Here is a 72,089-nt window from a genome sequence, read left to right on the forward strand (position 1 = left end):
TTACTGCCAGGCTTGCAGGTGTGGGTCCTCTGGACCACTGCAGATGATGACGTAAGCCACTACCTGGGACCGGAGTCTAAGTGGTACCCGGTTTTCACCAGAGCCTGCCGCAAGGCGGGTTAGACAAGCTGCGGCGTGGTACCACCAGGTCGTTCCTCAGGCGTGACTTGTCTGCAGTGGCGGCCAAGGTAGAAGTACAGAGACAGAAGTCCAGGCGGCAGCGGTGCAACGTCAGAGTCAGGTCCATAGTCAGCAGCAGGAGGTCCAAGCAGGAGGGTACGGAAACACAACACACAGGACAGCAGCACGGAGGAACACTGGTACACGGGAACACGGAGGAGCTCAGGTAACACAGGAACATGGAGGAGGTCAGGTAACACTGGAACACGGAGGAGGTCAGGTACACAGGAGACACAGGACCGCAGAAGACACAGGAACACAGGAATCGCAGGCAGATCGCAGAATAGCTTTCTCTCAGGCTGTGAGGCACAAAGATCCGGCAAGAGCTTGCAGGAAGAGGCAGGCTTATATAGAATTAGCTAAATGGCCAGCGGCAATTAATGGCGCACTTGCCCTTTAAATCTTAGCGAGCCGGCGCGCGCACGTCCTAGGAGATGGGGACGGGCGCGCCGAGCCGCGGGAGCAGCAGAGGACGCCGCGGGAGGTAGGGAAGGTAAGAGATGCCGGCCCCCGGACCCTGGGGAGAAACGGATCGCGGGAGCACCCATGACAATCCCCAATGCTTTTTAATCACAGTTTTTAATGAAGTATTTATTTTGGGTGGGTTCATTTATATGGCAGGTTCCCTTTAAAAATACAGTTGTTCAGCATAATAAACGAGACAATTCCAAACAAAATGGCAGTCACCATGAAAATAATAAACTAGATGTATTTAATCAAGAATGGTAACTACTGAACTAAAGATCCGCTGGCCAAAACCTCATATCATTCACATCTGACTAGTGCCTAAAATACTTTACAAAGAAACACTCCCCAGCTCATTGTACTCACACTGACTGGTGTACTGAGGCATATGCACAGCTATTCAATAATTTGTAATTGTTTGGATGGAATAAAGGGAAAAAAGAAACTACATAGGAAATCAGATAAAAGGATCACTGGACGTTCTAATCGTATAACACAAAAAAAGCAATGCAACGAATAATAAAAATGGATCACTTCCTATACCATTACTTTTCTTATCAGATAATTGTAGTATTATATATCTCAGTCCAGCGGTGAAACCATTGACCATAGCATTACACAAGAGCAAGCACTCACATGAAGCGTATTTCTCTTTATGCTGGATATTTTCTTACTAATACATATTGTATAAATAAAAGTAAGAGAAAATCTGTTATTATGTTCAAAAAAGGATGTGTATAAGACGTATCTGTTGAAGCTTGTTACCGCAGGCTACCAAAATAGTGTCAAGGAGCTTGCCAATATATTTCATGAAATGTTCCACACAGTGTTGTGTTGTCAGCAAACCTAAACACACCTCTCTTTTTCCATGATGAAGAGCCAACACTACAACAAGGAATGGTCAGTGTCACACACACAAAAGCTCTACCTAATAATTCACTCTTCATATCAACATGTTTTTTCAGTTTCAGTTAGTTATTTTACACCAGCCCTAGAAGAGACTGAAGACCGTCTGCAAGCTGAGCAGTGACTGAGGTGCTGGACATGTATTACTAGAAGAGAACTCTTATTCGGCTACTTTTTAGTCTCTGTATTACAGTGGTAGTGTACATGTCTTCTATAAATATACTGAACAAGACTAGAATGACAAAAAGGTAGTGATTTAAAGTGGAACTAAACTTTTAACTAAATTGCACAAATCAAGTGTGCTGTTAATGACAGTAGCCTTTGTAATATACAGTATTCAGACCCTTTTAAAGTTTTCACTGTTTAATTGTAGCCACTTGGTAAAATTAAAAAGGTAATTTGTTTGCTCATTTTTTTTTTTATATTTTTATTGGAAAAGATATTTACAAAAAAGGAACAATAGGGACAATAAAGATCTCTTTCATACTGTTAAACAACCTGAAATTATCAGTAGTTAATAAAACATTCCGGTATGAGTTTAACCATCGGCTTCTAAAACATCAACTCATTGTGTTTTCTTTACCGTAGATGTCTAACATCTTCTTTAGCAAAACAAGCGATTATCCATAGTAACACTTTTATACACAAAAACATACGGACACCTCTTTCCAAATATAATCCCGCGTGGAAATTTCTACGATTGGTACTGAAAAGACTTTCCGGTATGAGTTCAGCAGCTGGTGTTCCAGTGCAGTAACTAATTATGTTCTCTTTACCGTACTTGTCTAACATCTTTCTTAACAGTACATGTGATTGACCATGGTAGCCCTATTAAACCCAAGATCCAAGCTTTTAGTCTGGTATCCCCCACCATCCCGACCCCCTGCAGTTAATGGACTTTCCGGTAAGGATTTAAAAACCGGTCTCCAAAAAATGAAAACTCTGTATATTCACTTTACCGTACGTATCTAGTGTCTTCCGTAACAATGCATGCGGTTGTTCAGGAGATCCTCTTATACAAAAATACCCTATGGACGACCTCTTACAATGTAGTTCTACTTAAAAACAGTTAGTACACAGACCCGGAAGAAAAAAAGGAAAAAAAAAAAAAGGGTCTCTCTCTCCCCTTATTCCTAAGCCTTACATCAGCCATCTCGTGCACCTAATATCCTATCTTCCTCTCTGCAAAACTTGTTGTTTATCCATGGTCGCCAGTCAACTCGTATTTTTTCTACACCAAAGTCCCCTCTCAGAACTTTTGCAAAGCCATCCACTAAGATGGTATTGTTAACAACTCTCTGCCACATTCCAATTGTCGGAGTGTCTTTAGCCATCCATTTTTGGACAAGACAAAATCTTGCTGCAAATAGTAATTTTTTCGCCACATATGGTTTAATTGTCTTGCAATAGCCTTCATCTAGAATACCCAAGACACAAGCCTGTATTGTGTCGTGGATAGTGATAATAAAGATCTCTTTTATCTCCGCCAATACCCCCCGCCAAAAAGCCCTGATCTTAGGACAGAACCACAACAAATGGATGTCATCTGCCTTTTCCATACCGCACCTAATGCAGCTAAAAGTCTTGGCCCCAAATCTTGATAGTGTTTTTGGTGTATAGTAAATTCGGTTTAAAATAAACAGCTGGGTCTGGCGATGGGCGGGAATAGTAAAAACCCTCCTCACATCTAGGAACACCTTTTCCCAAACCTTGCCCTCTAAGATCCCCACCTCACTGACCCACTTATTTATTATTCTCTTTGAATTATTACCTTTCTCATTCGCGGGCCAACATCTTAGCATCTTGTGGCTTTTAAATTTGGTGCCTAACAGGCCACTAAGACATTCCATGAGTGGGTGTAGTTCCTCCGGGGCACTCACTGACTTATCCAATGTTTTCCACCAATGTTTAATTTGTAAATATGTGTAGTACCCCGAGGAACCAATCCCGTACTCCTGCTGTAGTTGCTGGAAGGATTTAAATGCCCCATTATCAAGGAATTGTTTAATATATTTTACATTATGTTTAAGCCATGGTTTCGCATTTGTATCTGGCACCTTCCACCTCCTGTTACCCCACATAGGGGATATTGATGGAAGACCTATATTATTAGAATGGAGCTTAAGCTCTTTCCATATTTCCAACATCAGCTGACGCTATGGATTGGTTAAATAGCCATGTGAAATGAGGCTTAATCCTTAGGTTTCCACTCGGGCTCCGTGGGGAGTGGTCTTGGGGGGGTGGGGGATGCTTAGAAAAGAGGCTGGAACTGAGACAGAAGGGGTTTTTGGCCCTTGAGCCAAGGAACCAGCCATATGGTGTGTGGGGGGAGGGGGGTGATGGGGCCTTCCCTTTTTTTTTTTTTCCTTTTTTTCCCCCTTTTCTTTTTTCTTCATTTCTACGGTTACTCTCTCTCTCTCTCTTACCCCTATACTGATGCAGCTGCCGGGACGTGTATGTAAATATAATAAAAGGCTAAGGGAAGGAGTTACATGAAAGTATTTTCTTGGAATGTAAGAGGTCTGGGATCTCCGTCTAAGAGAGTGGCTGTATTTGATCTTATACATAAACATCGGCCTGACTTAATTGCCCTTCAGGAAACCCATTTAGTTTGGGAGAAGAGCGATGTGGTGAAAAAACCCTGGATAGGCAAGCTATTCCATTCATACGGATCCTCATTTTCTAGGGGGGTTTCAATATTAATACATCGTAATTGCGGCTTTATTGAGGATAGGGCCCAAATAGATTCTGAGGGTAGATTCATATTCCTTGCAGGGATGCTCGAAGGGAAGAGGTGGGCGATAGCAAATATTTATCTACCGCCACCCTATTCTCCGGAGGTAATTATTAAGTTCTATACCTTTTGTGCCACTATTGAGAACCCATTTATACTCCTGGTAGGAGATTTTAACACGGTTATGGATCACCACATTGACACGCAACAAATAAAGATGGGGAGGGTGTCCACACATAAAAATTCGTCACTTCTTCAATCGATTAGCAGGTTTAATTGGTTTGACACTTGGCGTATCATAAACCCAGGAAAAAGGGAATATTCATGCTATTCAGCATCACATCAGGTCTTTTCTCGGTTAGACATGGCACTAACTAATAGTAAGGCCTTAAATTTAATTGAAAATTTGGACTTAGAGGGGTCTCGGACCATGCACCACTGATAGTCTTTATTAAACTGGGGGCACACAAAAATTCCTACGAGATAAGGATTTCTCCCACGTGGTTAGGGGTATTGGGTCGTCAGGACCGATTTATTAATAACTTGAAATTTTTTTTCTCACGTAATGCGGATTCCGCAGGGAAAGACATAGTTTGGGACACGGCAAAAGCCTTCATTAGGGGGGAATATAAAGCACAATTATGTTATTATAAATCACAATTAAATAAGGAGTTACAGGAATTGGAAATTAAGGTTAAGGAATTAGAAGAGGCTTTCCTTAGACAGCCGTTAGAAGTTAACAGACAGGCGTGGGAGGAATCCTTGCAGTGTTATACCGAGGTGCTAAAAAATCAGGCAGATAGGAAAATCTCAGCTCAGGCTAGAAAAAGTGGCCTGCAGGCAAATGTCTCTGGGAAAATGTTGGCCAATTTAATTAGGGATAATAGGGAGAAAGCACATATTCTATGTATTGAAACACACGGTGGTGGTTACACGACTAAACCGGAGGAGATTATGGAAGTGGTCACTAGATATTACGAGGAACTATACACCTCTCGCAACTCTCCCCCTCTGGAGGAAATAACGGAATTTCTGGAGGCAGGATCTATTCCTCAAATAACTGAGATAAGTAAGAACATGTTAGATAAAGATATAGGGGTTGAAGAGATCCGACAGGCGCTTTCACGGGGGGCGGGGGGTAGCACCCCAGGACTGGATGGCATCCCTTTTGAATTCTATAGGATGTATGGGGAAGAGCTATTGGGGCACCTAGTGGAAACATGGAATTTTTCACTTAATAAAGGCATATTAACACCCTCTATGAGGGAAGCATTAATCATTTTAATACCCAAACCAGATAAGGATACCCGAAAGGTAGATGCTTATCGTCCCATCTCTTTGATTAATGTTGACAACAAACTCCTTGCCAAGGTATTGGCGGAGAGATTGAAGAAGGTGATTAGAGAGGTAGTTCACCCAGATCAAAATGGCTTTATGCCAGGTGGATCAACTCTTGATAATCTCCGTAGACTCTTCCTCAACATGCAGCTCATGCCATCCAGTCCTGGCCAGCGCTCTCTGCTTCTCCTGGACGCCTCTAGGGCCTTTGACACCTTGGAGTGGAGGTTTCTATGGCACACGATGACCCAGATGGGGTTTGGGAAGAGATTCATCTCCTGGGTGAGACTCCTATATGCCGACCCGTCGGCCAGAGTAATGGTTAATGGCGTTGTATCTAGATCCTTTAAATTGAATAGGGGTACTCGCCAGGGGTGTCCACTATCACCACTCTTGTTCGCTATTGCAATGGAACTCCTGGCTTGTAGGATTAGACGGGATCGGGATATAGTGGGTTTCAGACAGGGGGAAGCCCATGAGAAGATCTCACTGTATGCCGATGATGTTTTGTTATTCCTTGGTCAATACGGGTCTATGTCTAGAGTGTTTCAGATTTTTGAGGAGTATGAGAAGCTCTCCGGCCTGTGTATAAATTGGCATAAGTCTGCATGGTTGCCCCTCCATGAATCTGACGATCCTGCGGCCCACAGGAACTTATTACCATTCCTAAGGGAGGAGCAGTAAAATACCTTGGTATTAACATCTCAGCCAATATCTTAGACTTTGTGGAGAATAATATTCTACCAAAGGTGGCGGAAATAAGGAAGAAGGTAAAAACATGGAAAAGTCTGCCACTTAATATGATGGGTAGGGTTGCAGTTACCAAGATGTTAATTCATCCCAAGCTGCTATATGCACTTGCGGCTTCCCCAATAATGATCCCCCAGAGGGCATTTAAAATTATTGAAAGCCTTCTTGCAGAATTGGTTTGGCGGGGAAAACAACCCAGACTTAAGAAGGAGATCCTGCAACAGCCGTATGAGAAGGGGGGATTTGGATTACCAGATCTGAGAAAGTATTTCCTTGTCTCTCAGACAAAGTATATCTCGGTCTGGGACAAAACCCCCTTCTCATTTGTATGCAGCCCCCAATTAAAGATCTATGGATATAATGTTTTGGAAACTCTGGAGACAGAAATCTGGAGAGTACCCAAAAAATTTGTTTGCTCATTAATGTACATTGTACACGCAATTTTGATAGAAAAAAAAATGTAGATATTTTTGCTAATTTATTAAACAAGAAAAACTGAAATACCACATGGTCATAAGTATCCAGACTGGAGATGAGCGAACATACTCGACGTGGTACCCTTACACGTCGATAGCAGTGGTTGGCTGGCCAGATCAGGTGACCCTGGAATAGACTAGCCCCTGCCCGCGCTGCTCGGATCATCCTGTGTCTGGATGCCGCTAGGGAGAGAGCTGCTGCTGGTCAGGGAAAGCGTTAGGCTGTTCTATTAGAATAGTGTTAGGCAGGAGTGATTCTACAAGAACCCAACAGCCCTTCTTAGGGCTACAATAACGTTATACATTTTTTTTTTTTATTTGCTTGTGGCTGGGCTTGCTGGCACTAGTAGTGCAGCTAGTACCATATTGTGAGGAATTTACTGGGAGACCTGCTACCGTTGTGTTTAGCTCTTAGTGACACACATATCCACCTCAAACACCGAAGTGGGACAATTTATTAGGGGTTTGATTAGAATTAGGCAGAGTCTGCTGATTTTTTTTTTTTTTTTACCTTTATTTCATTTTACAGCTCAAACTCATCTTGCAAAGCAGTGTGCTTTCAGTGTAGGCTACAAAATAGCCATAGGAGAACCCCAACGGCTTACATAGGCCTACAATAGCGTTATATTTTCCTTTTTTTTGTTTGCTTGTGGCTGGGCTTGCTGGCATTAGTAGTGCAGCTAGTACCATATTGTGAGGAATTTGCTGGGAGACCTGCGACCGTTGTGTTTAGCTCTTAGTGACACGCATATCCACCTCAAACACCGAAGTGGGACAATTTATTAGGGGTTTGATTAGAATTAGGCAGAGTCTGCTGATTTTTTATTTTTTTACCTTTATTTCATTTTATAGCTCAAACTCATCTTGCAAAGCAGTGTGCTTTCAGTGTCGGCTACAAAATAGCCATAGGAGAACCCCAACGGCTTACTTAGGCCTACAATAGCGTTATTTTTCCTTTTTTTTGTTTGCTTGTGGCTGGGCTTGCTGGCATTAGTAGTGCAGCTAGTACCATATTGTGAGGAATTTGCTGGGAGACCTGCGACCGTTGTGTTTAGCTCTTAGTGACACGCATATCCACCTCAAACACCGAAGTGGGACAATTTATTAGGGGTTTGATTAGAATTAGGCAGAGTCTGCTGATTTATTTATTTTTTTTACCTTTATTTCATTTTATAGCTCAAACTCATCTTGCAAAGCAGTGTGCTTTCAGTGTCGGCTACAAAATAGCCATAGGAGAACCCCAACGGCTTACTTAGGCCTACAATAGCGTTATATTTTCCTTTTTTTTTGTTTGCTTGTGGCTGGGCTTGCTGGCATTAGTAGTGCAGCTAGTACCATATTGTGAGGAATTTGCTGGGAGACCTGCGACCGTTGTGATTAGCTCTTAGTGACACGCATATCCACCTCAAACACCGTAGTGGGACAATTTATTAGGGGTTTGATTAGAATTAGGCAGAGTCTGCTGATTTTTTTTTTTTTTTTACCTTTATTTCATTTTATAGCTCAAACTCATCTTGCAAAGCAGTGTGCTTTCAGTGTCGGCTACAAAATAGCCATAGGAGAACCCCAACGGCTTACTTAGGCCTACAATAGCGTTATATTTTCCTTTTATTTTGTTTGCTTGTGGCTGGGCTTGCTGGCATTAGTAGTGCAGCTAGTACCATATTGTGAGGAATTTGCTGGGAGACCTGCGACCGTTGTGTTTAGCTCTTAGTGACACGCATATCCACCTCAAACACCGAAGTGGGACAATTTATTAGGGGTTTGATTAGAATTAGGCAGAGTCTGCTGATTTATTTATTTTTTTTACCTTTATTTCATTTTATAGCTCAAACTCATCAGGCACAGCACAAAATCCAGTTGTGTGCTGTCAGTGTAGGTTAGAAACTAGCCATAGCAATAGGAACGCATCGTTTTGTTTAAAAAAAAAAAATAATAATTAAAAGTTTACACTTTAATTTGGAAAATGTTTAACCCGAGGGCTAGGGGTAGAGGACGAGGGCGTGGACGTGGGCGTCCAACTACTGCAGGGGTCAGAGGCCGTGGTCCTGGGCGGGGTGAGACACCACCTGCTGATGAGGGAGCAGGGGGACGCCGCAGAGCTACACTCCCTAGGTTCATCATGTCTCAAGTTACTGGGACTCGTGGTAGAGCACTGTTGAGGCCAGAACAGTGCGAAGAGGTGATGTCGTGGATTGCGGACAATGCTTCTAGCCATTTGTCCACCAGTCAGTCTTCCACGCAGTCCACCCATGTCACCGAAATCAGAACTCCTCCGGCTCCTCCACCTCAGCCTCCTTCCCCCCAGTCTGCCCCCTCCCAGCAAAATTTGGCATTTGAAGCGGCATACTCTGAGGAACTGTTTTCTGGACCCTTCCCACAGTCACAAACCACTTGTCCGGTTGCTGCTGAGCAATTTTCCGATGCCCAGGATTTCCACCAGTCGCAGTCTGTGGGTAATGATGACATTATTGACGTAGTGGAAGAAGTGTGTAAAGAGGTGTCGGACGATGAGGAGACACGGTTGTCAGACAGTGGTGAAGTTGTTGTCAGGGCAGGAAGTCCGAGGGGGGAGCAGACTGAGGGATCGGAGGATGATGAGGTGACAGACCCAAGCTGGGTTGATAGGCCGAGTGAACACAGTGCTTCTGAGACGGAGGCGAGTCCTATAGCAGAACAGGTTGGAAGAGGCAGTGGTGAGGCCAGACGGAGAGGCAGGGCCAGAGCTGGTGCATCAGCGCCAAATGTTGCCCATAGTCAAGCTCCCGTGGCGAGGGCTAGATTTTCAGAAGTCTGGAGGTTCTTTAAAGAAACACCGGATGACCGACGGACTGTGGTGTGCAACCTTTGCCAAACCAGGATCAGCAGGGGTTCCACCACTACTTGCTTAACTACCACCAGTATGCGCAGGCTTATGAATGCTAAACACCCCACTCAATGGCACCAAGCCCGTTCACCTCCGGCCGGGCACACCACTGCTCCTTCCCCTGTGTCATCTGCTAGTCAGCCCCCTGCCCAGGACCACGGCCCAAACACCTCCCGTGCGAAAACCCCATCTTCGCCTCCACGATCCTCCACAGCATCCACCAGCGTTCAGCTATCCATACCCCAGACGCTGGAGCGCTAAAGGAAGTATAGCGCAACCCACCCACACGCCCAAGCCCTCAACGTCCACATCTCCAAGTTGCTTAGCCTGGAGATGCTGCCCTATAGGCTGGTAGAGACCGAGGCCTTTCGAAACCTCATGGCGGCGGCCGCCCCTCGGTATTCGGTCCCCAGCCGCCACTACTTTTCCCGATGTGCCGTCCCAGCCCTGCACAAGCACGTGTCAGAGAACATCATCCGTGCCCTGACCAACGCCGTTTCTGGAGAGATCCACCTGACCACGGACACGTGGACGAGTGCTGCCGGGCAGGGCCACTATATATCGCTGACGGCACATTGGGTTAACTTGGTGGAGGCTGGGACCGAGTCTGACCCTGGGGCTGCTCATATACTGCCGACGCCGAGGATTGCGGGGCCTACCTCGGTCCAGGTCTCAAAGGCCTACTATGCCTCCTCCTCCTCCCACCCCTCCTCCACCTCCTCCTCCTCCGAATTACCATCCGTGGGCATGGCGCCATCAGTCGGTAGCTCTAGGCACAGCAGCAGTGCCATTGCTAAGCGACAGCAGGCGGTGCTCAAACTGCTGAGCCTAGGCGATAAAAGGCACACCGCCCAAGAGCTATTACAGGGCATCACGGCGCAGACTGATCTGTGGCTGGCACCGCTGAACCTGAAGCCAGGCATGGTTGTGTGTGACAACGGCCGTAACCTGGTGGCGGCTCTGCAACTCGGCAGACTGACACATGTGCCATGCCTGGCCCATGTGTTAAATCTCATAGTTCAGCGTTTCCTCAAGACATACCCCAATCTGTCTGATTTGCTCACAAAGGTGCGCCGCATCTGTGCGCATTTCAGGAAGTCCAGCACAGATGCTGCCACTCTCAGGGCAGCGCAGCGCCGCCTCCAACTGCCCGCTCACCGACTGTTGTGCGACGTGCCCACGAGGTGGAATTCAACATTAACCATGTTATCCAGAGTTTACCAGCAGCGCAGAGCGATTGTAGACTGCCAGATGTCAACTTCCACCAGAACTGGTAGTCAGGTCAGTCAGCTTCCTCAAGTCTACAATGAGGAGTGGACGTGGATGTCTGATATCTGTCAGGTGCTGAGTAACTTTGAGGAGTCAACACAGATGGTCAGTGGCGATGCCGCCATCATCAGCCTCACCATCCCGCTGCTTGGCCTGTTGAAAAACTCTCTGGTCAGCATGAAGTCGGAAGCTTTGCGCTCGTCACAAGAGACGGGGGAAGAAGATTCCCTTGTTGATAGCCAAAGCACCCTTAGGTCTGTTTCTCAGCGCATATCGGAGGAGGTGGAGGAGGATGAGGAGGAAGAGGAGGAGAATGTTGGAGAGACAGAAGAGGGGACCACTGTTCAGCGTGTATGGGCAGAAGAAGAGGAGTTGGAGGAGTTGGAGGAGGAGGAAATGGGCAGTCAGGCCAGTGAGGGGAGTGAATTTTTGCGCGTTGGGACTCTGGCGCATATGGCAGATTTCATGCTAGGCTGCCTATCCCGTGACCCTCGCGTTCAAAGAATTTATTCCAGCACCGATTACTGGGTATTCACTCTCCTGGACCCACGGTACAAGCAAAATCTTTCCACTCTCATCCCTGGAGAGGAAAGGAGTGTGAGAATGCATGAATACCAGCAGGCCCTGGTGCACAAGCTGAAACAGTATTTCCCTTCTGACAGCGCTAGCAGCAGAGGGTGTTCTTCTGCGGGACAAGTAGCGAGGGAGAGTAGGCGAGCAGGCAGCTTGTCCAGCACTGGCAGGGGTACACTTTACAAGGCCTTTGCCAGTTTTATGTCACCCCAGCAAGACACTGTCACCTGTCCCCAGTCTCGGCAGAGTAGGGCTGATCTTTACAGAAAGATGGTGAGGGAGTACGTAGCTGACCATACCATCGTCCTAAATGATCACACAGCTCCCTACAACTACTGGGTTTCAAAGCTGGACATGTGGCACGAACTGGCGCTGTACGCCTTGGAGGTTCTTGCCTGCCCTGCCGCTAGCGTGTTGTAGTGCAGCTGGTGGCACCAGTGCAGCTGGTGGCATCATCACCGATAAGCGTACACGCCTGTCGACTGACAGCGCTGACAGGCTGACGCTTATCAAGATGAATAAAGCCTGGATTTCTCCGGATTTTCATTCTCCAACAGGTGAAAGAAGCTCAACCTGAATAATGTATGCACTCCTCCTCCTCATTGTCCTCCTTCTCCTCCTCTTTGTACACTAAAGCATAGGAAACTGGCTATTTTTTGCCAGGGCCAACTGGCTCTAGCTATAGTACTCTATGTATTTAATTTTCTGGAGGGCCACCTACCCTTTTAAGCAATTTTTGGGAGTGCCACATACAGGCACTAAATCTATTTAATTTTTCTGGAGGACCACCTACCTGCTCCTCTGGTTTGAAAACTTTTTTGGACTGCCACATACAGGCACTCAATTTATTTAATTTTTCTGGAGAACCACCTACCTGCTCCTCTGGTTTGAAAAATTTTTTGGACTGCCACATACAGGCACTATCCAAATTAAATTGTCTCCATAGCAGCCTCCACATGTCGTCTTTTTAGCTGGCTCCACACGTTGTCTCCATTGCTACCTCCACACGTCATCGCCATAGCTGCCTCCAAAAGTCGTCCATATAGCTGCCTCCATACATGGTCTCCTTATCAAACAAACTGTGTCAGGCAGAATTTTGGGTTGTTTTCATGGATTCCACATCAAACTTGTTAACTTTGTCGCCACCCTGCTGTGTAATCCACAAACTATACTGGCAAACTTTTATCATTTACCAATATTATTTCAGCGCTTCTTGCGCATCTGTTTACATTCCCCTCACCCGCCATATCCTAAACTTATAAGAACGCTACTACACTTGATCTTATACAAAAGATTCTTAGAAGTGCTGTTTGGGGAGTAGCCTAGAGACAGGGGCTTGGATTGGCGAAAGCTCTCTGGTCAGCATGAAGTCGGAAGCTTTGCGCTCGTCACAAGAGACGGGGGAAGAAGATTCCCTTGTTGATAGCCAAAGCACCCTTAGGTCTGTTTCTCAGCGCATATCGGAGGAGGTGGAGGAGGATGAGGAGGAAGAGGAGGAGAATGTTGGAGAGACAGAAGAGGGGACCATTGTTCAGTCCTTCACTGTTCAGCGTGTATGGGCAGTAGAAGAGGAGTTGGAGGAGTTGGAGGAGGAGGAAATGGGCAGTCAGGCCAGTGAGGGGAGTGAATTTTTGCGCGTTGGGACTCTGGCGCATATGGCAGATTTCATGCTAGGCTGCCTATCCCGTGACCCTCGCGTTCAAAGAATTTATTCCAGCACCGATTACTGGGTATTCACTCTCCTGGACCCACGGTACAAGCAAAATCTTTCCACTCTCATCCCTGGAGAGGAAAGGAGTGTGAGAATGCATGAATACCAGCAGGCCCTGGTGCACAAGCTGAAACAGTATTTCCCTTCTGACAGCGCTAGCGGCAGAGGGCGTTCTTCTGCGGGACAAGTAGCGAGGGAGAGTAGGCGAGCAGGCAGCTTGTCCAGCACTGGCAGGGGTACACTTTACAAGGCCTTTGCCAGTTTTATGTCACCCCAGCAAGACACTGTCACCTGTCCCCAGTCTTGGCAGAGTAGGGCTGATCTTTACAGAAAGATGGTGAGGGAGTACGTAGCTGACCATACCATCGTCCTAAATGATCACACAGCTCCCTACAACTACTGGGTTTCAAAGCTGGACATGTGGCACGAACTGGCGCTGTACGCCTTGGAGGTTCTTGCCTGCCCTGCCGCTAGCGTGTTGTAGTGCAGCTGGTGGCACCAGTGCAGCTGGTGGCATCATCACCGATAAGCGTACACGCCTGTCGACTGACAGCGCTGACAGGCTGACGCTTATCAAGATGAATAAAGCCTGGATTTCTCCGGATTTTCATTCTCCAACAGGTGAAAGAAGCTCAACCTGAATAATGTATGCACTCCTCCTCCTCATTGTCCTCCTTCTCCTCCTCTTTGTACACTAAAGCATAGGAAACTGGCTATTTTTTGCCAGGGCCAACTGGCTCTAGCTATAGTACTCTATGTATTTAATTTTTCTGGAGGGCCACCTACCCTTTTAAGCAATTTTTGGGAGTGCCACATACAGGCACTAAATCTATTTAATTTTTCTGGAGGACCACCTACCTGCTCCTCTGGTTTGAAAACTTTTTTGGACTGCCACATACAGGCACTCAATTTATTTAATTTTTCTGGAGAACCACCTACCTGCTCCTCTGGTTTGAAAAATTTTTTGGACTGCCACATACAGGCACTATCCAAATTAAATTGTCTCCATAGCAGCCTCCACATGTCGTCTTTTTAGCTGGCTCCACACGTTGTCTCCATTGCTACCTCCACACGTCATCGCCATAGCTGCCTCCAAAAGTCGTCCATATAGCTGCCTCCATACATGGTCTCCTTATCAAACAAACTGTGTCAGGCAGAATTTTGGGTTGTTTTCATGGATTCCACATCAAACTTGTTAACTTTGTCGCCACCCTGCTGTGTAATCCACAAACTATACTGGCAAACTTTTATCATTTACCAATATTATTTCAGCGCTTCTTGCGCATCTGTTTACATTCCCCTCACCCGCCATATCCTAAACTTATAAGAACGCTACTACACTTGATCTTATACAAAAGGTTCTTAGAAGTGCTGTTTGGGGAGTAGCCTAGAGACAGGGGCTTGGATTGGCGAAAGCTCGCCTGGCTGCGGAGCGCCAGCTCCATCTCAAGATCCAACTAACATAGTTTTAACTGCAGCACCTTTAATCTACTACTAGTTCACTACCTCCATACATCGTCCCCTTATCAAACGAGCTGTGTCGGGCAGAATTTTGGGTTGTTTTCATGGATTCCACATCAAACTTGTTAACTTTGTCGCCACCCTGCTGTGTAATCCACAAAATATACTGGCAAACTTTTATCATTTACCAATATTATTTCAGCGCTTCTTGCGCATCTGTTTACTTTCCCCTCACCCGCCATATCCTAAACTTATAAGAACGCTACTACACTTGATCTTATACAAAAGGTTCTTAGAAGTGCTGTTTGGGGAGTAGCCTAGAGACAGGGGCTTGGATTGTCGAAAGCTCGCCTGGCAGCGGAGCGCCAGCTCCATCTCAAGATCCAACTAACATAGTTTTAACTGCAGCACCTTTAATCTACTACTAGTTCACTGCGTCCATACATCGTCCCCTTATCAAACGAGCTGTGTCAGGCAGAATTTTCAGGTGTTTCACCAGATACATAGTGGAACGCGGCCCATCTGTCGCCGCCATGCTGGAGACCTGAAGTTGCAATCATAGCAGCGCAATATGGATGCCCCATACTGTCGCTCTTAATCATGGAACCATTTCCGTAAAAACAATTAAAAATAGAACCACTATGCTATTCCATTATTCCTAGGTGAAATATTCAAACGACCCGGCCTGCTTTGAAAATTATAATTTTTTCAAAGTAAACGCTTCTGGCCCCCAGGCCCATTTTGGGTGGGGAGGAGCCGAGAGACAGGGGCTTGGACAGGCGAAATCTCGCCTGGCAGTGGACCGCCAGCTCCATCCCAAGATTAGGCAGCCTCAGAGGCATCCATGCATGCTGCCCCTGCTGTTTCCTGTCCATTTTGCCTCCACGATCCTCCACAGCGTCCACCAATGTCTCATTTCAACTCTCTATACCCCAGACGCTGGAGCACGAGAGGATATGCAGCACATCATCCCCTTATCAAACGAGCTGTGTCAGGAAGAATTTTCAGGTGTTTCACCAGATACATAGTGGAACTCGGCCCATCTGTCGCCGCCATGCTGGAGACCTGAAGTTGCAATCATAGCAGTGCAATATGAATGCCCCATACTGTCGCTCTTAATCATGGAAGTCGTCTCCATGGCTGCCTCCACATGTTGTCCCCTTATCAAAAGAGCTGTGTCAGGCTCATTTTTAGGGTGTTTCACCAGATACGTTATGGAACTTGGTCACTATGTCGCCACCATGCTGTGTTATCGACTAAATATACCGTCAACCTTTTGTTCACATAGGAAATCATTTCACCTCCTTTGGTGAAACCTGAGTCCATTTAGGGTATGTCGCCATGAGACTCTATAGCCTGCCACTGCTGCCGCTGCCTCTGCATGCCGTCCCCTATAGTGTCAGGGTCAATTATTGCATGTTTTAGATGCTATCTAGCCTCATTCGGTCACTCTGTCATGGCCATGCTGTTGCCCATAATTTTGGCATAATGGTGCGATTAAGCAGCCTCAGAGGCATCCATGCATGCTACCCCTGCTGTTTCCTGTCCATTTCCGTGGTGTTTCCATCCTTTTCTGAGGTTCCCAGGTGTTTGGCCAAGCTTCCCTGTGCAGAGCCTTGGTCCCCTTGAAAAATGCTCGAGTCTCCCATTGACTTCAATGAGGCTCGTTATTCGAGACGAGCACTCGAGCATCGGGAAAAGTTTGTCTCGAATAACGAGTACCCGAGCATTTTAGTGCTCGCTCATCTCTAATCCAGACCCTTTGCTCAGTATTGTGTAGAAGCACTTTAGAGCATGAGTCTTATTGGGAATAATGCAACAGGTTTCTTACACCTGGATTTTGGGATCCTCTGACATTCTTCCTTGCAGATCCTCTCCGCTTTCCTCAGGTTGGATGGTGAGCTTTAGTGATCACCCATTTTCAAGTCTCTCCATAGATGGTCAATTGGGTTTTAGGTAAGGGCTCTGGCTGGGCCTGTCATAAATGGTCACTGCTTTGTTGTTTAAGCTGTGCTTAGGGTCATTATCTTGTAAGGTGAACCTTTTTCCCAGTCTAAGGTCCAGAGCACTCTGGAAGAGGTATTCATCCAGGATAACTCTGTACTTGGCCAGATTCATATTTTCGTCAATTGCAACCTGTCTTTACAGCTGAAAAACACCCCCATAGCATGATGCAGCCACCACCACATGTCACTGCTGGGATTGTATTTGGCAGGTGAATAGCAGTGCCTGTTTTTATCCATATATACCACAATTAAATGTTGAATCTTCGTCTCATCAGACCAGTGCAGGGCTGGATTATAAGGGGGACGCCCGGGGTGCACGCCCAATGTATATTCATTGCCGGAATATATTTGTATGTTGAAAATAGGAAAAGAGATGTGTATGGATGACACAAAATAAGCTTTATTGGTATAACATTTAAAACACACTTAAAAACCCAAAAGTTGGGTGCATATCACAAAAAAATCCCGAAAATAACCACATAGAAAAAATAGATGACAAAGTAGGCCACAGTGGATAATATCAAAGTAAGTAGTCGTCTTAGAAGATGTACAGAAATATCTAGGACCAAGGGTCAAAAAGGTTTCTTACATAGAGGGTATACATAATAAATGACATATAGTAATTGGCGGAACGGCTAGGGCAGCGATGGTGAACCTATGGCACACGTGCCACAGACGGCACGCGAAGCCGTTTCTGTTGGCACGTGTACCGTCGCTGGTAAGCCTCTGCCCGCTGCCCGTAAAAATTTGTCTATGTGAGCGGCGGAACTACGCGCCGCTCCATAGACAGAAACGCAGAGTTTTCGCGCATGCGCAGTAATTATCGCTGACTGAGAGGGAGCGCTGACTGAATTTCCGCTCCCTTAGAACGAGGGGCACACCTGCGCCCGCCGTCCATCTATGCTGACGCCGGAAATCTCCGCCCGTACTACCGTGCGCCCGCCTGCCGGCCTCTTTCCTTTCCCGCTCTGCTCCCTCCTGGTCCGCTCCGCTCTGTCCCGGTCTGCTTCGCACTGCTCTGCTCCCTCCCTGTCTGCTCTGTCCCGGTCCGCTCCGCACTGCTCTGCTCCCTCTATCCCGTTCCGCTCCGCTCCCCCCTCTCCTCAGCTACGTAGCCCCCTCTCCTCCACTCCGTAGCCCCCCTCTCCTCCGCTCAGCTCGCCAACCTCCGCTCCAGGTGGGAGTGCAGAATGCATACAGCGTAACCTGCATGCATTCCTGGAGAACCTTCCTGTAGAATAAAAGAAAATAAAGTAAGTTTATCTGTGTATATGTATGTAATGTGTATATGTATATGTATGTAATGTGTGTATGTAATGTGTATATGTATGTGATGTGCATATGTGGGTGTATATGTATATGATGTGTATATGTATGTGTATATGTATGTGATCTGTATATGTAGGTGTATATGTATGTGATCTGTATATGTAGGTGTTTATATGTATGTATGTATGTATGTATATATATATATATATATATATATATATATATATATATATATATTCTGTATGTATTTTATACTACATGGTGATAAGCTGTATGCATTTTATACTACATGGCGGCACGCTGTATGCATTTTATACTACATGGCGGCACGCTGTATGCATTTTATGCTACATGGCGACACGCTGTATGCATTTTATACTACATGGCGATACGCTGTATGCATTTTATACTACAAAGCGGTACGCTGTTGATAGTGTTTTTATTGTAATACAAAAGATTGTAACGTGTGAGCTATGTTTTCTTAATTAAAACCTTGTTATTCTAGTTAAATTTTTGTGTTGGCACTTCGCTTCAAGTCAGAAGGGTTTGGGTTGCATTTTGGGCACTCGGCCTCTAAAAGGTTCGCCATCACTGGGCTAGGGTATATAAGCGTATCACTTACTATGTGCCGGTATCCCCTGACGAAGCCCGCCAGCCGGGCGATACGCGTGGGGCATCTACTCCTCCCCAGACCAGATCTATTCATATGGGAATGTAGTTTTGCACTTTATTTGTATATACTTTATTTGTATTGGACCTTATATTTATTATCTATACCCTCTATGTAAGAAACCTTTTTGACCCTTGGTCCTAGATATTTCTGTACATCTTCTAAGACGACTACTTACTTTGATATTATCCACTGTGATAAACTTCAGAACAGATGAGGTTGGCACTTTTTGTTTCACCGGAAATCTTGAATCCTTTATTCAAACATGGTGACACAGCAAGTTACAGGTATTAACACATAAGTGCAGAAAAAAGCATTATTATCCATTGTGGCCTACTTTGTCATCTATTTTTTCTATGTGGTTATTTTGGGGAGTTTTTTGTGATATGCACCCAACTTTTGGGGTTTTAAGTGTGTTTTAAATGTTATACCAATAAAGCTTATTTTGTGTCATTCATACACATCTCTTTTCCTATTTTCAACATATCAGTATTCTTTAGATGTGTGACGAATTTATGATCCCACATTGTTACCCCATTTTTCTATAAGACGGAATATATTTGTGTGTTTGCTACATTCTTGGCAAGTTTATATTTTTGGTATAAGCATTCAAGGTATTTTCACTGGAGGGACACATTTTTCTATTTTACGCTAAATTGGTGGCTGGAGGCCTTATTGTACATGTTTCATTAGCAGTGGGCCAGAATTATTTATTATTTTTGATGGAGGGGGGATTTCATTTTTCCCATTAGGATCAGACCTAATTCGGACGTGTTTGGGGAATGGGGGGGGGGGGGTGTCGCAATTCTGCTTGTCAGCCTAGGGAACCAAAATGCCTCGTCTCGACCCTGTTGCTGGGGATGCATATAGTGCTTACCAGAGGCTGTATATAAATATTACTAAGGGGCTGTATATAGTGATTACTGGGGGGCTGTATATAGTTATTGCTAGGAGGCTATATATAGTTATTGCTGGGGTGGCTGGATATGATTTCTGGGGGCGGTATATAGTGAATACTGGGAGCTGTATATATTTATTATTAGGGGGCTGTATATAGTTATTGTTAGGGAGCTGTATATAGTGATTACTGGGGGCTGTATATAGTTATTACTGTGGCTCTATATAGTTATTGTTAGCGGTTGTATATGATTACTGGGGGCTTTATATAGTGATTATTGGGGGGCTGTATACAGTGATTACTAGGGAGGATGTGTAGAGTTATTGCTGGGGGGGGTCTGTATATATAGTGGGGGCTGCATATAGCGATTACTGTGGGGGAGGGTTGTATATAGTTATTGCTGTATGTATTTATTGTTAGGGGGCTGGAAATAGTTATTGTTAGGTGGCTGTATATAGTTATTACTGGGTAGGCTGTATATAGTTATTGCTGGGGGGCTGTTTAGAGGCATTCCCCTACTTAACAACAACCGACTTACAGACAAGCCCTAGTTACAAACAGACCTCTGGATGTTGATAACTTACTGTACCTTGGCCCTGGGCAACAATGATCAGCTGTAACAGGTATCAAAGGTGTCTGCAATTAAGATTTATTGTTAATCCTAGTTCTGATGACAATCCAACATTTTTAAAATCCAATTATCACAGAGACCAAAAAAAATTTTGAACAAACCTACAGATAAGATCTTTATCTGGGGAAGACACAGCAGAGCTGACGGTACGTGTTGTAGGTGAGATTGGCATATCATCCTCACATTGCAACATTATCTTTGTGGATCTTACAATTTGGTACCTATTGGTTCTAACCCATAACTGGTCATACCCTTTTTTAAATGTTAGGTACATATTTTTGGTTAATACTACTATTTATGTGGTTTGGAGTGAGAGATGTACGGACTTACGGTCGTGTACATGGGTCCCTGTTAATGTAGTGTTGTACTTTTTAAATGTTTTTAAGTGTCTTGATCTGTGTTGTGTGATGAATTGATAAAGTTTATGAAATGGAATAAAGTATTTTTGCCTTTTTGCATTTGTAATATATTGTGGTTGTGTGTTGGCTTTAAGCTATTACCTATTGATATTGCATATTATTGAGCTATCCAGATCCCATTTTCTGTAACTTTGACTTATAGGTGAGTTATAGTAGAGCTGAGCATGTCATATGTAATATGCCTCTCACAGATCTCATCATCTCTGATCTATCTTTTTTAGGTGTCAGATACAGTCTGTTTAGAAGCCGAATGAAAATCTATATAAACCCTATACCCTAATAATCTAACCACATTGTCAGCACACAGGGATCATAATGTGTCTGCCTATAGAGTCCCAACCACACTTTGGAATCTTACACTGACCATCACTATGTGAAAGGAGCTAAATAGCAATAAAACTGATTAAAATGGTAAGGGGTTAAAAACTAGCTTCATTGTGTAAAAATAAAAATTTGAGAATTTTATTACATGGGCAAACTCATTTAAGTCTGGATTCTAGATTGCTGTTTATGACTGACCACTTACTTGACCTGGATATGGGATATACAGAGTTAGGCTACATTCACTCGAATGTATGGGGGACGTATATACGGCCGACGTATATACGGCCGATATACGTCCCCCATACACTCCTATGGGCGCACGGCACCCTACGGGAGCGGTACGGTGCAGCACATGTGTCCTATCTTTTCCCGTAATACGGGGCCGTGCGCCATAGGTTGCTATGGAGAGGGGCGGGGGTGAGCTGCGCTCACCTCCTCCTCCTCCTCTCCCCGCACACTGCCGTTGCCCGGTACGGTACGGGCGGGCAACGGCAGTGTGAATATAGCCTTACTGAAGTTCTTTTAAAGGGCATAGTTGAAAAATACAACTATTAAATGAACAAGCTGTTCCTTGAAGCAATTTGGTAAATGTCAATTAGTTCACAAGTGCATGCACTATGTTTATGGTGGCTAAACCAGCACCAAAGGACCCTGGAGAGAATAAGTATTTACAGTTTGCGCATACATAAAGATTAATGAAATTGCAGTCAGTTTAGGTGGGTAAATTGTGGCAATGTATTCACTTTAAAAAAATAACAAAAAAACAAAAACAAAACATAAATAGATTTTATTCTAAAAGGACTTTCCAACCTGGTCCTGCAGGTGCAATTAACTCTGAGCCTGAACTGGATCTACATTACTATTGTATTACTGCAAGTGTTAATACAAGCAGCGTTTCAGCTAGAAATATGATGGAAGACACTGGATCCATTCCAAAACTGAAGTACAAGAAGCAGACTGCCTTGTAAATGCCCAGATGTGAATCATGGTGACACCTGTTTAGCTTCAGCAACTTATAAATTATGAATCCATAAACAAAGCTATCTCAGCCGACACAGAAAAGATTACAATTGTTTACACAAATGGAACTTTGTGTTTACTGAAAGGGCATCTGGGAATATGCCAGTCACCAAAGTGGTTCACATTTGGTTTTTGTTGCCACAACTATCATCATGTGAACTTCTACACAATCCAAATGACTTACCTGAATCAATGTCTTTCTGCTTTTGTTACATTACATTATGGTCCTGATTCTTGCAGTGGTGTAAAGCTGACCATGGGTGGGCAATGTGCCACTGATTTGACCACCTTTAGTTACATTTCTTTGAAGTACCATTCAATGTATACCTATACAAGATCCTTTGTGGGTTTTACACCCATTTTTAATTTCATGTTGTTTTCTTATATGTGTATCCTTTTTTGTCAGAGAAATTGTCACATAATTTGTATTAATGTCTAGTTAGTCTAATAAACATCAAGAATAATATGTCATGAAACTAAAACAATAACCCTACCACTTAGACCCTGCTAAAAAGTACACGGACTGAAGAACCATCTAATAAATACAATTTTACTAGGTGGTTCTGAGGAAGTCACAGAAGAGGATAACAGAGTTACATTACATTACTTTCTTCTTGTTACTCTTCCAAAAATCTATTAATCTGGTAAAAAAAAAAAAAAAAAGTGAAATTCATTTGCATGAGGCCTTATTCGGAGGGGTTGACCTTTATATGTATAATCTCTTATATCTGCCAGTTATCCCTAGAAGATTATACATGGAGCGTCCTGTCTCCATTAAACTGTTACTAAAAACTTAAATCATTGCACATAACTAGGTAACTAATTCTGCTTGAAACAAGAATTAAATTAAAAGTTATTCTTAAAAGTTAAATTCTGATCTACTCCTGTGGGCATTATATGGATTTAGGCTTTGTCTTGCTTTTTACCCATTTTAATTTCAAGTCAAACGCTGGTAGTTTATCAGGGATGTAATTATAACAGCCCATACACTGTATATAAAGTCTGAAGTTTATAAGACAGAACCAGTAAAGAGGCAATGCTCATGACTAGAAGATTATATAGAGATTTTCGTTCCATGAGAATCACTGTATCTACTGTCCTTGGCACTCCAATTTCAGAGCCCTCAATAGTGAACAGATGCAACTAAAACAAAAAGCTCCCAAATAGCATCTCTATATCGGACAGGGTTATTTTAAAGGGAACCTGTCACCAGCGGGACACTTGTTAAACCCCTAAACATACCTTATAGGGTGTAGTAAATGCTGTCCAGGCATGCCCTTCTAACAATGGTGTGCTGGCCGCATGCTGGAATATCACCTTATATTCCAAATCATCTACTAGTCCGGGGGGGGGGGCGAGCTTTGGGGTTGTCTAGTCAAGCGTGCACCCAGCCTCTGGCCAGGTGTTTCATCAAAACTCTGCCTACATTTCTCTTTTCAGTTGTTTCCTTCCCTGCCTCCAGCGCCTCCCCGTCCTCTGCGAGCTCGTCAGAAATCTCGACATGCGCAGTGCGTTTGGTGTCTCCTCTCTGGCCCTGCGCGTATCCGGAGGGAGAAATGCGCACAGTGCAAGTGGAGCAAACTGCGCACCTCACCATCGCATGTGGCACACACGCTGTGCGCTTTTCTGACGGGGAAGCGCTTTAGGCAGGGGAGGAATCGCCTGAAAAAGAGAAATGTTGGCAGAGTTTTGATGACGCACCTGGCCAGAGGCTGGGTGCACGCTTGACTAGTCAACTCCAAAGCCCGCCCCCCTGATAGTAGATGACTTGGAATATAAGGTGGTATTTCAACATGTGGCCGGCGCACTAGTGTTATAAGAAAATGCCTGGACAGCATTTACTACACCCTATAAGGTATGTTTAGGGGTTTAACAGGCATCCTGCTGGTGACAGGTTTTCTTTAAACCTTCCATTTGTCCTAAGGTTGCAATTCATATTTTCGCCGAAAAGGGAGACATAGACTTAGTAAGATTTCGTAATGATCCATATGAAAGAGAATCCTACACTGTAGTACCCTTGAGTTACTTTGGCCTATCATTTTAATGAGTTGCAAATGAATGTGATGTTTCAAGTAGTAACATGTCTACATTTCAGATATCCAAGATTTCCTTGCCAGCAATACTCAGATAAAGAATCTGTTATAAAACATCATTACCGTATATACTCAAGTATAAGCCGAACGAAATACAAGCTGAGGCCCCTAATTTTACCACAAAATACTGGGAAAACTTTTTCAATCAAGTATAAGCCTAGGGTGGAAAATGATTTGTTACAGCCTTCCCTAGTAAAGTGATGCCCCATGGCCTGATAATAAAATTCCTCATGCACCCTCCCCTGATAATGGAATGCCCTTCACCAGCCCCAGGAGAGGATAGGACGTGTGGGGCTTTTTTAGCACAAAATTGGTGCTGAAAAACTCAGCTCATACTAGAATTTATAAGGTAATTTAAAGTATTTATATTTCTATAAATAAGGCCTTTTTGAAATAAAAGCATTTATTTACAAACGGTTTCATTGTTTTACTTACAAAGCAAAAAATAATGACAGTATATTAAAACTGTTAACGCTTGTGGTCGGGCCTCCATTTTTACCCAATCCATGGTAGGTATGTGGGATTACAGTGGATCCTGAGGGAATTTCATTGCTTTATGGGTCAAGGTTGTATGTAGTACAGCACTATTCTGCCAATGGAGAATGGAAAGGAATGAACGCCTGCTTAATTGTGCGTAGAATAAAGGCTCTTCATAAGACATCTTTAACAGACATTCTGCAAATGACAGCATCCAATATAGAACCAATCTTTTCTTCTGCTTTTGTAATATTGTATATCTGGAAATAAAAAAAAGAGATTTTGAAATTTGCAAATTATTAATAAGTCTCAATATGCATGTCTCATACCAGGCAACACAATGGAATTGGAAGTTTACTAGAAATAGTGAAAAGGTTTGCTTATAATTCAACATTTGTCTACCTTAGTTTTTGGTCTTCCTGGAAAACATGGATCATGACTGTGTTTCAAATGTAAAACAGGCAAATACATCAGGCTCCATTCACACTCTACTGTAGTCTAACATTTTTATTAAAAAATACCTCTCCAATGCAGATATGAACATAACTTACATATCAATAAAGCAGACAATTCCTGCATATATGCGTCAATAGTGATCAAAATTATACCATTCCTAAATGTCAATTTCATTATTTAGCCCTATCCTAACATGTGTAAAATAGCTGTTTTTTAACTTTTTAAAATTAAATATATAAAAGGGGGGTGTGGCTTTACACCAAAAAGTCTGTGCACCAAAAATAATGCTAACAATTAATAGGAGGTGCAAAATACAATTAGACATTCTTACACTACATCATATTTATCATCCAGCATGAGACACAGACAGTGTTATGCTGCACCAGGTTCATCACTGTGGGGCAAATTTATCAAGCAGTCTGAAAGTCAGAATATTTCTAGTTGCCCATGGCAACCAATCACAGCTCAGCTTTAATTTTACCAGTGCTCATGAATATTTTAAAGGGGAGCTGTGATTGGTTGCCATGGGCAACTAGAAATATTCTGGCTTTCAGACAGCTTGATAAATCTGCCCCAGTGTCTTACACACTGGTGCAGCATAAATCTACCAATGTGTCTATTAGTGTCTTTTTTCATGGACCTGCAATCAGTTGAAAAAGAATTCCAGCATGCACTATATTTTATATAAAATTAATTGGGCCACATTTGTGTCACCCAATTAGTACAGTTTGCCTTTGTAGTGTGCAGCGGGTGCCAGATTCATGAATTGTGGCGCAAGTTATGCATGAATCTGGCGCCCTCTGCACTGTTCCAACAGAGTACACCAACTTTTTTTTTGGTGCACCTTTAACACACATTCCTTTCAGGCTCTGTACGATAAATGTGGGGCACAGTCCGAATGTGCACCACAACGCCCAATTATGTGCAGAAATTTGTGTTTCGTCACGTATAGTGCAGCCACACCACAAATGAGTCGCATGCGATACATATGTGGCACGGACAGTTCTTAGCAGTTTGCACAAGAAAGAACGTGCAAAGCCCGACAGAAAACCGGCGCAAGAGCCTTAGGAAGTGTGGGCTGTTTGGTCAGCAAAAAGATGTTTAAAAGATGTTTCAGGGTGTTCACGGAAGTCTAATTAAATCCTTGCTGAAGTCACTTGGAGATCTAGCAAGCTGTGAGGAGAGACTATTGGCATCTACTTAAGAGGAGAGTTTGGACAACATCCTTGCTGGAGGCTTCTATCTGGACTGGCAGTTTCATAAAATGACCACAGCTTTGGAGTGGGTAGGTAAGGATTGGTTGCCTTCAACAACAAGGAAGTCAGGATAAGCTGCATTGCAACTAGACACTGCACTGTGTTCCAGTGAAATATGTGGCATCTCCCAAGGCAGCATGTTGCCTGTGGGAGCCTTTGTAGGAGCCTACTCCTGATGCCAAGAGTAAAGCAGCAGGCCCAAATACAGGTCTTCTATTTTCTTCCTTGTGCCGTTGCAAAAAAAAAAAAAAAAAGGAAAAAAAAAGCCCAAAACATTAGTGTGCTTGGTTTACAATACTTGACCCTGATGGTAGATGTCCTTTAAGATAAATGTCCCCCCAAAGTCCACCATTTCTTTACTCTGGTCTGGTATCCTTTTTGTCACAGATTCCCTTGAAGTCCGAGTGATCTGTGAGAAAAGGTTCAGAGTAGGAAATGTTCTACTATTTAACCGGACATACAGTCAATTAAATAATAGGGACAGTCACTGATCTATTAAAAAGTGTTCATGTGTGTACCATATGTTAAAGAAGCACAAGTCCATTTTTCACTGTTGTTTGAACCAAGTCAGTTTGCTATGATGGAGTTTATGAAAGGAGTAGTTAGAGAGCCTCTGGTAATACATCGAATAGATCAATCATAACTTCACATTTCATACTATTCCATGCCTAAATACACTCCAATGAAATGTGAAGAAGAGTAGTTTTACTTATTAGTGTGACTGCTGTAAATATTGATCTCATGGTACCTTTTTTACTTTTGTGAAGTCTGTGAGCTGTGGTATATCTGCTATAGGGAGTTGCTGGCCTTCAACATGAGAGATTACTTCTTGAACATTCAAAGCACTTGTCTCCTCATAAGTCAAAACAACAAGAACGCCAGAATCACTGTCAGACAGGCCAAACTTTTTAAAAGCTTCCGAAATCTAAACGGAAAAGACATTCATTTAGTCACAGATCTTTTTTTAGCCAGGTCTTGTTTATACAGATTAATTTTCTCAAAATAGTAAGGAGCACATATCTTGTACTACAGTACCCTCAAAACATGTTCATTGTGTAGAACAATTAACAAGTAAATCCTGCTGCTCCCATAACCAGCCTCCCCCCTCTGGGGGAAACAAAATAGAACGCTCTTTTAGTCTCTACAGAAGTCTGCATTTACATGTGGCATTTACAATGCAGATGAGGAGAAGAGATTTGCTTCGTTTTTGTAAATGCAATGTTAACAGCAATGTAATTAAGCAAATCTCTTCTCTTTAGCTGCAGTATTGCGAATCAAAACACAATTTAAAAGCCAAGTGTGAACGCAGCCTCACGTAGGTGAAAAGAATCACCTGGTATACAAGTTATACAGTGTGAACCACGAAAGGTATCCAGTACTCACAGGAGATATCGTTCCAATAATTATTTCTTTAAAAACATATCTTACAGCGGTGCATATGTTGAAGCAAACATGTTACTAGGTACACAGACCTACACATTTCCATCGGAGCGCAAGGACTTAGGAGGGCATTGTTCACATATGTGAGCAGACCACGATTAAGTTGTAAAGTGAAACGCGAAGGTCTGTGTACCTGGTAACATGTTTGCTTCAACATATGCACATATGTTTTTAAAGAAAGAGTATTAGAATGATATCTCCTGTGAGAGTACTGGATACCTTTCGTGGTTCATATTTGCCTGAAGGTCTTCAAGGTGAGGTTTCTGTGCATTAGGAGATATTTGGGGAGGTGAGCTGGACTCTTTTTTGCTTTTATTTACAATCTATGCGTTGTGAATTTAGAAGGCAGGGAGGAACAGAGTAGGAGCTGTGCTAGTTCATGTGAGATACATACACTGTAGATCATGTCACCAGGGTTAAAGGAAACCTACCATCACAGATCTACCTATTAAGGTAGATCCTGTGGCAGAATAATCTAATGAATAGCATCCGAGTCCTTTATAGGGCTAATCCTTCAGTCCCCGATAACTTTTTAAATCTTTTATGACCCCAGCATGCAAATTTCTGAAAGGGGCTACTGGGGCGTGGAGTAGCCGGAGCTGAAGCTACTCAGCAATCTGCATAGACTATCTATGTAGAGCCGGCGGCTGTGAGTACCCGGCTCCTAAGCCGGAGGTACTGGGCATGGGCAGAACTCCGGCTTCCAAGCCAAGTTCTGTACTGTAACGTCTTGGCAACAACTCCAGGGAAGGTGCATTATCTCTGGAAGTGGATATCATGGGGGACATTTATCAGTGCTGGCGTATGATAAATCTCCGCATGTGCTTTTCTAGACAGAGTCCTTTCTAAGGCTGCATTTTGTCATTGCTATTGATTTTGTCTTCATTGGCAATGTTAGATGTTTTATTATATGCTGGTTATAACATTATCTTTCCTCAATATATGACTAGTGTACAGTTTCTTAAAAAACAAGTCATATAGTAAACAGATACATTTAGTATGGGTTCAATTATGTAGTAGTAGCAGCAGTTATGGCATTTGCTTCACTTTTGTAAAACATATACTTACATTGTTGGTTGGGGACAGATTGAATATAATCTCTGAGTTGAGAGTTCTAGTTTTCATTTTTCCTAGTAACTGGAGATGGATTGCTTTATTTACTGCCACAAGAACCTGAAGAGGATTTATTATCTGGAGTGGTAAAGAAAAACATTAATACATATTACACTAATACAATAAAGTATATGTTTGCTCAATAACTACAAAATATAAAATGTACCTTAACCCCTTAAGGATGCAGGGTTTTTCCGCTCATTTCTTGCTCTCCAACTTCAAAAATCCATAACTTTTTCATTTTTACGTCTACAGACCTGTGTGAGGGCTTATTTTGTGCGTAACAAATTTTACTTTCCCGTAATGTTATATATTTTAACATGCCGTGTACTGCGAAGCTGAAAAAAAAATTCCAAATGTGGAAAAATTGAAAAAAAACAGTCACGTTCTTGTGGGCTCAGTTTTTTCGACTTTGACTGTGCACTCAAAATAACACCTCAGCTTTATTCTTTGGTTCGGTGCGATCGCGGTGATACCAAATTTATATAGGTTTTATTGTGTTTTAATATATTTTAAAAAATTAAACGAATGTGTACAAAAAAAGAAAAAAATTTTTTTGACATCTTCTGACGCTAATAACTTTTTTATACTTTAGCGCACGGAGCTGTGTGAGGTGTCATTTTTTGCGAAATGAGCCGACGTTTTCATTGCTACCATTCTGAGGTCTGTGCGACATTTTGATCATTTTTTATTTCATTTTTTATGTGATGTAAAAAGGTGTAAAAGTCGCATTTCGGACATCTGGGCGCCATTTCCCGCCTCGGAGGTCACCGCCGGCCGTAACCATTTTTATATTTTGATAGATCGGGCATTTTGGGACGCGGCGATACCTAATATGTTTGTGATTTTTACTGTTTATTATGTTTTATATCAGTTCTAGGGAAAGGGGGGTGATTTGAATATTTAATATTTTATTATTTTTTTTCCCACTATTTCTTAGACCATCTAGGGTACATTAACCCTAGATGGTCAGATCTCTCCTACCATATACTGCAATACTTCTGTATTGCAATATATGGCATTTTTGCAGCACACTGGCTCATTGTAACGAATCTGCAGAAGCCAGGTATCCTCGGGTCAAACGAAGACCCGAGGCTACCATGGCAACCGATCGCCGGCGGCAATGAAAGGGTTAATAGCCGCGATCGGTGCAAGCACCGACCGTGGTTATTAGCAGTGGGGGGTTTCTACAATATGCAAAAAACCCCACCCTTGTATGAAGAGGACTCAGCCCGTGAGCCCTCTTAATACACTCCTTATACCTACCTGAGCGTTAAGGGGTTAAAGAGACCCTGTCATGCAAATTAACCCATCCAACATAAAGCCCTTATCCCTAAGAGGTTCCTTTTCATGGCTGCAATGTCTCTGATCACATGAAATCACAGCATTGAGAATTGAGAATAGGGAAAAGTAGAAGTCCATGGAGGCTGCTGTGATTTCATGTGATCAGAGACATAGATGGGGTAGACATTGCAAATAATGATGTCTCGCTGACTTACTGAGAAGAGGCATGGGACATGAGGAGGAATAGATCGGAAGGGCAGGACGAGCAGGACACACCTCCTCTGATGCCAGGTAATATAAAATAAAGTTGATTTATGGGTATTTAAGGGAAACTATTTTTAAGTAAAAAATTGTTAATCCGTTAGTTAACCCCTTAACAATGCATGACGTATAGTTTCGTCACATGTTGGCTGCGGGTGTTTGGAGAGGGGTCATCCCGTGGAACTGCATAGCCACTGAGTGTTTGCTGCATATTGCTAGCACAGATCGCAGATGTCAACCCTGTGATTTTGCCTGTAGCGGTAAAAAGCCGATGGCGCGTGGGCGCCGCCATGTTGGTTTGGTTCGTTGCTCACCAGGCAGCGATCCGTTGCTATGACAGCCTCAGGTCACACAATGACCCGAGGCTGTCTTGTTTCACACCATTTATTACAATGTGCGATTTGCACTTTGGGGATTTTCCACATTATCTATTACATACTGTAGTACTGGGTCTGAAAAGTAGTAAAAAAAAAAACTACCTAAAAATTCTAATCCCCCCCCCCCCCTAGAATCTTTCCTGAAGGGAATATGTTGACAATTTTTGTCAACAAGATAGTATAATTTCACTTTTTATAACATTGTTTTATTAGTACTTCATTTTTCAGCCCATGATTATGCGGGCTAACATGTTGCCTGAGCTCTAGTAACAACATTTAGTGATATTCTTTATAGCGGCCTCATGGCTATTTGTGGGAAATGTATTTAGCGCCGGCTTATGATAAAGCCCTGTCCTCCAGCGCCACTGCAGTTACAGCAACCAAATGCATAGTAACATGGAAACGCATGCCTTTTAGGGTGTGAAAGCATTCACAGGGTCCTTTCAGATATGCATTACAGGCAACATAAGGCTTTGATCAGTGACAAGGTGACATTTTCCATCAGATTCCAGTCAGTTTTCTGTCACATTGCATTCACACTTGAACACATAACGGAAACCTTTTACATGTTACCATGTGTTTGTCTGCTTTGAAAGTATTTTTGTTCACTGCTGGAAATGTAAGCTGCGATGTTAACATTTTTACAGTTGCATACACTTTCAGCAATGAAAAAACTCTTTCAAAGCAAAAAAATGCATGGCAACATGAAAAATGCATGTGTTCTGATACATTTGTGTAAATGCATGTCCAAAAGGCCATGTGTGAACGCACACTCAGACTTTGTTGAATGCATCAGTTTTTTTCACGCGCATGAAAAAAGATGAATGTCAAAGTCCCAATTGCATTTCCATTTATGTCAAAGTGCAATGCATTTCTGATACAATCCCACAGACTTGTAATGTTTTTGGACACGCATCACTTGTTAAAGTAGAACTTGTCTGAAAAAAGACCATTGAACACAATGGATAAGTGTTCTATTCAAGTCCAACTAAGGCTGTGGTCACACGTGCCGCTAGTCTTGCCTTCATAACGTACGTATAACGGCGGCCTAAACCCTTCAATGAATTTTTAAGAGATAATGAGATGTTATAAAGACTGTAGAGTTGGGTCTAAATTTCATACATGTGAGCAGATGCTTACCATTGCTGGGTTCAGTAATGCACCCTCAATAGATCCATTCATCGCTTTTTTTCTCAGCTGAGATGCATTTTTCAAATTATGAAAGAGAAGCATAGTCACTTTCCACTGTGGAAAAAGATCAAGTTGATATGTTGCTTCCATTATGCCTCCCCCCTACAAAAAAAATAGAGACATATATTATAATGACTTGTAACGGTCTTATGAAAATTTTACATCAAATAATACTGAATAAAATTTTGTTTGTAGATTTTGTAAAATAAATTCTATTTTTTAGCAGATTTAGGCTTGTGGCCACACTTGACACTTGCATTGCTTTTACAAACGCAATGCAAGCACCCGGGCATCAGCCCAATCACATATGCATTTCCATGGAGACGTATGTGATCGGTATAATATCTGGCAAACACCAGATACCAAACTCCAGGCTTCTCTGCAGTCACTTTCACCTTGGACCCTGTATATAAGATGGTGGCTGATGGCTGGTTCAAGCAGCAGAATTTTTATTTATTAAATTATTTTACTCTGTTCCCTTATAAAGAATGGCTGGACCATTATACAATCTCTTATACCTCCTGTAGGGCCTCCAGGGTGCTGTCACACAATTGTGTTTTGATTCCATTTAGTAACAGAATCAAAAACGCACTGGCCAGGGCACGGCGGATCGCATATGCGTTTGTATGCAAACGCATGCGATCGGCAATCAGCACCTGGCATCTTGTATTGTCAAAATACAAGACGCCGGGTGCTAATTGCATGCGTTTGCATACAGACGCATATGTAATCGGCCGTGGCCCACCCCAGTGCGCTATGATTCTGTTACAAACGGAATCAAAACATGATTATGTGACAGCACCCTCAACCCCTAGTGTTTCATATGACTGTTATTGCTCTGTAATGTCTTATTTTATTTGTATATTTTTCCCATAATCTGTAAAGCGATACAAAAGATGATGGTGCTATATAAATAAAGATTATTATACTAAAGATAAGATTTTCAGGCTTGTGTTTCTACAGAACCAGAATTGAAGGCAGTTAAAGACACAGCTGGTAATGTTAGTTGCACATCCAACATCCAACTTTTGCGGTTTCTCTGTTTCACAGAATCACAAGCCTGATGAAAATTGAAAGATGTAATTCTTTTGTAAATATATAAACTTAGAATGAACTTTTTTTTTTTGCCATTTGCCAATGTTTTAATATAACTAACTCACTACCTCATTGACTTTAATGAGCAGACGACTGTACAGTAAACGACAAAACACGTCCTATACTTGGACCAATTTGCCACGCGACCGGTTGAAATTCAGAGGAGAGGATGGGGGTGAGGAGAGAATGGAATGGGATAGGGAAGAGGAGAGGTGAGAAAGCTCCTGTGCCTGGCCATGAGCTAACATATAGGCATCTGAAGTGACACTTTTCAGACATATGCAGATTTATTCATAAAAGATGAAATTCTAGAAAGTACATTCTATGCATAACCCGAGGATGCTAGTAGTTTAGTGTAGTAAATGCTGGTGACAGATTCCCATTTAACAGATCCATTTGACTTTCATTATTAGCAATGGAAAATAATAACAGAGGTCTGAACACAGGTGTGAATACCTACAAACCAGATGCAAAAATATATAAGCAAAGCCTACAAAAATCCTGAATAAATACCTACAACTAGACTATGCAATTCACATAATACTCACATGTGAATTGCATAGTCTAGTTATATTTGAATACAGGTGTGAACTTGGCCCTATAGTATGGTCTAGAAAGCCTGACATTTTGTAGTACAACAAGGTCCATGCTGGTGGCATACGTTGTGCTACACATACACACGCCGCGTTTCACGCGAATCTATGGAGCAACATTGTGCAAGAGATCAGGAGATGTGATAGCACAGAAGTATCTGTGAGCACTAATGTGGTGTCACCCGGCATCTGACATTAGCTGTGTGCCCACCTTTCATCAGCTCTATCAGTGCTACTCCGGAGTGTCGCAGGTCTCATACGGCAGCAATAGTGCGCGGACACTTTTATCACGCGCTCCTGTTTCTACCCCGTGCGGAGTGATTAGTGCACACTTCCGGTTGTACCAGGTGACGGCTTTGTTTGGGTAAGTTATGTTATGATTAGTTCCGCCGCAGCATGGAGGGCTCCTCACACCTTTATGGGGGGTTATATTCAGCATATGTTTGGACTGGCCGCGACTGGGGAGTCACGTGACGTACTGTGGCGCGTCCCCTGTCTACCTGCTGTCACACCAGTACCTGAGCCCAGCACAGAGACATTACACGTGTGTGCCCCTGCAGGGCGCTGCTGGCCATTCTGCCAAGCACAGATACTAGCCTGGACTGCAGGGTGCTACTATAGAGAGGTGCAGTATGTGTCTAGTGTACTGATAAGCCGCCCCCTTTATTCACTGGGTCAGATACTGTATTTATATAGTTTACTGCAAATAAAGTCTAAATCTTTTAGATAAATGTCTGCCTGACATATGTATTGATAACTTTTTGAACATTCGCAAATTTTTACTACATTCACCATATGGACTTGCTGTGGTGTGGTACCACCAGGTTGCTCCACAGGGGCGACTTTGTCCGTGGTGGTGGCCAAGGTGAGGTACAGAGTCGTGAGGCAGAATCGTGGTAGGGAACAGGCAAGGAGGTTGAGACAGCACATGTTCAACGTCAAAGGGTGATGGCACACGTGGTGTTTTGAAAACGTTTTTGGCACGTTTTTAAGCAATCCGTTTGACTAATTCAATCTTAATCTTAATTCAAACTGGTTTTTTGACTGACTGCTTATAAACGGACCAAAAGCGTTCAAAAAGCCACGTGTGCCATAACCCAAAGGCAGAGCAGAATGTCAGGGCAGGCAGTGGAGAAGCGATATCAAGAACATAATCGGGGACACAACAGCAAATCGGTCTAAACGCAGTTTTTTCAATGGCATAGAGGCACAAAGATCCAACAGGGGAGACAGGAAGAGAACAGGAGTTTAACAGGAAAGATGGGTGGTCAGTGTGAATTATCGGCGCTGGCTCTTTAAATCTCGGAACAACCGCGTGTGTGCGCCCTAGGAGGCTGGGACGTGCACGCCGGAGTGAGGAGACTGCCAGTGGAATGCGGACATGTAAGTTGGACTGCTGCTGAGATGAGGGTGTGCCTGTGACCCGTTACATGGGTCGTAGGAGCACCCGTGACAACCACATTGTGCTGAGGAAGTTACCTGCGATAATGTAATCCTTATTGGAGTTGGGTATCTTTATCCATGTTGTCACCTACAACTCACATCTCAGAGTGCAAAGAGGAATACCCCCTATTTTACAGAAAGATGACCTTCAGAAATCTATATTTTTTCGGCCACCACTTTTCTGTGCTATGGACAAGTTCCAAATCTAAAAAAAAACATCATTGCCGGGAGCTCATTGTTCCCTCCATCAATAAAAGGAACATCTCCCTGAAACCAACCAATATGTAAAACCTGTCCTAACAAAATAACTGAGGATAAAGATTCCTAACCCCAGTAAGGATTATATCATCTCAGGTAAATTCATCTGCACAATTGTGTGTTCCACATGTCCTACTGGATGCCTTTATGGGGGTGAAATAGTGAAGCAACTTAGAATAAGAATGATCTCTTTTTGTCACACCATAAAAGAAAAGATGACAGATCCACCTGTTCCAAAACGCCAGGTATGTGGAGTCAGAGTCATGATAAAATGGAGCGATTCCACAAACATATTTTCACATTTCATGTAAATGTCGGTTGTATTCCAAAGTACAGAGCAAAATGCCAACCCAGAAATTATAAATGCCACAGTAAAGCCATAAATACCACACCCGAAACAAAATACACTATTCAGTGCAGACAAGAAGATAAATAAATACTCTCCTTTCCTGACTCTTCTTCTACTCACTGCACAACATTGCAGCTTTTTCTCGCCTCCATGTGCCACCCTATGTTCTGTGGTTGTATGTGGCAGCATCGGGACCTGGAGAAGAACTGTGTCAGGAGCAGGAGAGGACCTTGGGCAGTAGAGTACAGCTGACAAATACTTACCACTCCAGGGGCTTTTTTGTAGGCTCAGGGCTCTGATCTTGATGCTTAAAACCAGCGTTGGGAGTCAGGAGACAGAGTAGAGCGAGGACCCGGCTGCAGTGAGAACATCTCAGCTGCACTCTCCGCTACCTGGCCTCCTGCACCAATGAACACTTCCGTCCATTATGAAGGTGCTTATTGCAGGGTGCGGACCACGGACCGGCTTAATTTCTTGTGCACCCCTGACCCCCCTTTTATTTGTACTTAATGTACATGCTCAGGAGTAAAGCTTCTCTGCTACAGATCAGAGGAATAAGGCACTGGGGTATGTCTGCATTTATCTCAGCACTGCTACAGTGTCCAGGAAAACAGGAGTCGGAGGTTTAGCTTACCAACTCCACAGCCCTGCAAAACACTTTTGCAACCCTGACTATAAAATTGAAGATTTGAAAGTACTTGTATGAAAAGATAACTTTAAATCTCAGAGAGAAAGGAGGGTCTAGGAGTAGATTTTTATTATATCATTTGACACATTGGAGGTAATTTATCATTAGGCAGGCTCCATATAACAGTTCTATGTCTGTCTTTGGAGCTCCACTGCAGTCCGTTTCATTAAAGGGGTTATCCGGGTTTAAAATTTTTTTTATGGCCAGGCTGGGGAGGGCTAGTTAAACATAATAAACATGTACTTACCTCCTCCGGCGCCGCCGATGTCCCGCGCCGCGGTCCCTCCGATCCGTGCCCCTGTTTGTTTACAGGGGCACGGAAGCCGCGCACTGGGAGCTTCCGGTCCGCGATGTGGACGGCTCCTCCCATCCGTCCCTATCTCTCAGCATTGTAAGCGCTGGGAGATGGTGCGCATGGGAGCATCTGGCCGGCCGGAAGCTCCCTGTGTGCCCTTGTACTGAAACCGGCGCACGGAGAAGACGGGCCGCGGTGTGGGACATCGGCAGCACCGGAGGAGGTAAGTACATGTTTATTGTGTTTAAATAGCCCTTCCCAACCCGGCCATAAGAAATTTTTTAAACCCGGATAACCCCTTTAAGGTGGCTTTGGCCCCCCCGTTTGCAACGGTCGCATAAAAGGTCACAAAATACTATTAACACCTTACTGACGTATTAGTACACGTCGGCTGCGGGTGTATGGAGAGGACTCACAGGCTGAGCCCTCTCCATACAAGGTGAGTGTTTTCTGTATATTGCATTTAACACCTATCGGTAACACCCGTGATCGATGTTAACTTTTCGATTACCTCCGACTTCGTGGAGCTTCCACTTTGGCTTGGATCATCGCTGCCTGTGACGTCATCGGTGAGCAAGCACCGATCCGTCGCCATGACAGCCTTGGGCTGTATAGTTTCTGATCATTTGTTACAATGTGCTAGTGATACGTTGTAATACTTGATCATTAAAATCCCCATATACTGTAGTATAGCAATATATGATAAGATCAATCAGACAACATAAGGTTCAAGTTAAGTAGTAACAAAAAAAGAAAAGAAAGAAAAGACTAAAAATTTAACTCTCCACTCTTTCCCTGTAACTGATAAACAAAAAATTTTTTACAGAATGTTTGTTTTCATTTTTGTAAATGTATTAAAACACAGTAAAACCTATATAAATGTGGTATTCCAGTAATTGTACTGACCCAAAGAATAAAGGAGACATGTCATTTGGGGTGCACAGGGAAAACTGTAAAATCCAAGCCCACAAGAAAATGTTTCAAATGCATTTTTCCACCAATTTCACTGCATTTGAATTTTTTTTCCCAGCTTCTCAACACATTGTGTGGAATAATAAATACCCTAACTATGAAGTGCAATTTGTTTTCTCACATAGCGCTTGGAAAAATAAGAAAGTTACAGAATTTTGAAGGTGGGGAGTGAAAAATGGGAACGCAAAACACCGAAAAAGGGGCCTGGCTGTTAAGAGGTTAACCTCTTCCCGCCGCAGCCCTTTTTCTTTTTTGCGTTTTCATTTTTCACTCCCCACCTTCAAAAATCTATAACTTTTTCTATTTTTCCATGTACAGAGCTTTCCATGATGGCTTATTTTCTGCGTAACAAATTACACTTCAAAATGTTGGTATTTAATATTCCATGTCGTGTACTGGGAAGCGGGAAAAAAATTCCAAATACAGTAAAATTGGTAAAAAACCGCATTTGTGCCGTATTCTTGTGGGTTTGGATTTTACGGATTTCACTGTACGCCCCAAATGACACATCTACTTTATTCTTTGGGTCGGTAGGATTACAGGAATACCAAATTTGTATAGGTTTTATAATGTTTTTATACATTTACAAAAATTAAAACCTCCTGTACAAAAATGTTTTGGGGGATTTTGCTGTCTTCTGGGGCTAATAACTTTTTTATACTTTGATGTATGGAGCTGTGGGTGGTGCCGTTTTTTGCTGATTTTGATGACATTTACAATGTTGTCATTTTTATGACTGTACAACCTTTTGATCACTTTTTATAGAATTTTATTTTGAGCGCGATTTTCCGTTACGGGGTTAAACGCAGTGAAAAACCCTTATCCTATTTTTACAGATGTCCTTTTGGCGTGGTGATACCTAATGTGTTTATGATTTTTACTGTTTATTTATATCAGTTCTAGGGAAAGGGGGGTCATTTGAGTTTTTAGGTTTTTTTTATTATAATTTTTTTTTTTTTACTTTTTTAAAAATTTACTTTAACCCTAGGTTGTCTGTACGATCCTATCATATACTGCTGTATATGATTATTTGTGGATTTTACTCCCCATTCATTACAATGTGTTGATAGCACATTGTAATGAATGGGTTAACCCGAAGTAGCCTCGGGTCTTCGGAAGACTCAAGGCTACCATGACAACGGATCGCTGCTCCCTGATGACGTCGCGGGGAGCGACGATCCCCGGAAAGATGGCGGCGCCCATGCCGGAAAGCTTTGCCGGCGGCGATCAGCGGGCACTATACAGCAAAGACTTACCGGCTATGGAGAGGGCTCAGCCCGTGAGCTCTCTCCATGCACCCGGCATGTGACGTAATACTACGTCACTTGTCGGTAAGGGGTTAAAAGTCTCAGCACATAGACCAGGGTGGGGAGTAAAGACCATTTTTACTGACCTAAATGAAAAGTCACAATTCATAAATTCTGTCCTATTGTGAAAACTAGTTCATGGAAATAATGAATTTGGTAAACCAGGGTCTATGTCAAAGTGATTTTGCACTTTCCTATGTTCATTTGGCGCAATGGAAAGTCGCAAAAAAACATTTGATCCACAAATGCGCTGAAACAACACCAAACAAAAAAACAATGATACATTAATATGTCTTGTGTATTTATGTCATTTGATACTATTTAATTATTGGTGGGGGTCATTGCAGACATAGTTCAGATCTCAATCAAGGGACTCTAAAACCATCTTACTTCCCAAGTACAGGCAGTCCCTGGGTTACATACAAGATAGGGTCTGTAGGTTTGTTCTTAAGTTGAAATTGTATGTAAGTCAGAACTGTATATTTTATCATTGTAATCCCAGCCAGAACTTTGTTGGTCTCTGTGACAATTGGATGGTTGTCATAAGAATCAATATTAACACTAAAGCTTCATTACAGACACCTCTGATAACTGTTACAGCTGATCATTGTAGCCTAGGGCTAAAGCACAATAAATTACCAATATCCAGAGGTCCGTTTGTAACTAGGGGTCGTATGTAAGTTGAGTGTTCTTAAGTAGGGGACCGCCTGTACTACATTTGTCTCATCAACCGTAGCATTACTGTGTCCATTTGTGTATAAATTTGTGTTGTATTCAGACGATGAAGAGACCTGAGTAGCCTTGAAAGCTTGCAACTAACCTCATCCTTTTTAGTTAGCCAATCAAAGGTATCAACAACTGAGGTCTCTCAACTTTTATCTTTTTACTAGGTAATGGGCTTCCAGAAAAACTTCAGAGTAAAAGGCAGATTAAGGAGAAAGTAGGTAGAGTAAGGGCAAGCGTAAAGGCAGAAGATGTAAGATACAAATTTTTTTCTAGTCAGCTGTGCTATTTATCAATGTAAAGATGGACAAAAAGTGGCAATGTATACTGTGATGAACCCCCACTCTGGAGTTCAATCACAAGGTACACTTACGCTAGGGAGTCCTCACAATTTAGCCCATAAGCTCTGCCCACTTACGCAAGATGGCATCTTTATGCTGAATCTACTCCCAAGCGCTCAAATCATCCAGACAAAACACTGCCACCACCCATAATTTTACTTAACCCTTTAAGGACCGCTCCCTTTTTTTTTTTTTTTCATTTCCATTTTTCACTCCCAACAATCAAAAATCTGTATCTTTTTTATTTTTACACGTACAGAGCTGTGTGATCGCTTGTTTTCTGCGTAACACATTGCACGTCAAAGCAATGAAGCGTGCTGGGAAGCGGGAAAAAAATTCTTGTGGGCTTGGATTTTATGGCTTTCACTGGGCCCCCCAAATGACAGCTCTACTTTATTCTTTGGGTTGGTGTGATCACAGGGATACCAAATTTGTATAGGCTTTTTAATGTTTTCATACATTTACAAAAATTAAAAACTCGTGTAGAATTTTTTTTTTATTTTGCCATCTTCTGGCGATAATAAATTTTTCATACTTCAGTGTACAGAGCTGTGGGCGGTGTTATTTTTGGGACTTCTGATGAAGTATTCAATGCTACCATTTTTAGGACTGTACGCCCTTTTGATCACTTTTTATTGATTTTTTAAAATATTTTTCAAAATGGCAAAAAAGTGCAATTTTCGACTTTGGACGCTATTTTCCATTACGGGGTTACGCGTCAATACCTAATGTGTTAGTGATTTTCACTGTTTATTTATATTTATATCAGTTCTAATTTCAATTTTTAGGTTTTTTAAATTTTTTTTTTTTTTTACTTTTTTTTAAATTTTTACTATCTTTCAGACTCCCTAGGCTACTTTAACCCTTGATTCTATCATATACTGCCATACTACAGTATGAGGATTTTCCTCCTTATTTATTACAATGTGCTGATAACACACTGTAATGAAAGGGTTAAAACGAGACATGTGTCGCCATCTTTTTGGAGCCACCGGCTTTGCTGGCGGCAATGTGCGGGTTAACACTCGCCATTGGTGCTAGCGATGGGGTCACCCGCGGGTCCTGAAAGGGTTAAAGGGAACTTGTCATCACATTTTTCACAAATGCAGCTAGTGGCTAGTTCCTATAAAGCCCTAGTAACTATTTGACTCCCGTCTTTTAACTGAAAATTGTTCCCCATAAAATCAGAGTTATAAACTTTCCTGGTACCAATGGGTCTTTAGAGCAAGTCAAGAGGCATATCCTAATGTCATGTGACCAGGGTGATATCATCACTGGTTCCTTTCTCTTAACATTAGCACATGCACATAGCTGGCCACATAAAAAAAAAAATCACAGCATGATTGCATGGACTTCTGCTCCTCTCTGTGCAGGCTGCAGTGATTTCATGAGATATATGCTTGGTGTACAGTTTACTAATGTGAGGAGGCTAAAGGACCTGCAATGATGTCACCCTGGTCACATGACATCACTGCCGCATGAAGAGAAAGGAAGGGTATGAGTCCCTGGATTCAGCCCTAGGAGGCCACGCCCACCTCAACTTGCTATAGACATGATGGATACCAAATAAAATTATAAAGTTGAATATATGGGGATCTGAGGGAAGCAATTTTTAGCAATTTTTTAAATATGGATGTCAGTTAGTTACTAGTGCTCTAGAGGAACCTGCCACTAGCTGTATTTGTGAAAAATGTGGTGATAGGTTCCCTTTATGTTAAGAAAGCCATAGGCACCTCATCCACACATGCAACACTCACTGGTAATTCACACATAACATGCAATCACTAAATACACTATGCTAAAAGCCTGGAAACTGGAAACTTAGATTTTCTAAGGCTATAAGCAGAGGCTTATTAAGGTTAACACTTTAATATACATGAAGGTACAATACACTCATAAAAACATAAACTTGTCAGATAAAGAAAAAGGTTACAAACAATATACATACAATACACAAAAGCAAAAAAACAAAAAAGGGCCAGGTCTTTAAAGGACACCTGTCATCAGGTCTGTGTCACTAGTCCTGTCACCTCTACCTGTTGGAGCAGCTCACAAGGATCCCATCCCAGCCTTTATCTAGTTATTTCATTTATTATTCATTGTAAAATCATCTATTCTTTATTATATAAATGTGGCTGGTCACATGGTCAGAGGCAGTGATGTCACCCCTGTTACCCCTCACCTCTCCTCCCCCTGCTCATGTCTGTGTGTAATGTATAGTAAAGCATGGCTAGTGTGTGCGCTGCATCTGCTGACATGCTGCATCCTCCTAATATACAGGTGAGAGACACAGACATCAGCTGCACATGAATCTGACATGTTCTGCTGTAACATGGCTGCCTGGAGCTGCTATATCCCTCCTAACCACACACATGCACACACAGGCTGCAGGGGGCGTGGCCACCAGCACCAGGAAGCACATCATTATACAGCCTCACATCATTATACAGGCTGTCAGTCATGCACTGGGGGTGTGGCTGTGCCTCCCACTCATGAATAGAGTGGACAGCTTGAATATGCTAATGCTTCATTGGACATTTCACAGGTCATTTGCATACAGCTTTAGGACCTCATTGCTTAGGTTTACAGGCATGTAGAGGGACAATGAAGGGATAGAGGCAATGCTCTCTAATGGCAGTTTATGAAAATATATTTAGCATGACGGGTTCTCTTTAAAGGGTGAAAGGTCATACATTTCTGCTGCAATACCTGAAAGAAGGGAATTGAAGTATTAAAGTTAAACCAACACACAAAAAAGGCCCAACCCGTGGACTTTTATTTTCAGTTTTAATGGCCCCAATGAGAGGTATCATATAAATCATAACCTGGCTATTCTTTGTAATATTCAGGAAATGACATAAGGAGGTATTCAGGCCCCGACTTAAGAACACTCGATTTACAGACGACACCTAGTTATAAACAGCCCTCTGGATGTTGGTAATTTACTGTACTTTACGGTCGTGTGCATTAGGCCTTTGTGTGATAGACCAGGCAACATTTTGCTGTTCTTGCAGATCTGCACAGTTTGATGATCAATGAACTTACAGATCTCTATAAACCTCTTGTTCTTTCTTCTACTAAAGCTAACCGTTCTATGGCTTTATCTGTCTTGCAGGAAAATGGACAAGTTGGAAGGTTACTATTTCTCCGCTGTGTTCAGTGGGTGTTTTTTACTGTCCAGTTTACTATTTTCTAAAGTGACTCGAGAGCAACGGGATCCGTATATGGATGAAATTTTCCACATCCCCCAGGCTCAGCAGTATTGCCAAGGACACTTTAATCAGGTTACCATTTCTATTGTTTCCATGCAATTACCTGTATTTATTTTACCCTAACATGTACAAGGCTGACATTTGTATTCCACCAAGATGTTTTCCTTTTTCAAACTTCTCTATAAGCATATTCCAGAGAATTTTCCACATTGTATATTGGGTGTTTTATGTCTGTGGGTCTGATTGCAGCATAACTCATTGATGTTTGATGGTTGAGGGTCTGACCACTGGGCCCCCGCAAAAATTAGAAGATCATGGCCCTACGGGGGCCTCATATGAAATGGTGACAGGTGCAACTAGCACTCCATTCATTTCTGTGATTTTCTTTAGGACTCCTATACTCCATTCATATGAGACATTGTGGCTCACCTGTAAGACCAAATCCTTATGATTACTGTGGTACCCACAGCCATCAGACGATTATTTCCAATTGTTACGTTTTGCCCCTGTTCACACCAAGACATAAGTATGGTATAAGATCTCTCTCTGTGAAGACCTAAGGCTATACAAGGTTAGGCAGATGTGAGATGCTTTATTTGCATCACACATGATTATATAGAAACCTCTAATGGAGGAGGACCTGGGTCTGGTTATTTAGGAATGAAGAAGTAATGTCCATAGTTCATTGCTAGTAAATTATCACATGGGCATCGCATAAGCAATAGGCTTTCCCTTGAACAAGTAGTATGTGTAAATCACATATGTGAAATGTCAGTCCAGGGAGTCCTGCATTCTTCTGTGCAGGGGGGGGGGCACTGTGATCAGCTTTCACTCGCAGCCTGGCATCATTTTAGTTTCAGTATATTCAGCAAGCATTTTCTCAAATCATAAAGCAATACTTCACACAATCTTGCAGATATTGGCTAAGCGTTCATAATGGAAAATTCTATTTAATTAAGAAATGCATTTGCCATCATTGATCTACAGTAAAGATACTATAATCTAACATTGATGGACCTGATAAGTGTCATGTGTCTGGTCCAAAAGTACACTTTTTTTTTTTCGTATATAGAAACATATATCCACGGCAATAAATAGGCCCCCGTCTGCTACACTGACACTGCACCCAGAAACTTCTCTCATTCTTTCCCTTTCAGCTGCTTCAGTCTTGGGACCTGAACCCAGATATTTAATCTGAAGCTGCTTCCATGTACAGTGGAGTTTGGCGCATTTGAGACAAGGAGGTATCTGCAGGCACCATATGCTTAACCTTTCACACATGAGTGAGATATTGCTGGACCCAGATGAGAGAGCTGAAGTGTTCAAATCAGTGATCCCAAAGCTTAGGTTTGTTGTTCGGGCTCATATCCACCTAATCCAGACATATTCAGTTTGAGTAAAACTTATCATGTGGCCGTAATGGGGCAATAGGGGAGCATTAAATAAAACATAATTATGGAAAAATGTATCCCTAAAGTCCCAGAGTGCCTGATTTATTCCATGTGGTGCATGCTGTAACAGAAAAAAATGTCTGAATTGACCCTTTTTAAAGTGCCGTATATATACTCAAATATGAGTCGACCGAAGTATAAGCCGCGCCCCTAATTTTAACGCAAAAAAACTGGAAAAACCTATTGACTCGAGTATAAGCCAAGGGTGGGAAATGCATTGGTAACAGCCTCCCCCCCAGTATATAGCTGGCAACCCCCCAGTATATAGCCAGCCCCTGACCCTAGTATAAAGCCAGTAGCCCCCTTGTATATAACCAGCAGCACCCTGCCCCCTTGTATATAGCTAGCAAGTGCCCCCCACAGTACATAGCCAGTGCCTGCCCCCCACAGTACATAGCCAGTGCCTGCCCCCCACAGTACATAGCCAGTGCCTGCCCCCCACAGTACATAGCCAGTGCCTGCCCCCCACAGTATATAGCCAGTGCCTCCCCTCCCATATATAATCAATTCCTGCGCCCTCTGTATATAGCCAGCAGCCCCCTGCCCACCCTACCCCCCCCCCCTCAAAAAAAACCTGCTCTCTTGTCTGGCACTCTCCCCAGGTCCTCTGTCTTTGGCTCCATGTGCGGTCCAGTCACACACACTATGACGTCAACCACTGGGCTGACGGCGCACAAACTATGATGTCGGCAAGCGGCTGACGTCATGGTTTGTGCGATGGGATTGCACAGGGAGCCGAAGCCAGAGCTGAAGACAGAAGAGGACCAGTGGGGGGACGTCAGTAAGGTGAGTGTTTTTCTCATTGACTCGAGTAAAAGCTAGGTTGGGGCTTTTCACCACATTTTTTGTGCTGAAAAACTCGGCTTATACTCGAGTATATACGGTAGTATAAAAAGGAGAAAATCAAAAATAGTACTGGTCCAAAAAGGTATAAATAAAAATGTCCGCTTGTCCAATATGACACCTTTTATGATGCAGGCCACTGAAGTACAAAACTTATGAGTATCAGATAATACGTTGACTTTTTTTCCCCAGAAAATAAAAAAAAATGTTTTTTAAGGTAATTAAACTTACCGAATTTGTAAAGCTTTTTTTTTTTTTTTCATCTCCATAATCCTACTGACCCAAATAATAAAGGGGATGTGTCATTTGAAGCGTGTTGAAAGCCTTAAAATGGTTTGCCCATGAAAGAATGTTCTCAAATCTTAATCTCCCTAACAGATCCTGACCTGAGGAGGACGCTATTCGTAACTACCCGCCTGCCTATGCATTGGCAGGGGTGTTGTATACCCCTTTTGTAATTGAAAGAGTCGCCCACAACTCGGCTATGGACCGGATGGGAATGTAGGCTAAAGCTGGCCAGCAGCATACAGCTTCCAGATGGTCCATGCACACTACAGCATGTAGGGGTGCAAGGTAATAAAGTGCACTTTAGGGTAAGTGCTGGCTTTATGCAGTGTAAGGGAGACAAACTTCCCACGGTCCATGCTACAGGCACCAGAGTTGGTGTCGGACTATGTACATAAATGAGGACTATATAGTTGGTAGCTAATGCACTTAAACCAACTGTTTTCTTAGGAAAGGTGTGGTATCATGTCCTGTAATCCACTCCTTGCACCAAGGCCTGAAATTTGTCCCAAGACACGTCACCTAGGTGGCTTAATCATAAACATATATGGTACATGCAGTACATGTTATACGCAGTATACCTGCCACCTGACGGTCTTACCCTAGTGTGCGACATCTAGGTATCACTGCTTAGACACCCCAGGTCTCCTAAAGGCCAGTTGTTAACAGAGGCCACACATGGACTGAGCTCAGGTTTTAGATATAAGCCTGCGGTCAGGATTTGACAAATACAAAAAGACCGTCTGACACCGTCTTGTCCTCAAAGCTGCAAAGCCAAGGATTAAATGCAAACTGACATATAGCAATTTTATAATTTTATTTCTATAGTCGTGCAAAGATATTTACATTGGCTTTAACAGCCCAATGGGTACATAGCTTGGACTGTTACATAATGTTACGTAAATAGGATGGCTGTTTGTTATAGCAATAAAAGTCCATTTCCTGTTAAAGAAAAAGCATGGAATGCATAGCAGTATCAATAGCAATGAAGAATTCTTTTAACCTGAAAGAGAAGGTAATATATTGGCACATAAAAATGTCTCTTTCGTGTAATGGAAGGTATGAAGTGCAATAAATACAATTTTTCCTTGGCGTATTGACTAAGTCTCTCAGAGAGCTCGCATTACAGGAAAACAATCCTCTGGGCACAGTCCTTGATGAAGGAAAAACAATAGTACAAAGGGTCTCCTCCTGAGGTGAGGGACAGTCTTTTGAAGAGGTAGTGATTGCTCAGTGTCAGCAGAGAGGGTTGCTTTCATAGCACAATTGGGGAGAAGTTCAAGAAAGTTTCTGACTTTAGAAAATGAATGGGCTCAGCCCAACTTGGGAGATAAATCAACAGAAACATTTACATAGTAGCAGTACCTGTTATGGCCTACAGCCCATCAGGAGATTACTCTTGCTGTTCCAGAACAATAGCCGCAGGCATGGGAACAGGGACTGCAGCATGGACATCATCAGCCTGGATGAAGACAGCAGTGTTGGGATCTGTCCGTGGAGACTTCTAGTGGTGGAAAGTAGAACTGCAGAGGTAGGTGCAGAAGCAGGAACAGATGATGCTGGAACACGTTCCGATGCATCTGGAGGATCAACCCGTTAAACAGAAACTCTCACCACCTGGAGAGCGTACGCTAGCAGGATCGACCTAGCAGGAACCTCAGGAACACCGGTGGGCTCTATAAATGCTGCCATGAGCATGAACAGTTGGGAGGTCATCTCAGTAGGCATCTCAGCAAAGAAAGGCATCGGCACTTCTCTGACTGACCTTCAGTAGCTGGGGGTGCTGTAGAGCACATAATGATGACTGCAGGAGCTTTGACTTGTTCTCCAAGGGAGGCTAAGGGAGACATGGTAACAGTCACTGTGATATGGGCCCTGGCAGACCTAGTACTCACATCAGAGATGGTCCTCTAGAGGTCCGGAATCGGAGGAAGCAGCCGCCGTGGAGGATCCAACATTTTAAACTTTGTACAGAGTATGGCGGCAGAGTATGAGTATGTCCCACGGTACTTGGTTTGACACTCCAGTGGCTGTTCGGCTCACTTGCAGGGCAGGAGACAGCACATGGAGAAATCCAATATGGCTGCTAAACTTCTTTATGCTGGATGGCAGCAGCACTGACTTCTCAAAGGTACCTTATAGGCTCTTACTGACTTTGCAGCACCAGAGAGTTTCGCGCCAGAAGGTGGAGCTTGAGTCCTTCCCGCCAGGAGCTGTGGCGGGCTGAATTTTCTCCTGCGCCACAGAGCTCTGAGGCAGGATTCGCGCCATTGGCGCAGGGAGCTTGGTCCGTGCAGACTGAGGATTCCCACTAGTGAAGATTTTGGTGGGCTGGCGTTTCTTGCTGTGTAGCGCAGAGTTTTGCAGCGATTAACCCCTTTACCGCTGCAGCAGCATATGTAGCAGAGTTGCCAGAGTTCTTTGCAGTGATTAACCTCGTGGGTGCTGGAGCAGTGCTCTACAGCATGTGGCAGCAATAAAACACAGTCTTTCTTGTAAAGTACAATCACTTGGGCCTTAACCCAGATGGCAGCAGGGTTAGGCAGCACAGTCTTTTAACCCCTTACCGACATGTGACGTAATACCACGTTACATGCCGGGTGCATGGAGAGGGCTCACGGGCTGAGCTCTCTCCATAGCTGGTAAGTCTTACCTGCATATTGCAGAAAAGGCTTACCGTGATCAGTGCTGGGTGTTTTCCCGCCAATTGCCGCCAGCTAAACTGCCGACGGCATCAAAAAGATGACGGTGCATGGGCGTGACGTCATCAGGGAGCGACGATCCGTCGCCATGACAGCTGCTTTGTGCTATCAGCACATTGTAATTAATGAGAAGGCAAATCCCCATATACAGGCGGTCCCATACTTAAGAACACTCGACTTACATACGACCCCAATTACAAACGGACCACTGGATATTGGTAATTTATTGTACTTTAGTCCTAGGTTACAATAAACAGCTATAACAGTTATCACAGGTATCTGCAATTAAGCTTTATTGCTAATCCTGGTTCATATGACAACCCAACATTTTTAAAATCCAATTGTCACAGAGACCAAAAAAGTTCTGGCTGGGATTACAATGATAAAATATACATTTCCGAATTACATACAAATTCAACTTAAGAACAAACCTACAGACCCTATCTTGTATGTAACCCGGGAACTGCCTATACTGCAACAATGTAGTATGGCAGTATATGGTAGGATCGATCAGACAACCTAGGGTTAAAGGAACCTAGGGAGTCTGATATATAGTAAAAATAAAAAAAAAAGTTTAGAATGTTTTTTTATAATAATTATTTTTTTAATCACCCCGCTTTCCCTAGAACTGATATAAATATAAATAAACAGTAAAAATCATGAACACATTAGGTATCGACGCGTCCGCAAATGCCCGATCTATCAAAATATAATAATCATTTTTCACTGTGTTTAACCCCCTTAAGGGAAAATAGCGCCCAAAGTCGAAAATGGCTTTTTTTTGCCATTTTACAATATATAAAAATATTCTATAAAAAGTGATCAAGAGGTTACAGTCCTAAAAATGATAACATTGTAAACATCATCAAAAGTCGCTAAAACTACACCTCCCAAAGCTCCGTACACTAAAGTATAAGAAAGTTATTAGTGCCAAAAGATGGCAAAATCCAAAATTTTTTTTTGTACGGGAGGTTTTAATTTTTGCAAATGTAGGAAAATATTATAAAACCTATACAAATTTGTTAGCCCCGTAATCGCACCGACCCAAAGAATAAAGTAGACATGTCATTTGGGGCGTACTGTGAAATCAGTAAAATCTAAGCCCACAAGAATATGGCACAAATGCGTTTTTTCACAAATTTCACTGTATTTGGAATTTCTTTCCTGCTTCCCAGTACATGGCATGGAATATTATAAACCACCATTTTGAAGTGTAATTTGTTACTCAGAAAATAAGCCATAACACAGCTCTGTACATGGAAAAATAAAAAAAGTTATAGATTTTTGAAGGTGGGGAGTGAAAAATGAAAAAATCGGCGTGAAGGGGTTAAAACAACAGTTCAAAGTATAAGAAGTAAATATCCTGTTAGTGACACCACTTGCAACTTCCCCCACCAGGGCCTACCCAGGGCACAGAATACCGGTGTAGCTGGCTAGTGCGGCCTTGGGCACACAATGGTCATGGTGCTTGGTATGGGGATAGTTGAGGTGGAGCTGTGTCCAAGTTGTGGAAGGTGTAGCTCTTGGATAGAGTCTCCTGACTTGCCCCAAGTGTCAGGCAGTAGGCCTGAGGCACTAGTAGTTTCTGGGATAGGTATCTGTGCAGCAATAAAGGCATACCTCCCAACATCTGTGAAAGGGAAGAGGGACAAAATGGCGGCACGCGTAGCGTGCCGCGGCGATCCCCCTAAGCCACACCCCCAATCACTCCCTGGCCACGCCCCAAATTTTAGCCATATTATAATAATAAAAATCATCTCAATTAAAAAATAAAAAAAAATTTCCTCATTGGGATTTGAACCTAGAACCTGCAGTATCCATGAACAATAATAACACAGCGCCCCAACCCACTGAGCTATTAGCTCTGTGACTATCAAGGATTAGAATTTTGGTAACTAACTTCCGGGCTGAGTCCTCTTCATACAAGGGTGGGGGTTGTTGCATATTGCAGCAAACCCCCACAGCTAATAACCGCGGTCGTTGCTTGCACCGATTGCGGCTATTAACCGGTCCGTTGCCGCCGCCATCTTTATTTTGATCGCCGCGCCCCCGGGGGGCGGCGATCGGTTGCCATGGTAGCCTTGGGTCTTCGTTTGACCCGCAGCTATCTGACTTCTGCAGATTCGTTACAATGAGCCAGTGGCTCATTGTAATGAATGAGCTGCAAAAATGCCATATATTGCAATACAGAAGTATTGCAGTATATAATAGGAACGATCTGACCATCTAGGGTTAATGTACCCTAGATGGTCTAAAAAAATAGTGAAAAAAAAAAAGTTTAAAAAAGAAAAAAAATTAATAAAATATTAAAAATTCAAATCACCCCCCTTTCGCTAGAACTGATATAAAACATAATAAACAGTAAAAATCACAGACATATTAGGTATCAAAATATAAAAATGGTTACGGCCGGCGGTGACCTCCGAGGCGGGAAATGGCGCCCAAATGTCCGAAATGCGACTTTTACACCTTTTTACATCACATAAAAATGATCAATATGTCGCACAGACCTCAAAATGGTAGCAATGAACACGTCTCCTCATTTTGCCAAAAATGACACCTCCCCCAGCACCGTGCGCTATAGTATGAAAAAGTTATTAGCGTCAGAAGATGGCAATTTTTTTTTTTCTTTTTTGTACACATTTGTTAAATTTTTTTAAATGTATTAAAACACAATAAAACCTATATAAATTTGGTATCACCGCGATCGCACCGAACCAAAGAATAAAGCTGAGGTGTTATTTTGAGTGCACAGTCAAAGTCGTAAAAACTGAGCCCACAAGAACGTGCACGTGCGGTTTTTTTTTCAATTTTTCTACATTTGGAATTTTTTTCAGCTTTGCAGTACACGGCATGTTAAAATAAATAATATTACGGGAAAGTAAAATTTGTTACGCACAAAATAAGCCCTCACACAGCTCTGTACACGTAAAAATGAAAAAGTTATGGATTTTTGAAGGTGGAGAGCGAGAAATGAGAGAAAAAACCCTGCGTCCATAAGGGGTTAATGCCTTGGTATATAGAGAGGGATCTTCTCAGAGATTATTGTAATTATTGCGACTATTATTATTATTATGGAGATTATTATTATTATTGAGATGATTATTATTATTTTTTCTATTATTAATAATCGTCTCAATAATAAAAATAATAAAATTTATAATAATAATAATAGTCTCAATAATTACAATAATAATCTCTGAGAAGATCCCTCTCTATATATCAAAGCAGTAAGTCTGTGTCACAGTGTGACATTAGCAGATAACATGTCTTAGTTACCAAAAATCCTCAGCTCTTTAACACTGGGCTTATAGCTCAGTTAGTTAAGCTCCTGTCTATGGTGCAGAGGGTCCCAGGTTCGATTCTCAGCCTGGCCAAAACTTTATGTAATTTAATTATATAAAGAGCTTGTGCCTGGGGAAGCCCTAGAGACCATATATGGACAGATACTGATCAGAACTGATGACGTGGTCCCTGCTCTCTCAGCTAAGCCGACACTTCTCTGAAAAGGATCCCCTGCCCGATGTCTGCTCTGGGGAACCCTAGGAGATGCAGTGACCATATATGGACAGATGCTGATCTGACCTGATGACGTGGTCCCTGCTCTCTCCGCTAAGCCCGACACTTCTCTGAAAAGGATTCCCTCCCGATGTCTGTAGAAGCCATTCTGTACTGTGATTTCAGGCTTTCAAAGTATTTACTATGGGGACACAGCGGCGGGACACAGCGGGACCTGGGGGGAGAATCCGTGACAATCTCATAGCTGCCCGTGACGCGGGGCAGAGGTACGAAAAACGGGAAAGTCCCGTCAAAATCGGGACGGTTGGGAGCTATGATAAAGGTGTGCTTCTCACTGAAGAACAGACCATGCACTGTCACTGAACAGGGGCTTTTATACTCCTCCTGGTCAGGTGGTAGCACCTCTCCAATCACACTGCAGCTAACAATACAGCACCATATTATTGGATAATTACTTACACCAATTTAACTGTTGCCTTTCCAGGCAGTATCTACAGCTGCCATTGCATCATATTCAGATTCCAGAACCTTTCTAGAGAGCTGATCAATCTCCCTAACAGTTCCTGACCTGAGGAGGGCGCTATTCGCAACTACCCACCTGCCTATGCATTGGCAGGGGTGTTGATAAAGATAATTTTTAACCCCTTACTCTGCAATGGTCGGTGTGGGACTCTCTAAGCAGACACTTTATGATTCATCTGTGCTGTCATTTGTTATCTCGGAATATCTAAAAATTCTATTTTTTCCTTGCAAATATAAAACCCTTATGTCCCCATGTACTGCAATTTTGAAAAATGTGCAGCTTTTGGAATGTGTGGAGTAAAAAATGTAAAAGCAAAATCACAAAAGGGCTGTGACTTCTAAGGGTTAATGCGGTGTGTTACTGTGGCCCATACTCTTGACTTGCCATCAGGTTCCAGCTCATTGATTTCAGTGGGAATTGTGCAGTTCTTAACATATTGTTCATTTACTTTCGTCCCCTATTACGTTTCAACGTAATCAACAGATACAATGCCTGAATGTACAGTTCATAAATATTTATTTCCAATAAATAGTTGTCAATTAATACAAAATGAACTGTTGTGACAAGAAAAAAATAGGCAAACATACTGAGGGCATGGACAGAAGCGTGAAGATGCACCATTACGACAAAGAACATATACTTAGACTAATTCTCGGGCCTGCAGCATTTGCTGTTTTATACACTTGTAAGTGTGTGACTGATGTAATCGCTTCAGACACATTAATGCGGACAATTTCTGTTTGTGGATTACTGTAAAGCTTTCCCCTGTAAAATGAATATTTATGAATGTAGCATGAGAGAAGTTTGTTCCTGCTTTAAAATCGCTACTGCCAAGTTTGCATTACGTTTTTATAGATCTGTCAGCTGGTATTTGTTATTTAGTTTTACAGATTTTGCTACCTCACAAATACATATATTCAGGAAGGAAAGAACATCCAGTGGAAATAACTGTGTGCGGCAAATCTAAAGTGATCCTGTCTCCATAAAAAGGCTATATAATATACAGTCAACATGCCATTGAGCAGGAGGAGCGGAGCTGCATGATGTGGCCTAGTTTTATTGAAGAAATTCAGTATATGTCACATAGATAGATAATTGCTTTTTTTTAAATGCTTAAAAAAATAATTCTGGTCATAGGTAAATCCTATCACTTAGTGACAGCCCTCTATGTACACTGATGATCAAAATTAGAAAAGAATGTATGATCCCTTGATTTTTTTCAATACTAATAACTGCAGGCACCATATGTGTAACCTTTCACACATGAGTGGGATATAGCTGGACCCAGGTGACATAGCTGAAGAGTACAAATTAGTAGACCCAAGGTGCAGGTTTGGCATTCAGGTGCATTCCCCCTAATCCAGACATATTGTTGGAGTGGCAGCCAAGCACCCCGACCATTCATAGCCTGGGGTGTTAATTGACCGAGTCAGGAGGAACATACCCAAACTTAGACTTCGGGTCTGCTCATTTCTGCTGGAGAGGGGAGTTGCTGGGTGGAGTGTCAGTGTAGCACTTCAGCTTCATTTGCATGCTAAACCTCTGGCATGCAAGGTGCAGCTGGAGAGTAAAAACAAAGGTATGTGTTGGCATATCCCTACAAAACATAGCAGTTAGCTTGGGTAGATAAATTGTGGTGACAATACCCTTTACATAAAAATTTTGTAAGGGGGACACCATGCCGCTAGAACAGTGTTTTACAAAATAACCAAAGTATATCAACATAAAACCTTCATTCCCTCCCCCCCAGGGAATATGAGAGCTCCATCTACTGTAACAGAATCATTCCACAAGCCATGACACTTCATGCACCACCTTTCACTGACTTCTTTACACACTTTGTGTTAAGTCCTTAGTTTGTCGACAAACATAATGTTTTCCATCAGACCCAAATATATTAAATTTTCTTTCATCACTGAGATTAACTGTGAACCACTTCTCCTATATCCACACAACATGCTGCTCGCTGCAAAGGTGAGTCTAGTTTTTTAATTTTTTTGTTAATAAGAGGTTTGGCCACTACAGAGTGGGCCCTCAGGTCAAATGCTCCCATTGCTGTGTTGAAACTATTACCCATGGAAATTCTCTGTAGTATCCTGTCCTCTTGCATTTGACTTTCAAGGGTGACCAACCTTTTTGGGGGACTTGAATGAGTTTGTGATGTTGTAAAGATACAATTGAGAACATTTGCTATGAGTAGCGCAAACTGCACTAAACGCAGTTTGCCTGTGCATAATGCAGATTTCTGATTTCTGACACCTGTTCTTCATGAATCTGGGACTCCCTGCACTGCCCAACAGAGTTCACCAACTTTTTTTTAGTGCATCTTAACATAGGATGTGCAACAAACTTTACATGAAAAATCTGGTGCACGGTTCGACCGAGCACTAGAATGCCCCCTAATTTGTGTCACATGATGCCTAGTGCAGCAGTGCCACAAAATGGTTGCACGCAACACAGTTGTGGTACAGACACCTCTTAAATACCTGTGCAAGCAGTTTGCACCTTAAAGAATGTGCAAAGTCTGCCAGAAAACTGCTGCACTGAGCTTAGTAAATGTGTCCCAATATTCTTACTATCACAGACTTGGAACTACCAGCTTCTCTTGCTTTGGCCGATAGGGTCACCCATTTGGCCTTCATCTGGACAACCTGCTGCTCGATGGTTTCAGTCACAGGAACGGCACACCATTTTTTGCAAAGTCAGTAAAAACTGGAAAGTTAGACTGACAGTTAAATAAGGGTTTATCAGATTAGGAAATCCGCATCGGGTGCCAGATTAACACTATTACTTTGCGGGTATCAGAAAGCGTTTTAATTTTCATCAGTGATCTATTACAATTTTTTCATTTACGTTTTTCATTTTGTGCTGTAGAATATATACAATTTATGAAATAACGTGTAAAATAGCAGTATTTTATGATTATTTGATATTCACATAGGACTTCCCCCTCCTACTGTGTGCTGAAACAGGCTAGTGGAGGGAGGAATTGCATGAGTAGCAGAGGGGGAGATAGTAAAAGAGCCTGAGATGCTGCAGTACCGAGGAAAGCTTTAAGGGAAACTATCACCAGCTAGTGATAGGCCCTTGCTGTGCTAGATTCTCCATAAGGACTGTTGTCACATGCCAGAGCACCTACTTAATCATATTTTACTCAGGTAATGGTCAAATCAGAATCATAGTGTTTGCATGCTTAGCCTTTATCTTATTTGAGTTACGGGAAGTAAGAGTTGCAATACTGGTTTAAATATCAAAATGCACTTACCATAAGGGACATTCTCTTTAAACAGAGTTGAAAAGTTTACCATATTCATATTCACCCCAAAAGTCTGTGGACAGTGATTGTGCAGATGGATTAAAGATTCTCTAGCCCTTTAGAGATTTTTTTTGTCTAAACCTCCCACCCAATATTTACAGTTGAACTGGTGCCATTCGTATATGTCTACTGTAATACACATATGCTTTAATAAAAGTTACCTGATTTAAAAAAAACCTCCCACCCAATTTTTGTTTTCTAATTAAAATAGTTTTCAATTTTCTTTCTCCCAGTGGGATCCGATGATCACGACTCTGCCTGGCCTGTATCTGACATCTGTCGGCATAGTGAAGCCTGCTGCCTGGCTCTTTGGATGGAGTGAAAATGTTATTTGCTCTTCTGGCATGCTGAGATTTATTAACCTCCTTTTTAGTCTTGGCAACCTGTATATGTTCTATTTAATTCTTTGCAGGATTCACACCAAGGTATCTATGAGCAACATTGTTCTCCCATTGCTAAACATTTAATTTAATTTCTGAAGTCTGACTTTATGACGTATACGGAAACTTTTCTCTAGTGTCTATTCCTCCATAGAAGTAACTGTAACCTTCTAACATTTTGTCATGACTTCATTTACATCAATGACCCCAGGTATTATTTAATATTTCCTCCAGTACTTTATAATTGAAATATTTAGAAGGAAAACAAATTTTTATTGCCAAAACTTACAAAAAAAACCATAAAAGAAATTAGATGACTATTAAATGTCAAACCGTATTGTGTATTTTCTACCTTCAGTTTTATGGCCATGAACTTGCACCAAAGGCAATGAATAGAAAGAAATATTCTTTTACTAAACAACATTAATGTCCCCATTTTTATGTCTGCTTATGTCTTCTATAGGTTTCAGCGATGAGAAGAATCTTGTGCACTCTGACTTTATATTTGTTCCCCACTCTATATTTTTTTACATTTCTCTATTACACAGATCCTGGTTCAACATTTTTTGTCCTTTTTACTTATGTAATGTGCTTATATGGAAATCACAAAAGCGCAGCTCTTCTTGGATTTTGTGCCTTGTGCTTTCGTCAAACAAACATTATATGGATAGTCTTTTGTGCCGGAAACATAATTGCCGAAAAGGTGTTGGAGTCATGGAGGACGCAATTGAAAAAGAATGACGAGAAGCCTTCCTCTAAGAAAACATCTTTAGAGACTCTAGACGCTGTTAGATTTCTCATTCGCTATTTGATGAGCCCCCAAAACATAGGAACCCTGGTCTTATTAACATGGCCTTACATCATCTTGGTGATGTTCTTTATTGGCTTTATAGTATTTAATGGTGGGATTGTTGTCGGAGATAGAAGCAATCATGAAGCTTGCCTCCATTTTCCTCAGTTATTTTACTACTTTGCCTTTACTATGGTCTTTTCCTTTCCTGTTTTCATCTCTGTACAGAAGATAAGAGACTTTATTCGCTCAGTTTGCAGACATCCCCTACTGTATGGGGGCTTAGCTTGCTTATCCCTGTTTCTGATTTGGAAGTTCACATATGTTCACCAGTATCTGCTTGCTGATAACCGCCATTACCCTTTCTACGTTTGGAAAAACATATTCCAGAGACATGACTTGATAAAATACATACTGGTTCCTGGATATCTTTTTGCAGCTTGGAGTTTTGTGGATGCCCTGAAGACCAAGTCTGCATTGTGGCTCCTGATGTTTTATGTTTGCATATTATTTTCCACAGTCCCTCAGAAATTGTTGGAATTTCGGTATTTTATCCTGCCTTACCTCATATTCAGACTTAATACATCAATTCCTTCTACAAATAAATTACTACTGGAGTTGGTACTCCATGTCGCGGTGAACATGATAACCTTTTATCTGTTTTTGTATAAAACGTTTCTCTGGCCAGATAATGAAGAAACACAGAGGTTTATGTGGTGAGAAGTGCAATGGACTATTTCAGTATTTTTGGTTATGGCTCGACCAATTAATCAGATAATGATGATACTGTTCCCTTCCATGTATTCTGACAGGGAACCTCCTTGTTGTAAATAAAAATTTTAAAACAGGGGACTATGCAGTGACATCTTCCCCATGATGTGTGCAGCCTGAAACATGTTCTTGGGTTTTACCATTCATCCCAGTATCTGCAAACGATCACCCAATATTGCGGCATAAGATGTGTATCCTTGCATATGTGGTTATACATTCACATACAGAGATACTTCTATCTATCTATCTATCTTTTTTTTTTTTTTTTTTTTTAACTTTATTGTTGACTTATATTTACCAGGAGCAGCTACACATGGGAAGGGAAGCAGTCACATTGATCAAGGTGTCCGATTTGCAGGCAGCATTTTAAGGCTAGCTCTACGTTATAAGGACACATTGGGTGGAATCCGAACGGAGGGCTAGGGTGTATACCAGTGTAAGCACATACAGCAGGATAACTCCTCCAACTCTTCTCCTTTCCCTGATGAGGACTGAACATCGGTGGAAACAAGTGATGGCTGCTACAGATGTTCAGGATGTTTCCCCAGTGATGTCATTGTCCTCATATGGTCAGTTACATCCATGAGGCCTTCCCTAAACATATGCTTAATGGAGGCCGGAGATGGATGCCATACTTTGCAACTGTCCCCCATAGGCTATAATGGCCTCCGCTGAGCATATGTGTTGCTTGTATTTGTTGCTCAGCAGGATAGAATAACACAGCTTGCTTTATCTTTCGATCCCCTGTTTCCCACCAGTAAGTGATGTTCCAGGCAGCCTCTTTCTGTCACAATATCGATATATTAGGTGCATACACTGGGAACTTCCCTGGCCTATACACTTAGCGTATAAAAAAAAAATGTTTGTAGCCTTAAAATCAGAAGGTTCAAATATATAATTGCTTTTTTGTCATTCGTTCACACTTGTAGTTTTATGCTTTTGAGTCCTGTGGATGTTATCAGTTACTGAATCTGCCCAGATTATACTGCCAGCAGATAAAAACTGTGTTCAACGTAACCGCTTCCCTCTAATTAATATAATTATTTGTTGTTTCACACAATTGTGGAATGTAATTTTTTTTTAGTTGGTAATTTCACATTCTGCCAAAAGAAATTGAAGGAAAAATGTAATCAGTGTTTTGTCTAGTACACTGAGCTATAGTATTTTGCTCCTTTATCTAGTGCCATCCACCATTTTAGATAATGTACTGAAAGTATGTGAAACCCTTAAATTGTACTTGGCTTAGGATTGAGAAAATCTGTTTGCGCAAACATAGAAAGGACTTTAGAAAAAAATATTAACTCATTTTTTTAGCAATTCTCTGATTTCGTTGTTTTTCTCTTTGCTGGTGATATCTTTGGTAGAGCACTAGGTGGCAGACTTTCCATTTGGTATACAAATGACTTAGTTTTATTAGGCTGTAAACATTCCTCTACATCTGGTCTCAAGCAATACAGTGGGTTTTTTTGTTGTTTTTGTGAACTGTTGATATGTAAATATGTTTTTATATCAATAAAATGTTTACAATTGGAGGCATGCTTTTAACCTTTTTTTTTCAAGTCAGGTTTGTCTCTCTTTACCTTTACATAACTGCTCTGTATGAAAATTGCTCTGCGCAATTACCTCCCAGCTTCTCCCATTTCAGATCTGCAATAATGTATAAACAGTATTTGATGGAAATGTTTAATTTTGCAAAACACATAGGCAGAGGAGTCCTAGATGTCAGGTTGCCATCCTGGTGACAGAAATCAGACAGCTTGGACACGGGGAGGAAGTAATTGCATCTGTAATAGTCTGGACAAGGCTGAGCACAACCGTCATTGACATCCCTGATGCTGTTTTTGGAGCAAGCTCTCGTCAAACTGAGAGATTGAATCCTCTTATTCTAAAGGGCACTGGGATGTAAAGCGGGCTGGAGTGAGTGAAATGTTGTCTGGGTTTTGGAGATGAGCTGACAAGTGTACTGGGAGAAATGTCAGATATGTTGTGTCACTTAACACTTTTCTTTAGGAAGCAAACAGCCATAACATGTAGAATCCTGCTAATCGACCACACATGACTGGATAAAAACTTACAGCACCCTCAAAACTGCTGACAGCATGAAGCATAGAAGTATCAATGTATATGCTCATGCAGGTGCTATAACAGGGGAATCCATGTTTCTATTGCTTTACTGGTAATATCCCAGTATAATAATAATTCCTTTACAGGCAGTCCCCGGGTTACGTACAAGATAGGTCCTGTAGGTTTGTTCTTAAGTTGAATTTGTATGTAAGTCGGAACTGTATATTTTATCATTGTAACCCCAGCCAAAATTTTTCTGGCCTCTGTGACAATTGGATTTTAAAAATGATGGGTTCTCACAAGAACCAGGATTAACAATAAAACTTAATTGCAAACACTTTTGATAAGTGTTATAGCTGTTTATTGTCACCTAAGGCTAAAGTACAATAAATGACCAACATCCAGACGTCCGTTTGTAACTAGGTGTCGTCTGTAAGTTGGGTGCTCTTAAGTAGGGGACTGCCTGTATTTGTATAGCGCACACACATAACGCAGTGCTGCAAAGAGCTTCCCAAATCTGTCCTACTCCCCACATGATGAGGTTATTAGATTTAAAAAAAAAAAAGAGGTTATTAGATTAGCACTTATTTCATTGCATGTATCATGATTATGTTAGTTTTGAACGGTCAACAATTCATGTTTAAGTGCAAAAACATAAATAAAAAAAAATAGCTCAGGAAAATCTACTTTGATAAAATTATTTTGTGCATCGACCATGGAGTTTCTTGTCTTCTGCTCCAGTTTATACGCTAAACAGTGAAAAAAATCTGATGTTTAAATAATATAGACAGATGTGAAGTCTTTTTTAGTAATTTATTTGTTTATGTTCAGTTGTTTAATCCAAAGACATTTAACATATAATATTAACAATCCATTGACTGGATCAGTAACAGCAGTTAGAGAGAACCTGTCAACCTGGACCCCCTCCTACACACAAACCACACACAGTACCTTTTAGATGTCTTAATACATGTCCCACTGATGCCTCAGTCCATAGGGTTAGAGCCACTATTCTTCTAAAAAAGACTTTTATTGATGTCCTCTGTTCCAGTCATGGAGGCAGGGAGCTGCACTCTACAGTCAAGCGGGGCCATCTCCTCACTGTCACTACTAACCCAGCCCCCCTCATAAATGAGAGAAACATGTGACTCTCTGAAGACAGTTCCTGGTGGCAGCATGAGGTAGATATATAGCCAGGTCAGCAAGGGATTGTGTAGAATTTCCTATGGCCCCTGCAAGTGAAAGTAACGGGAGCTGTATATGTATATGCAGTTGATTATTGGGAGACGGGCCCTAATTACTTGTTCCATACCGGTAGCATATTTGGAGCAGTGAGACCTGTCAATCAAGAACTGACAGCAAGGGCAATGCAGTTATCACTGCGTATGCAGGACCTCATTAACCCCTTAATGACCGCCCTATCGGCTTTTTACGGCGGTCATTAAGGGTACTTCTTCTGACGCGACGCCTTTCTACGGTGCCGCGTCAGAAGAAGTTTTCGGGACACCGGGTTATTATAGTGCCGGTGTCGGGCTGTGATATCACAGCCCAGACCCGGCACTAACACCCGGGATCGGAAAAACTCCGATCCCGGGTGTTTAACCCCTTACACGCCACAGTCAAGCATGACCGCGGCGTGCAAGTTTGTCCCCTGTGGATCGGACCCCCCCGGTGTCCTTACCGGGGGATCCGATCCCTCCTGCCTCAGCCCCGGGTTCCGACGAGTGACCCGGGGCTGTCGGCTCCTCTCTGTGCCGGGTTCCGCCTCCTGGCAGGACCCGGCTGTGTGTAACTGAGCATGCTCAGCATGCTCAGTTACTTACAGTATACACTGCAATACAAGTGTATTGCAGTGTAAAGGCTTGAATAAGCGATCAGATGATCGCTTATTCAAGCCAAGAAGTAGAAAGTGTAAAAAAAAGTTTAAAAAAAAAATGAAATCTTTTTATAATATAATTAAATAAATAAATAAAATAAAAGTCCCATAATCTCCCCAGTATCACATAAAATGCAAATAAAGTAAATAAAACACAAAAACACGTACATATTTGGTATCACCGCGTCCGTATTAATCTGTACAATAAATCTAAATCAATATTGAACCCGCTCGGTGATCTACGTAAAAAAAAAACTCGAAAAACTTCCCATAATATACAATTTTCCATCAAACACCATCAAAAAAATGTTCTAAAAAGTGATCAAAAAAAGTTACGTTCCCTAATATGATACGACTGAAAAGAACAACTGTTTTCGCAAAAAATAAGCCCTCAACCAGATCTGACAACAGAAAAATACAGAAGTTATGGCCCTGAAAAGTTGTCAATAGTAAAAACAATGCGATTTTCTCCAATATTGGTTTTGCTCAGGAAAATTGAGCAAAAATAAGAAAAACTATATAAATGAGGTATCACCGCAATCGCAGTGAACCAGAAAATAAAGATAAAATATTATTTTTACGTTACGTTGAGCGGGGGGAAAAAAATGCTAACAATCCAAAATAAAAATTGATGATTTTGTTTGTGTCCCCCTTGAAATTGTTAATAAAATCTCATGAATTAGCTTTAGACTCCCAAAATAAATTATCTATACATTGTATCTCATCCCGTACATAATGAGCCCTCATATGTTCGCATTACCAAAAAGAAAAAAATGTATAGGTTGTACAATGTGACAATACAAATCTAGTGTGAATGGCGCCTCCATTCATTCTATACTCGGCCGTGCGCACGTACAGCAGTTTACCACCACATATGTGGTATCAGTACACTCTGGATGAATTGGGCATCAAACGTTTCAGTGCGTTTCATCATTTAATTTATTCTGAAACTGTCAGTTTGGCCTAAATGAATGTATTTTCCAAAAAAAATTCTATAGTTTCTAAATCGCAGGTCCATATTTTTTAACCCATGTGAAACACTTAAAGGGTTAATGGACTTAATAGAAGTTGTTTTACATGTGTTGAGGGGTGAAGTTTCTATAGTGGGGTAATTTATGGGGTTTTACTATTATTAAGGCCTCTCAAAGTCACCTGAAAGCTGAGTTTTCCCTCAAAATGTGAGTTTTGGCAATTTTCATGAAAATAAGAAAAATCGCACCTAAAGTTCTGCACCTCATAACATCCTAGAAAAATGACCGGAAGCATAAAATATCATCCCAACATAAAGCAGATATTCTGTAAATGTTAATTATCAAACTTTTTGGGTAGTTTTACATCTTGTCTGGAAACCAGAACATTTCAAACTTGGAAAATGAAGAATTTTTACAAACTTTTGCCAAATTTTCACTTTTTTTCAGAACGAAACGCAAAACGTATCACTTAAATTTTATAACTAACATGAAGTACAATGTATCACGAGAAAACATTCTCAAAATCACCGGGATATGTTAAAGCGTTCCAAAGTTATAACCAATTATCGTGAGACTTGTCAGATTTGAAAAATCGAGTCTGGTCATTGAGCTGAAAACTAGTGTCGGTGATAAGGGGTTAATATCATTGGACTATTATCAGGTGAGTTGCATGTAAGGTCCCTTTCACACTTGCGTTGCAGATCTCGTCAGAGTCTGATCAGAGTGCAATCAGGGTTTGGTCAGTGTAAAACTGACATTTTTCAGTCAGAGTTTATTCAGAGTCTCACGCAATGTATTTTCAATGCAATGTCAATGTGTTTTTTATTCGCAGATAACGCACGTGAAAAGGACTCAGGACTGAGCTCTATCTTTTCTATGGCAATTGATGTGTGAGAAATGCATTGCACTTGCATTGGACTTGCATGTGTCTCCGAGTGCAATGCGTTTCTGATGCATCTCCATAGACTTGTATGGTGCGTTTTTCACGTGTGAAAAAGAATGCAAGTCTGAAAAAAACCCATTGATTACAATGGTTTAGAGTGCAATGCAAGTTCTGCGCGTCAAAAGCACGCAGAGAACACGCGCATGAAAAACGCAAGTGTGAAAGGGGCCTCAGTTCACAAACTGATTTTGTAACATTGCATCCATGGGAAGAAACAATTTAGGGATAAGTGAAATGTTTTAAAATCATAGGTTTTAATGAAGTATTTATTTTGGGTTAATTCTAATGGCATGTTCCCTTTATATAGAAACACACACATAAGAAAGAAACTAAGAAAAACTGACTCCCCCAGGCATTCCTGCTTACAGATCACAATTGTGTGACATTGTGAGGTTCTTTGTGGCCCTACATGGTCTAAAGAATACTGAGCCTGCTGCAATAAAGAAAAATGTAATAGACTATTTTTTTCCACCCTATGGAGTGCTGGAGAGCAGACAGGAGTGTGAGTTTAGGTGATCTTGTAAATGATAACAGATGCCTTTAAACCAGTTACCAACTATTAAGAGAGGGAGCAGAAATGACATTCTACCAGCCCCAGGAGGAATGATAGTTTATCCATCTATACAATTTCTCCAGATGAGCAACATAACTTTCAATATCCTCCCTTTTGTGGATCCCTTTCGTGTTCTCTCTTGGGGACAGAAGTTCTGCTTGTACACCCAGTTCCTTTATTCACCTGGCTAGGTGGTGGAGTTCATCCAGTTTATATGAAAATGGCACAATAGTGCAACAAGGAGCATCAGAAACTGGTGAGCTTGTTTGTTTTTCCATAGTTCCCCTTTCCATTCACCAGGGAAAGGAGTGTTTTGTGCCTGAGCTACCAAAACCCCAACTGGGACTAGTGAAGAAGCTGAGCATTCCCCATCATTCAGTTGCAGAAAGGCTAGGTTTACATATGTCTCTAGCTAGACAGGTAGAATTTCCCCCCATGCACAGTGGTCTATCTATGTTTTGTGGAAGATGGCTATTTACTCATTGTCTCTGCATAGGTGGTGCTGCTTGAAGAGTTTCTTTGAGAAAACACAAGGCCACTATTTGTGTGGCAGGACCTCTAATTGTAGATGGTGCGCTTTACATTTTGCATCCTCCAAGATATGGTGTAAGCTGAAGTCATTCGACACACGAGTTCCAGACACTGTTGACACTTTTCCATTGCTGTATGCAGTGGCCCGGTGCAGCTCTTCATGTGCCGTCGCCTGTTCTACATAGCCAGACGTATAACATATTAACATATTTCTTTATTTCTAATATGCTTGCTTGATGGATGCTCATTACCGTGCCCGGCGGGCATGCAATAGACTTAATAATTGTAGCATCCTTCCCCTCAACTCTTCTGTGTAGCATTAACCACCATTGTCAAAATGTAGTGTTTTTGAGTTTTTATGAAAGAAAATAATTTAACAAAAACTAGGCCCAGATGTAAATTCAAGATGTGATTCCAACAGATTTCATTGCAAATACTGATGAGAAAACCACCTTTCAGTACAAAAAATAGCCATAAAAAATGTATGGTTGAGCTTTTACTAGCAAGAAGAAATAAGGTCAGGTCAATATACAGTTAATGAAGAATAAAAATGAGATAATGGCTGGGGTGAGGAAAGAGTTTGCCAAAGCTAAATTAATCCCCTGACACGGTCCCTGGATTCAGCTTTACAATCATTGAGATATGGAGAATGTAGGAGGTCAGGAAGATATGGAGGTTGCTATATCTGCTGTTGGGGATAGTGGAGCTTTCAGCTATGACTGTCATTTTTAGCTGATGCTTTCTAACATTTTCGCTATGCAGAAGAAATCATATGAGGAATGACATGGAGGTCAAAATCAGGATCCTAAGACCATGTTAATTTAGATGACTTGAAAAATATTTTGATGCCATAGATGTTTAGATTATCCAAATGGACATTAATTTATTTCAAATGATATGCACATTTATATTATTTTCTGAGGAAGGGTGGGGAAGGAAATGTATAAGACCTACTTAACACTTCGGGGGAGATTTATCATTATTCAAGGTTTGTGTGCCAGTCTTAGGAGCTCTTCTGCATGTCAGATTTATCATAGTGGCTTAGACTGCTAAATAAATGTGGTATATGCAGTGTTAAGTTCTGTAAAAAGATAGTTACACATTTTTGCAACAATGAATCCTACGGATTTCCTACACCAGGTGAGGACTGATGTGCAACTTTCTGAATTGTGGAATTGTCACACATCTGGATTTTAGTTTCAACAAAACTTTATTGTCTGAGAAGCAATGAAATGCCTTACAATAGATCATGGCGGAACATAAACCCCTCGCAGGGGGAACTTACTTAAAGGAAACCTACCATTTAGAATGGCAGGGGTAAGCTGTAAGTACCGAGCACCAGCTCAGGGTGAGCTGGTGCCGGTACTTACTTTCGTCAGTGTTATAAACCGCGGTATCGCGGTTTTAACACTTTTTAAACGCTAGACCGGAACAGGCTTCAGCGCTGCGTGTGCACGATCGTGCGCGCGCCTACATAGGAAATAGCGGAGATGTTGCGCGCGCATGGCCGCGCGCAGCGCCGAAGCCTCTCTTGCTCTAAAGTTTAAAAAGTTTTAAAACTGCGATACCGCGGTTTATAACACTAACAAAAGTAAGTACCGGCACCAGCTCACCCTGAGCTGGTGCTCGGTACTTACAGCTTACCCCGGCCATTCTAAATGGTAGGTTTCCTTTAAGTCAGCCTTATCTGATACATAGCCATCTAGTATATCATTCATAACATGTGGGGTGGGGACACAGAGGGGGAAATAAAACACAGAAACTTGTCACAAGATTGTTAGAAATGTTTATGAGGGAAAATATCAGCATAGAGCAAGGATATAGAGGAGCCATGTTATTTCCAAGGACACATTAGTCGGATAATGTCAATGCTCTCTTCTAGGTGGGGGATCCCTGTGAGATAGTCCACAGGGTTCCAAATTCCTTCAAATAATGAAGAGGTGTTTATCCTGGTCGTCTCAATTCTCTCAACATTACAACTTAATATGTAGAGTTTATACCGCTGTGAATAATAGGTCAGGCGTTTTCCTTTTTAACGTTTTTGTCTTTTGGTTGCTAAGCCTATAAATTGAATCAAGTGATGAGCTTTATTCTTGACCATTGTTTGCTTATCTTCCAGGAGGCGTACCTTTGTTCCAGAGTGAGGCAACCAAGGGGGAATGCCACCAAATGTGGGTCATATCGTCCAGGGAGTTACAGCCCCAGAAACAGCTGTTGTGTAGGTGGGGGTACATAGTTGCAAGATGGGAGGGAACATGATAAATCCTGTGCAGCAACCAGAGAGAGGTCTCAGTCAGAGAAACTTGCTGGCTACCCTCTGTTGGCATAGTACAGCAATGTCTCCATCTTGTAGGGAGAACTTCCAGCCTAAATCTGAATCACACTGTTCCATGAACTTGATGTCTAAGGGGGCATTGAAAATCAAATATGCGGAATATAGTCCCTCTACTGAACGGGTCAGTTCAACGGGAGGTAAGATGGCTCAGTTTTCAGGGTACAGTGGCCAGGGTATGGGAGGTGGTCCGCAGGTGCAGTACATTATCAGGCTCTTGATTAGGGGTTCAAGATGAGCAGTCTCACTACTCCAGACCGGGGCTTCTCCCAGCTAGTAGGTCACCGGTGGATGGCTGTTAAAGGGGCTCTGTATCATTTCTGAGAAAGTGAAGTATTCAGAGGTAGAAAACTGATTGGCTTCTCACTTCATCAAGATTTAACTCATTGACACATTGCATTTACACTATATAAAAATCAATGGTAGTTTGTTTAATAAGCTACCAAATTATACAAATTCCAAGGATGGTTAAAATGCAGTATGATGAATAGCTGTGTGAATTACAATGGGTGTAGTTTTACACACACCCATGCAGGGGCTGGGAATCCACCTAGCTGAGGAACCAATTAGAGGATTCATCTAGGCCTGTGGAGATATTTTTTCTTCCCAAATTCCAAAAACAAATGAAATTTTCCATAGCGATTGTGGGGGAGGTTTCTCATACATCATGGTTCATGTGCCGGTGAACTCCCCCCCCGAACGCAGCTGTATGTATCTTGCAGGTATTGTTGCTGAAGGCCAAAACTAACCCAGCTTTCAAGGTGAATGTTCACATGGTTTAGGTAGTGAGCCAGCCTTTCTTGGCGCCAAGCTATCTTAAAGGGAATAATAATCCCAATTCCTGGCAGTTCGCAAGGCATTGTGATCAATTCAGCGCTTCCACACCAGTTTTATAGCGTAGAAGGCTCGGTAAATGTTGCCTTGTGTGTTTGTGTGTGACTATATTGGTGATTAATAAATAAGCCAACATCAAATAAATGTTTCAATAAAGTTCTCTTGTTTTGTTACTGCTGTCTTACTTCTGGTAATATTAAAATCCTTTCCTGTTGTGTCTTCTTGTTTGACTCATAAGCACATTTTGCTAGAGTTCATATTTCAGTCCGGCCTTGGTCTTTAATAAACAATGTAATTAAAGAAGGGAAGTAATTTACCGCCTTCTCAATTGATAAAATACCATGCAAGCAGAAAGAGGAAATCTATCCAGTATACAAGCCAAGCTCTACTGTCATAGAAAATTGATATTTATGGCTATGTTATGTTAATGTTTTCTGGTGATAAAATTATATTAATACTGAAATATACCATATGGACAAGCAATGTTTTATTTACTCTGGAAAGGAATATAGAAAATTGTGACATCAATAGTGACATTTTTCAGTGAGGAAGTAAGCAAAGTAGCTTCTGTCCTACCCTGCTTTCATTAATGCCGACATATTTTACAGCATATATAAATCAGAGTACAGGCCTAAGCAGACACTGCAGATTAACAAACAAATAAAAATATCAAACAATAGGAATTAGGACTCACTTACAAATTATAGTGTTAACACAAAAGTATTCAACAGAATGAGGTACATGCAGGGCGTAACTACAGTGGTAGCAGCCATGGCAGCCTCTATGGGGCCAGCCGTGTCAGGGGGCCCGTCTTCCGATCTGACACACTAACGAATGGAGGATGTGCTCCATTATAAATATATTACACTGCACATTGTACAGCATAATATACACTCACCGGCCACTTTATTAGGTACACCATACTAGTAACGGGTTGGACCCCCTTTTGCCTTCAGAACTGCCTCAATTCTTCGTGGCATAGATTCAACAAGGTGCTGGAAGCATTCCTCAGAGATTTTGGTCCATCACACAGTTGCTGCAGATTTGTCGGCTGCACATCCATGATGCAAATCTCCCGTTTTACCACATCCCAAAGATGTTCTATTGGATTGAGATCTGGTGACTGTGGAGGCCATTTGAGTAAAGTGGGCTCATTGTCATGTTCAAGAAACCAGTCTGAGATGATTCCAGCTTTATGACATGGCGCATTATCCTGCTGAAAGTAGCCATCAGATGTTGGGTACATTGTGGACATGGTCAGCAACAATACTCAGGTAGGCTGTGGCGTTGCAACAATGCTCAATTGGTACCAAGGGGCCCAAAGAGTGCCAAGAAAATATTCCCCACACCATGAAACCACCACCAGCAGCCTGAACCGTTGATACAAGGCAGGATGGATCCATGCTTTCATGTTGTTGACGCCAAATTCTGACCCTACCATCCAAATGTCGCAACAGAAATCGAGCCTCATCAGACCAGGCAACGATTTTCCACTGTCTTCTACTGTCCAATTTCGATGAGCTTGTGCAAATTGTAGCCTCAGTTTCCTCTTCTTAGCTGAAAGGAGTGGCACCCGGTGTGGTCTTATGCTGCTGTAGCCCTGCTGCTGTAGCCCATCTGCCTCAAAGTTCGACTTACAGTGCATTCAGAGATGCTCTTCTGCCTACCTTGGTTGTAATGGGTGGCGATTTGAGTCACTGTTGCCTTTCTATCAGCTCGAACCAGTCTGCCCATTCTCCTCTGACCTCTGGCATCAACAAGGCATTTCCGCCCACAGAACTGCCGCTCACTGGATGTTTTTTCTTTTTCGGACCATTCTCTGTAAACCCTAGAGATGGTTTTGCGTGAAAATGCCAGTAGATCAGCAGTTTCTGAAATACTCAGACCAGCCCTTATGGCACCAACAACCATGCCACGTTCAAAGGCACTCAAATCACCTTTCTTCCCCATACTGATGCTCGGTTTGAACTGCAGGAGATTGTCTTGACCATGTCTACATGCCTAAATGCACTGAGTTGCCGCCATGTGATTGGCTGATTAGAAATTAAGTGTTAACGAGCAGGTGTACCTAATAAAGTGGCCGGTGAGTGTATATAATATATACTGTATGTGATGTGTATATCCTGTACGTGTATACAATGTATGGTGTCTGCATATACTATAAAATATGTGTATTTTATATGGCACTGTATGTGTGTATGCTCTATATGTGTCCGCATAAGTGTATAAATGTGTGATTGTAACGTGCAGGTGTGAGTATACAAATATGAAGTGGGAATGGGGGCCCCATGCAGAAACTTCCTGGCTCTCCTAATTACGCCACTGGGCACATGTATCATTGTATTTCTGCTGCCTCACTTCAAAGTTGTCTGCTTTCTGCACACTTGTTTGTTCTTATGTATCTCAGTCTAATGGTGGGGTTTGTGACTTTTTTTAGGCACATTCTAAAACATGTATGGAAGTAAGTATGGGTCAGACTAAACAGTCTCTATTTTGCTCAAAAATAAGGGATGAAGAAGGCGCAAATAAAAAAAAAATCTGTTTTGCAAAGATACATTAGGAACACTGCAACAGACACATATATCAGCAAACATCTTTACACCCTAGTATAGGCACAAAAAATGGGCAAATGAACATTTAACATGTGTCACATTATTTACCCTATAAAATCTTGGAGTTTGTACCCTATAAAATCTGGTACTCTGACACATAACACAAAAAAATTCTCTGGAATCCACCGGAGAGAAATGTTAATGGCAAAAAGGAAAAAAGAATCAAAATTACTCACTCAAACTCTCAGAGATCCCAATATAGCACTTCATAATATAAAGAGGAATTTGGTCCTGCCCCAAGGTGCAGCTGCACACTCAAGAAAAAAATGTGTGTATAACGGCACAGGTATAAAACTCTAGATATCACAGCCATAACACTCTGGATATAGCCTAGTCACATTATTCTAGAGGTGCTACCTATGCCTAGATGATGGGCAGCCATGCTGTGGGAGCTGCTCATGTATGCTGATGAATCGAAAAATCCTTACTACTGGTAGTCGGGTCTTGATCAGAACAGCCCAGATGGTGGGCAATTTATTCAAATATGCCCTTTTCAAAGTATGAAAACTAGAAAGTATCTCTGAGATTCTGTCATAGAGGTTTTTCTAAAATCAGCAATCTCTCACCAGGAAGTACTCTATTCAAAAGTAGTCAATGAGAGACTTTTATTTTATAGGACAAGAAGGAACACTATAAAATCCCCAGTGTCTAATCAGATAATGCGTTTGGTAGCATAGGTGGTCAATAATGCACTTGATATTCAATTTGTTTTTAAAATAATCTTATCTGAATAATAATGTTATTGTACATAATATATATCAAGCATAGGGTAGAAGTAAAAATTAATACAAAAACTCACATTGAAAAGAAAACACTAAAACTATTTCCAGGATCTTTGGTAAGCAACTTTGTCTGCAGAACTTTCCAGGTCCCCATGATACGAGGGGTATTCTGAAGCACTACTCATTCATTTTAATATATTGGGGCTTATTTACTAAGGGTCCCGCGGCTGCATTTTCGTCGGATTTTCATACTTTTGTGTCGCATGCGATCAGATTTTGCCACATCGGCACCAGCTTTCGGGGGACAGGCCGTCGGATGATCCGACGAATACTGACAAACCGAGGGATTTAACTTTGAAATTGTGTCGCAAGCCAAGCACTTACATGCACCTGGAAGAAGACTGTGAACCAGTGGCTGGTTACTAGTAGAGACAGGGCCCCCTTGCAGGCTACTGAATGGGGCCCCCCTTCCCACTTAAAAAATATACATATTAGTATACTCACACATGCGAGTTACAACCACATATAAATACACTCATGTGCATACATACATACATACAGTGCCATATGCAACATGTACAGTGTATACAGACACCATATACACATCACAGATGCTGCATATATACATCACAGTATATGTTATATACATATTATGCTGGACATGTGCAGTACAATATAGATATAATGGTGCACATTCTCCATTCTTTATTGTGTCAGGTCGGATGATGGGGCCCTCTGACACTGTGGGCCCCATAGCGGCTGCTATGGCTGCTACCGCTGTAGTTAAGCCCCTGCTGTGAACTCCAGGGACCTGAGCGGGGAAAACGACACATACAGGATATCGGACGCACGATCATAGTGAATTGCCAGCAGAATTCATT

The 72,089-nt window shown here is 42.0% G+C and overlaps 2 protein-coding genes across 3 annotated transcripts; one reads left to right on the forward strand and one right to left on the reverse strand.

The window, feature by feature from the left end:
* Positions 1-24,444: 24,444 nt before the first annotated feature.
* Positions 24,445-33,991, reverse strand: TPRKB (TP53RK binding protein). The gene is made up of 5 exons (XM_072147108.1): positions 33,814-33,991; positions 31,864-32,016; positions 28,757-28,879; positions 26,997-27,173; positions 24,445-24,796 (listed from the first exon to the last, which is right to left on the reverse strand). Exons 2-5 carry the CDS (start codon positions 32,002-32,004, stop codon positions 24,710-24,712), a joined length of 528 nt encoding a protein of 175 aa, XP_072003209.1. The 5' UTR covers positions 32,005-32,016; positions 33,814-33,991; the 3' UTR covers positions 24,445-24,709.
* On the forward strand, positions 33,821-59,287 carry ALG10 (ALG10 alpha-1,2-glucosyltransferase). Of its 2 annotated transcripts, none has more exons than XM_072147106.1 (4): positions 33,821-33,966; positions 43,094-43,262; positions 56,063-56,254; positions 56,673-59,286. In XM_072147106.1, the coding sequence occupies exons 2-4, from the start codon at positions 43,098-43,100 to the stop codon at positions 57,717-57,719; spliced, it is 1,404 nt and encodes a 467-aa protein (XP_072003207.1). In that variant the 5' UTR covers positions 33,821-33,966; positions 43,094-43,097; the 3' UTR covers positions 57,720-59,286. The 2 variants fall into 2 exon arrangements, with proteins under 2 accessions (XP_072003207.1, XP_072003208.1); XM_072147107.1 differs by lacking the exon at positions 33,821-33,966 and adding an exon at positions 39,820-39,890 and having other exon boundaries at positions 56,673-59,287.
* Positions 59,288-72,089: the final 12,802 nt, after the last annotated feature.

The sequence above is a fragment of the Engystomops pustulosus genome, chromosome 4 (genome assembly GCF_040894005.1).
Source record: "Engystomops pustulosus chromosome 4, aEngPut4.maternal, whole genome shotgun sequence".
Lineage (NCBI taxonomy): Eukaryota > Metazoa > Chordata > Amphibia > Anura > Leptodactylidae > Engystomops > Engystomops pustulosus.

What these genes read in the sequence shown, in the direction of transcription:
- TPRKB (XM_072147108.1), bottom strand. Translation starts at nt 32,004, where the DNA reads ATGGAAGCAACATATCAACTTGATCTTTTTCCACAGTGGAAAGTGACT. An exon ending in ATCTGTCCCCAACCAACAAT is followed by an intron (nt 27,174 to 28,756) that starts GTAAGTATATGT and finishes TTTTCCGTTTAG; the next exon opens with ATTTCGGAAGCTTTTAAAAA. An exon ending in ACTTCACAAAAGTAAAAAAG is followed by an intron (nt 24,797 to 26,996) that starts GTACCATGAGAT and finishes TTTTATTTCCAG; the next exon opens with ATATACAATATTACAAAAGC.
- ALG10 (XM_072147107.1), top strand. An exon ending in GCCAAGGACACTTTAATCAG is followed by an intron (nt 43,263 to 56,062) that starts GTTACCATTTCT and finishes TCTTTCTCCCAG; the next exon opens with TGGGATCCGATGATCACGAC. An exon ending in TTTGCAGGATTCACACCAAG is followed by an intron (nt 56,255 to 56,672) that starts GTATCTATGAGC and finishes TGTCTTCTATAG; the next exon opens with GTTTCAGCGATGAGAAGAAT.